Below are 72089 nucleotides of genomic sequence, written 5' to 3'. Positions count from 1 at the left end.
GCTGAATAAAATTACATTGTATATAAATGCTACATTTTTGTAACCTAGTAGTGGGGCATCTTGCTGTTTCCATAGCTTAGCTATTGTGAATAGTGCTGCAATAAACATGGGCGTGTAGGTGACTTTGTGGTAACCTGACTCACATACCTTTGGGTATATCCCTAGGAGTGGGATTGCTGGATCATATGGCAGATCTACTTTTATTTTTTTGAGGAGCCTCCATACTGTTTTCCACAGAGATTGTACTAATTTACATTGCCACCAGCAGTGCATGAGGGCTCCTTTTCCCCCACATCCTTGCCAGTGTTTGTTGTTTGTGTTCTTGAGGTAGCAATTCTAATAGGAATGAGGTGGAATTTAAAACATGGTTTTGATTTGCATTTGTTTTATGCCCAGGGACGGTGAGCATTTTTTCATGTGTTTTTTGGCCATTTGGACTTCTTCCTTTGAAAAAGCTCTGTTCAGTTCACTTGCCCATTTTTTTCATTGGGTCATTAATTTTGGGGGAGTTTAGTTGTTTAAGCTCCCTGCGTATTCTGATTATTAATCCCTTGTCTGGTGTACAGCTAGCAAAGATTTTCTCCCATTCTGTGGGTGGCCTCTTCAATTTAGAGACATTTCTTTTGTTGTTCAGAAGCTTTTAATTTCTTTTTTTCTTTATGGTTGTGCTGGGTGGAGGTACACTGTGGCATTTACAAAGGTTTTTACAATGTATCAAATGTATCATACTTGAATTCACCCCTTCCCCGATTCCTGGAATAGTTTCAACAGGTGTCATTTTTGCATTTATATACATACATATAATGTACACATTATTTGTACTGTATTCATCCTCTTATCCCCTTTCCCTGCCACCTCCCCCTTCCCACTGGTGCCAATAAATTTCAATAAATCATTTCATATTAATTAAATGCAATGTGAAATAGAAATCAATGTAACTAGTTGGAAGCATTTGGAAGGAATAAGTGCTGATCAGACTTCAAAAATCTGAACAGAACAGGAGGATGGCATTTATAATTATGGCACATGGAGAAGAGTACACCTTGAGTTACTTCAATCACAAAAATAAAAGCAAATAAAAATCTGTCATAAAGTAGAATTGTTTGAACAAGTTAGTCTAACTAGTGTGACAGGTGGCAGTGGTCTTGTCAAGGTCTTTACCTTTAAGGAGACAAACGGAGAGGCAGTGAACAGAAGCTTCAGATAAAGTGGGACAAATGACATAAAATCAGTAGCTTTAGGGACTGGGTTATAGCCAGCCTCTCCCCATGGTAGCCTCCATCATGATTTGAAGATCAATCTTCACAAAAAGATCACAAATGTTCTTCCTCACCTTGAATACAAGTGCCATGTTTATCCATGGCCTAGAAAGAACACAGCCACTTTTTTTTCAGTTACAAATTCACCACTAGGTTGCAGTCTTAGCTCAACTGCTTCTTTTAGAACATCTATTCATAAGCAGTCTACAATTTTAATGGTTAAACAAATCTTCTCCCTTAAGATAAAAACATATAGGCCATGGCAGACACATTGCTTTCAGGGACATGGGTACTCAAAGCTTGCCCTGGAAGCAACCAGCAGGCTGCCCATTATACAGCATGTGATCGCATGCTGAAAAGAATCTTTCCTGGGGTATTTTAAGCTTCTAATTTCAGTACAGGCTCAACAATTAGGTAATAAGTATGTAATTACCACTCCTTGTTTCCATCAGATTCCCCCCACACACACATGGGATCCATCTTGCTGTGCTAATTCCTTCAAGAAGTCTATCTCTCTATAATCACTGTAGGCACTTTCACTAATAGTTCCTCATGTGATCTTAATGTAATATTCATTTTTTTAATCCTCAAAAGGATTTTAAAAGAACTTGACACTTTAATTTTAAGAAAACCCAGACATAAATGAAAAAGGAAGTGAAACAAAATAATCTTACAGTGGATTTGAATACTTTTTGTTTATAAGTGCCCCAAAACATAGTGTTTCTCTTGCATAACTGATTCATATACTTTGTGAATCTTTTTGGAGGAGGGACATGGTTACCAAATTTTTCTTAGAGTTTTAGTTTGGAGTATATTTTAGATAATTACCAATAATTAATAAACTATCCAATTATAATTTCAATATCAGTCTTATACAAAATCACACCAACTCCCCCCAATCTTAAAACATAAAGCTAATTGTAGCAGTCACATAAACAGACAACATTCCTTACCAACCTGATACCCGCCAGATTTCACAGTCAGTGTAGATATGAAATGTTTCACTTAAACTACCCAACAAGAAAATATGCCATAAGGTATTTTCTTTCAGCTACAGGCAATCTCTGCTTTTGTAAAAGTTCAGGTCTTTAAAATGAGTGTGCAAACAAACTGTGCAAAGGGATTTTGTAGTAGCATCAACTCCATGTTGAAAAAGTTTGCTAGCCCTAGAAGATGCAGGCTTGTCAAAACTTAATCACTCACCACAATGTCAGGGAACACAGAATGGACACAAATATTGCCTGCAAGGAAGGAAGCATCTGGTCTGTTAATATATAGTTCAAGACGTCCATCTGGACTAACAAGAAACCGAGGTATAGAAACCTTGGTAAAAGATTAACTCAAAATGGATCAAGGATCTTAATATCAGATCCCAAACTCTTAAGTTGATACAAGAAAGAGTAGGAAATACTCTGGAGTTAGTAGGTATAGGTAAGAACTTTCTCAATGAAACCCCAGCAGCACAGCAACTAAGAGATAGCATAGATAAATGGGACCTCATAAAACTAAAAAGCTTCTGTTCATCAAAAGAAATGGTCTCTAAACTGAAGAGAACACTCACAGAGTGGGAGAAAATATTTGCCAATTATACATCAGACAAAGGACTGATAACCAGAATATACAGGGAACTTAAAAAACTAAATTCTCCCAAAACTAATGAACCAATAAAGAAATGGGCATGTGAACTAAACAGAACTTTCTCAAAAGAAGAAATTCAAATGGCCAGAAAACACATGAAAAAATGCTCACCATCTCTAGCAATAAAGGAAATGCAAATTAAAACCACACTAAGATTCCACCTCACCCCTGTTAGAATAGCCATCATCAGCAACACCACCAACAACAGATGTTGGCGAGGATGCGGGGAAAAAGGAACCCTCTTACACTGTTGGTGGGAATGTAGACTAGTACAACCACTCTGGAAAAAAATTTGGAGGCTACTTAAAAAGCTAGACATCGATCTACCATTTGATCCAGCAATACCACTCTTGGGGATATACCCAAAAGACTGTTACTCCAGAGGCACCTGCACATCCATGTTTATTGCGGCACTATTCACAATAGCCAAGTTATGGAAACAGCCAAGATGCCCCACCACTGACGAATGGATTAAGAAAATGTGGTATCTATACACAATGGAATTTTATGCAGCCATGAAGAAGAACAAAATGTTATCATTCGCTGGTAAATGGATGGAATTGGAGAACATCATTCTGAGTGAGGTTAGCCTGGCCCAAAAGACCAAAAATCGTATGTTCTCCCTCATATGTGGACATTAGATCAAGGGCAAACACAACAAGGGGATTGGACTATGAGCACATGATAATAGCGAGAGCACACAAGGGAGGGGTGAGGATAGGTAAGACACTTAAAAAACTAGCTAGCATTTGTTGCCCTTAACGCAGAGAAACTAAAGCAGACACCTTAAAGCAACTGAGGCCAATAGGAAAAGGGGACCAGGAACTAGAGAAAAGGTTAGATCAAAAAGAATTAACCTAGAAGGTAACACCCACGCACAGGAAATCAATGTGAGTCAATGCCCTGTATAGCTATCCTTATCTCAACCAGCAAAACCCCTTGTTCCTTCCTATTATTGCTTATACTCTCTCTACAACAAAATTAGAGATAAGGGCAAAATAGTTTCTGCTGGGTATTGAGGGGGGTAGCGGGAGGGGGCAGAGTGGGTGGTAAGGGAGGGGGTGGGGGCAGGGGGGAGAAATGAACCAAGCCTTGTATGCACATATGAATAATAAAAGAAAAATGAAAAAAAAAAAAAAAGAAACCTTGGTAAGTCTAAATATCATCAACAGGAGACAGGCAGTCCTCAAGATGCCTATGACTTTCTATTAAAAAATAATTTGTTGGAGGTGTGGCTCAAGTGACAGAGTGCCTGCTTTGCAAGGGTGAAGCCCTGAGTTCAAACTCCAGAGCCACCCAAACCAACAAAACAAAAAAAACTTCTTGATTTTTATTTGCATCCTTTTGTTCCCACTTCCTTAAAACTCCCTGTTGAAAATCCCTCACTAGCTCCAAAAAATTTGGACAACAGTCCTCCAACTTCTCAATCCCCTGGCTTTTCGAATAAAGTCATTTTCCTCACCTTGTCTTTCAACTTAATTAGCCTGTTGTGCAGCAAGCACACTGATTTCAGTCCAGTAACAATCTTAATGATCTGTGGGAAAATACAATTATTCCATGACAAACTGTAACAGATACCTAAAAGTTGCTTTTGCTGAAAAAGCACTGACTCATTACTTGGGCCCATAAATTAACTGAAAGCAGAATAAAAGCTAGATATCCCAACCTCTATTTTGTAACTGTGTCCTTTGCTCTGAACCATTTCCCCCTGCAGTCCCTGGAAGGCATCCTGGAATCCAGGAAGGACCACTTGCCAAGGAGTGATGATTCTTACAGAAACAAGGCCCCTCCTGACCAATCCTGAGACAATAAATTGCCAGACTCCCTCCACCACTTCTGACCACCAGAACACACCTATGACTGGAACAGCTTAAGAATTATGCACACCTCTCCTCTTGCCCCATTCCTCCTCCTATTTAAACCTAAAGCAAATGTCTATGTAGGGGAAATAGGCTGACAGGTTACCCTTCCTCTTCCCGTAGTGTGTTGGTGATGTGCAATAATTTTTTTTAATTTTATTTTATTCATATGTGCATACAATGTTTGGGTCATTTCTCCCCCCTTCCCCCGCCCCCTTCCTTACCCATCCCCACCCCCTCTCTCTCCCTCCTACCCCCTCGCTATCAGGCAGGAACTATTTTGCCCTTATCTCTGATTTTTGTTGAAGAGTGAGTATAAGCAATAACAGGAAAGACCAAGGGTTTTTGCTAGTTGAGATAAGGATAGCTATACAGGTAGTTGACTCACATTAATTTCCTGTGCATGTGTGTTACCTTCTAAGTTAATTCTTTTTGATCTCACCTTTTCTCTAGTTCCTGGTCCCCTTCTCCTATTAGCCTTAGTCACTTTAAAGTATCTGCATTAGTTTCTCTGCGTTGAGGGCAACAAATGCTATCTAGTTTTTTGGGTGTCTTACCTATCCTTATACCTCCCTTGTCTGCTCTCGCTTTATCATGTGATAAAAGTCCAATCCCCTTGCTGTGTTTGCCCTTGATCTAATAAAACTACATTTTTCTTTAAAAGAAAATAGACAGTCCATTAAAAGAGCTCTAGAAAGAAGCAGATCCTGGGATAAGCAATAGAGATGGTAAGAAGACACCTCAATTTACAGATGAGTGGGGAGTGTTTTCTCCTCTGGTCCTGAGATTATTTGGGCCATAGAGGGTAGAAGGAAAATCTTGTCCCTTCTTAGAACAAAGTGGCCAAGTGAAGTGCCCCACCCTAGAGGCTAGCAGGCCGTGAAGCAATATCACCAGCGGATGATCTGCTGGAGAGCCAGGGTTCTTGAAAAAGACTGTGTGATCCCCACAGAAGGATCTAATGAGGCCACTACCAGCAGACATGTTAGCAATGGAGGTCTGATGAGAAAGGAGCCTATGTGACAGTTCTTAGGACAATTTCAGAAAAAAAAAAACTGAAAAAATAGCATAGAGGTTACACAGATTAGGGGCTACAGGCAATTTTAACAATGGCATTACAAATAAATGCTATATCCGTAGCATGGTGGACCCTTTGTAGGTCATTTACACATGCTAGGTTGCCTAGTTACCACAGATTCCTTTACCCCCTAGTTTGTTGGCCTGTAATTCTAACTCTTGATTGTCCAATTTTCCTGTGTCTTACAGTACAACTACCTTTTCCCTTGGCCCTATAATAAAATATATAAAACCAATGAGATTTGAAAGACAGGAAATATAATTTAATAGTTAAGTAAAGTACATTATAAAACACATTTAATTAATACAGATTCTCTCTTCATTTTCTCCACAAAATTGTAAACTAACACCTATGAAGTAATCAGAAAAAAAAAAAGAAAACACAAATCTCACATAAGAATTTCGACAGTAATAACAAGGTTTTTTTGTCATTTTCTAGTAAGAATTTGAGAAAATGAGGCAAATTTCAGTGAGAGCCCCAGTCAACTTATTAGTCCTTTTTTACTTTTCTTTGAAAGTTAGAATTCTGTGTTTAAACATTTTTAGGAGAACATATGTTCCTCTCCTATATCTTGAAAAGATGGCCTCACAAAATTTGTTAGAGATCCTAAGGGAAGCTGGGTATGGTAGTGCATGGCTGTAATGTAGCATTTGGGAGACTGAGGCAAGAGAATTGTGGAATTGAGGCCAGTTTGGACTACATAAGCAAGACTCTGTCTCAATCCCTGATCCCCTAGAAAAGAATCCTAGGGAGTTCCAAAACAACAAACTGCAACCACAGAACCTTTACCGGCAGCTCCGTCACTTGCTCTCTAATCTTTCTAACTTCTTAATTTCCCACTCTCTTTCCATTCCCAATAGAGCATTCTTACACGCTGTTCTCTTTCAAATCCCAATGGATGACTCTTACACACGAATCAAAATTAAGATCTTATTTGAGATTCTCACTCATTCACGGCTCCAGAATCCAGTCATTTCAGCCACTTCAGCATTCCTTCAATGGGTATTCATATTTTACTATTTAGGCACCAAGAATATTATTATTTTAATATTGCTGGAATAATATCAGATGATAATATATTACTATAATGTATTGAAATAATATAAAACATTATTCAAGAATATTCTTCGTCCAGTATTTCTAGCCAAATCACAGAGTATAACTTGTGATCTTCCCAAACATTTTTAAGAGAAAAATGTTAACAATAAGGAACTTAACATTCTTCATGAAACTGTAAGTGATTACATTAATTATATTTCTTTGAGTTGTTCTCTGGATCAGTTCTTCTTAAGTCTTTACATGGAGCAGAAAACATGCCACCAGGAAAGTTAAGTCTCAAGTGTGATTGATTTCAGCAAAGAGCGCTGGCTTTGTTAACTTGGGCAGAAACTTGTTAACTCAGTTTCTTCATCCATAAAATAAAAGCATTGGAGTCCGATCTTTAATAAAATTTTACAATTTTGGTAAACTAGGCATAAATATTTCTGATACCATAAAATTCTATCCTTTGATCTGTTCTGTTACATCACCTTATGTTGTCTCATTGAGATTCTTTGCACAGAATAAATGCTACTGGATGACCATGTTTCCAAAACTGTGTCCTGGCATTGGTTTCTTGAATCACCCACACCTGACTTCGTATGACTCCACTCTTTCAGCAGTGCACTTCTGGAACAAGCAGTACTCAGGCTGCTGAAGGATGAGGCTGGACATCATCCTGAAATCAAATAGACACATCTAAATAGCCTACTTCTACTGGCAAATCAGCCTGCTTGCATATTTTTAAAACTAAGATAAAAATCCATTTCACTTTCTTCTCCAATTTGAAGTAGTAAAACATAATACATGTGGATAAATAAAACAAAAATAAAAAGTGGAATAACAACTTTAATGAAAACTTCTTTTAAATAATTGCCTACTTTGTGCCAGATGTCCAGCAGGTACTTTGAATATTTTTTCTGTTCATTACCTTAACAAATCAGTGAAGTAAGTATTACTCTTTCCATTTTACAAATGAAAATAAAGTCTTAGATAAATTTGGTGACTTGTCTAAGGTCATGCACCTAGTAAACACCAAAATGAATTACAAACCTGTTCAGTCCGAATGCTGTTTTTACTACATCTTCTTGCCTCTCTCATTTTTCATACAGAGCAATCAGCATTTAATACTAAAACTCAGAAACATAATGGCATAGACAGTTGAGTGGAAGAGCATTATTCCATATAAATATGGCCTTTCTCTTCAGTACACCTCGACGTAACACACACAGTTGCCAAAGATTACTTGGCAGTCTCTAATTTCAACTCTTCTCTCTCCAGCTTATGTTTCTTGCTGGCAGAATAGCAGGACCTAGGAATAGAATCTCCTCAGTTGGGTGAATTTAAGCTGTTCCTCAGTGATGGTCACCATTTAATTTACTACAACAAAAAACACATTTCTTGAGTTGCTAGATAATTGCTTACTCTATATCCTAAGGTAAAAATATGACATAATGAATGATTAGTTTTTTTTTAAAAAAGATTTTTGAGACAGAGACAAAGAAGATAGTCACCTAAAAGTATTGACTCTGTTGAATTTTCTGGATATTTACGACAATATTGCTGTAAGATACCTCAGTGGGGCTGTGACTAGGATTCACACAGCCAAGAACTGATCTCAGTCAAAGAAATAAAGGCCCATGGCTGCCAACTCAGAATCATCTAGGACTCTAGCTAATACTGAAAAGGAGACAGGCTAGGAAGTTTTAAAACTATCAAAGGTCAAGAGCTAGCAACACTTAAGAACAGGAAAGTCAGCAGGGGTAGGATAGGGTAAACAGAGTGGACAATGGGAATTAGGACTAGGATGAGTTTTTTTACAAACAGATAGAAATGTAGGAAAGAGATTTTTCTAAGGGAAGATTTTCTTAGGTTGGAACTAATCTTGGAATTGATACTCAGTAAAACTGAGTATATTTTATAAGGCTGATAACATTTTTGGAAAGTATAAATTGTAAACATCCAATGGCAAAATTTTCAAACATCCTTGGTTCTTGATGCCATTTTCTTTTTTTAGACAGAGTATTACTATGTAGCCAAGCCTGGCCTTGAATTTGTGGTCCTCCTGCCTCAGCCTCCTGAGTGCTAGGATTTATAGCATGTACTGCATATCCAGCTCTTAACGCTATCTTGATTCCTTAGAGCAGATGTCATAAAGGCACATAAGACCAATTAGTTGTAGTCATAAAAATATAGTTAAATACTATTATGGTGAGTCAATAATTTCCATTGTTATTACATCTCACATACCTCATAGATAAGAAACGCAATGTACATTTGCCTCCTTTGTCATATTTTTAAAAGTAGGCACTAATTTTGTCACACAGCATGATTATCTGCTACGTGTTGGGGGATTAGAGATGAATAAGAGAACTTTGCCCACAAGGAATTCTCTTGAGTAGGACAAACAGGTTTATAACCATAACTTCCCAGTGCAGAGTGATCAGTGCTAACCATAACTCCCCAGTGCAGAGTGATCAGTGCTAGGGCTGAGCCATGTTTGAGGTCTGCCAGGATTTTAGAGACAGGAACAACATGGCAACATTACCAAGAAGCCCTAAAGGCCTGACTGAAATTGGAAACAATGAATTTACAGTAGTGTCAACATTTTTTGCTGCTAGCAAAAAAGAAACCATAAAATACATCAGTGCTAGTAAAGAAGCAAAAAATCGAGTGGATTATTCAGATCTGGAGATTTGAAGGTTGTAGGGCAAGGAAACATAAAGATAGTGAGATTTAGAATACTTTTCAAGAAAGAGCTCAGTCTGAACTAGCTAGGTAAGAAATAAAGCTAAATGAGGTCTGGAAAGGGTTTGTAGATAAAAGAAAAGAAGGGTTCCCTTAGGAAAAGAAGAGTAGGAAGATGAAGGAGAAGAAGCAAGGTATGAATGTCTAGGCAGAGGAAAAGCTTTGGGAAAGGGTAGAACATTTTTTAATTTCTAAATTTTCTAATAGATTTTTTGGTCATACTGGGGTTTGAACTCAGCTTGCTAGGCAGGCACTCTATCACTTGAGCCACTATACTAGCTCAGATTTTTTTCAAATACTTATGCTTCCCCCCATTGTTCTCATTTCCCTTATGATTTATATCCCCCCCCTTTTTAATCTCTTTTTAACATTTTATTTTGTCAAGATCTTTTTCACTTTCAAGCTTCAGGTCCAATTTCTTTCATCTGCTGACTCATACACAGTCGTTTGTATGAGAAACAGTTATTTCAATGTTGACTATCATCTACTCCTGAGAAGAGAGGTCTGTGAAGGAAAGCAGTTCACAGGATACTTTTCTGGAGTCTCAAGTAAAAAAAACTGAATCCCTTCTCAGGCTGATTTCTCAATTTCCATTCTCTCCACACAGGTAATGATTTAAGACTTCCTATCAGTGCGTGGCACTGACCTAGGGTTTTCATTTCTTGCAGGTGATATTTTCTCACTCATAATCTTGCTTTTTACCTGAGATAGCGGTCAGAATTCCTAGTCTCCATTTCCAAGTCTGCATAAGCCTTCATGACTCCCAGATATATCTAAACAGCTCAGTTCAATCTTTCCTCCGAGGGTCTGAAATCCTGGACTCTCTTTCCAGGAAGTTATGGTTTTCAGGTCTGTATCTGGTTGTAACAATTCTATGAGCTGTTTGGTTTAGAGGTCATTCTCTAGTTCTGATAACTTGAGGGACTCTTCATTTCAAACTCAGTTATGTACTTAAAAAAGTTTTTGTCAGATGTTGTTCAGTGTTTAGAATGAAAGAGTAAAGGATTCTTTCCTATAAATTCATGCTATAACATGGTAAATCTGAGAAACTACTTAAAATCCATAGTCATTAGAAAGCATTTATAGAATACCTACAATTTCTAAACATTTAAAGGACTGAAGAAGATCAAAAGAGAGGCATAAGATAAGATTGAAGAGTGAGACAGAGTTGTGCAGTTAAGTATCTACATTTTTCTTGAGAGAAAATGGGTAGCTATTGAAAGACTTTTAAGATAGTTTGTAAAAGGGAGAGTACATTGGATTGAATATAGGGTAAATGTGGGGAGAATTGTGCAGGAGTCCTGGGATTTATGTTGGTGACTTAAACCAAAGTAATGCCCGTAGGAATAGGCAAAAGTGAGTGAGCTTAAAAGAGAGTCAGGTAATTAATTTAATAAAATTTGCTTAGGTATTGAATTGGGGAAGGAATAGAGATGAGTCAAACTTTACACTCAGGAGCTTGGCTTGCACATCTGAGTGGTCGTAAAGACCATTTAACAAGTAAACAGGATGAGAATATCCCAAGTTCAGGTTGGGGCATGTTGCGTTTAAGACAGCAGTGCTACATCCAAATGGAGATATCAAGAAACCAGTAAGCGATATGAGTTGGGGGCTCAGAGCTGGAAACAAAAAGAAAATTGAATTTTTAAGTGATTAGATTTCCTAAGAGTGAGGGTAGAGGAACAAGAGAAGAGACCTTTGCCTCATCCTGAGAAGGTCCATCCTTTAATGGTTAGGGAGAGATAAACAGGAGCCAAGAAAAGAAAGTGGAACAACAGCTGCGGGAAGGTTACATCAAGGATGGACTTTTTCCCCTTAAGAAAGGATATACTTGGGAATATCTGTTTGCTGATGGGAAGTACACCAAACAGAAAGACTGAGGTTACTGTAAAGAGGAAGGATAACTGAGTATAAAGTTTCTGAGAAGTGGGGATTAAGGAAAGAGGTAAAATGACTGACCCTAGAGGGGAAGAGGGATGAGGGGGACACACTGTAACAAGAGGGAAGGAGATAGGCATGTGTGCAGATGCAGATACGTTTTTTTTAAAGTTAATTTTTAAAGGTTGCAGTACCTCTCTGATAGTTGTTTTCGCTGAAAAGTAGATGAGTTCATCTGGTCCATGTCATAGGGTAGGTAGAAGGTCAGAGGCTTGAGGAGATAGGAGGATTTGAAGTTTAATAGACTAGAAAGACACCTTGGGTTTTCCAGGCAGTGTTGGCAGCTCAGAAGTCCAGCCATATGATTTTTCTCAACTTGTGGGCTTTGCCAGACAGGTTATACTAAAGTACAATGAGACAAGGTAAATTATAATATTGACAGGAAAGTGAGTAAAACGATAGATTATGGAACATACATTGGATAAGAGAGAAAACTAAATGTAGGATGGAGGTAATAAGAGGAAGATAACTGCCAATGGACCAGGTATTGCAAATGAAGTAGTCATGGGCCCAAGTGAGGATGCCAAAACGATCAATGCATAAACCAACAACATGAGCTGGTTAGAAATTCCACAGCTGTAGAACAAGTCATGTTAGCTCACAATCTTTTGTCCAGAAATAGTCCTATGGCCCCCTTTATGTGCAATAAGGCTGAGAAATTTGAAGACACACACTGATATTCAGTAAGCAATAAATGTCTCTCAGAGGCTGTCAGGAATGAAGGAAGAGGTGACTAAAAGCAAAGCCTGACGACATCCAGAATTGTGGAGGAAGGGATAACTAAAGGAAATGCTTCGGGCTTTAGCAAAGGGGACTATCTGCTGTAAGTTGCTGTAGGTGACAGAGATGAGGTGAACAACAGATGGACAGGGAGTGTCGAGAGCTGGCATTTGGCCTGGGTGAAGAAGCAAGTGCCCAGGCAAACACATTTGAGAGCAATAGAGAAATCTATCCACTTGGGGCAACAGGCATCCTAGCGATTCCACCAGACCTCATTGGAACCAGAAGTATTGCCCCATAAGGCCATATGGGGAGATAAGAATGACCATAGAGCTGGTTCTCAAAAACACAAAATGTTGTTGGGGGTTTGGAGGGTAGGAAAATATTTCTCAATGTTAATTGATTTTGTCCTGGGATTTCTTCCTCCTCTTTTGTGCTTGTCTCTATTCTTATGGCAGTCTGTACTCACTGCCTTAGGGTAAGGATTGTGGCAAGTTGAAAGCAGAAGGCCTTGAACACAACTCCTAACAGCTAGTCTACAAAAAGCCTTGGCCGTGACAACAATGGGAAAATGTAGGCAAAACAATGACCTCCCAGAGATGCCCATGTCCTAAGCTCTAACCTGTGAATGCAGTAGGTTACGTAACAAAAAGGAACTAGGACTGCCGATGGTGTAAACAGGAATAAAGGAGAAATGAGATTGCAGATGGAACTAAAGTGCCTCATCAGTTAATATTAAGAATAAGATTATCCTGGGTTATCTGTGTAGCCCAAATTAATTATAAGAGTTCTTTGAATGTGGAAGAATTGGTATTAGAGTCATGCAGCATGAAAAGATTTGACTGGCAATTGCTGGCTTTGGAGATGAAGGGGACCTATGAATCAAGAAACTTGGGCAACCTTTAGGAGCTGAAAACACTCCTTGTCTAGAGCCTCCAGAGGGAACAGAGCCCTTCCAATGTCTTGATTTTAGCCTAGCAAGACTCATTTCGGAGTCTGAATGCTACAGCTGTATGGTGAATTTAAGCTGTTTTAGGACATTAAGGTTGCAGTAATATAGCAGCAACAGGAAACTAATACAAAAGGCAAAGGAAGAGTTTTGAGAATTGGACATTTGAGAAAGGAACGACTGTGGTTTGAATGTTTACATCCCTTCCATAGTTCACACTGAAACAATTTCTCTTACAAGGGCATTAAGAGATAGGGCCTTGGAGTGGTAATGAAGCCATGAGGGGTGCCTGGATGGGATTTGTGCTTTTATAAAAGAGCTCGAGGGAGTGAGTTTTGCTCTTGTTTGCCTCTGCCATGTGACTATTGCCCTCACCAGACACAGAATCTGCTGGTGCTTTGATCATGGTCTTCCCAGCATCCAGAACTAGGGGAAAATAAATTTCTGTTGCTTGTAAATTGCTCAATTTGTGGTATTTTCGTATAAAGCACATATGGACTAAAGAATTACCTGGGAAGAGGAAATGGAAACAGTATCAGAACAAAAGCAATGTAATTTGGATATTAGTTAACAGCAGAGAGAAAAGTCCAGGACTCTGCTCTATAGGTCAACATACAGGCAGGCAACAAACCTCTGACAGTGTTACATGATCTATGCTTTGTATCTACAAAAACTGTAGGGAGACAGCAAGCCCTCTAAAAAGAATGGCTGTGGGCTGTTAGTCAGAAAGCACCTGAACTAGCTTCATGAGGTGTTCCCTTTATTTTGGGCAACAGTACTTTGTCTTTCCTATACAACCTTCTTTTTGTTCAGTGTGGTCATTTTGTAACGTGCCAACCTGACTCACCTGAGCTAAATTTCTTGGGTTTTCTTTTCCTGCACATTTCTGGTTAGGGTGGGCCACAGAAAGATATTTGTAGGAGATAAGCAGGGCAGAAGAGAAGCCATTTTGTATCTCAACCATGTTGAGTATGTCATCACTTACCTACTGGCTCTCCTCGTTAGTAGAAAGCAGAGGACAGACACTATTGGAACTGCTTTTCTTTCACTATATATTCCTTTATCTTTTTTGACTCCTGAGCCAGGAGTTCCAAAAAGAAAGGCCAGACTTCTATAGGCAACCCACACCACCAAGATCAAAGACAACAAGAACTGATGTGGATTTCGGTGTGTCTCGTGGACTGCATCTCAGACTGTGGGGTTCCAGCTTGTTCTTGCTTGCCCCGGTTCCCTTCACAAGTGCCTGCCTGTGGACTTTGAACTCCAAGAGCGTATATGAAGCCAGCAGCCTTACAGTGACTGCTTAACCAGTTCCCCCAATTACGTACATTTAAATCCCTGTCATAAATCCCATATACATAGTATATACATAAAAATAATATGATAATATATATTATTGTATTGTGTACAGTAAGACATGAGGTAATGTATATATAACTAAGCTTCTCTGATAAAATCTTTTTTATTAATTAATATAGCTTAATTGTACAAATGGGTTTCACTGTGGTGTTTCACCATGCATATATTGTACTTTGATGGGATTAACACACTCAATTGCTCTCTTTTCCCCTCCCCCCTTTCCTCCTACTTTTCAACAGCTTTCAGTGGGTTTCCCTATGCCATCTTCATACATAGACACGATGTATTTTGATATTGTTCATCCTCATCATTCTCCCTCCTTCTCTCCCCTCCCCTAGTCCTTCACAAACAGTTGCACAATTATAACCATGCTATATATACACATACATGTGTATAAAATACTGTATGTCTGGATTCCACACACAAGAGAAACCATGTGACCTTTGTTAAACTTGCTTCCCTTAACATGATGCATGATGATCTCCAGTTCCATTAATTTTTCTGCAAATGATATAATTTCATTCTTCTTTGTGTCTGAATAGTGTGTGTGTGTGATGTTATTTTAATCCATTCATCAGTTGAAGGGCATCTGGGCTGTTTCCATAACTTGACTATTGTGAATAGTATAGCAACAAACTCAGATGTGTAAGTGGCTCTATTGTATCCTGGTTCACATCCTTTCGGGGATGTGCCCAAGAGTGGTATTGCTGGATTGTATGATAGCTATTCTGGCTGTGTTCAGATGAAATCACAATGCCATTTTGATTTGCATTTCCTTTATGGTCAGGGATGTTGACTATTCCTTCATGTGGTTATTGGCCATTTGTATTTCTTTTTTTGAGAATTGTCTGTTCAATTCATCTGCCCATTTATTAATTGGATTGTTGGTTCTTTTGGAGTTTAGTTTTTTGAGCTCCCTGTGTATCCTGGATATTACTCCACTGTCAGAAGAATAGCTGGCAAAGATTTTCTCCCATTCTATAAGGCTGCGTCTTCACTCTAATGATTGTTTCCTTTGCTGTGCAGCCTTTTAGTTTGACGCAATCCCATATGCTAATCCTTGCTTTTATTTTCTAAGCAATTGGGATACTTTTCAAGAAGCTGTTACCTATCCCTAGATCTTCCTGTGTTCCCTTGTAGTAGTTTCAAAGTTTCATGTCTTGCATTAAGGTGTTTGATCCACTTTGAATTGATTTTAATAAGGTTAAGAGATAGGGATCTATTTTCAGTCTTCTACATGTGGATATCCAATTTTCCCAAAACCATTTGTAAGGCAAGAGAAAAAATATTAAAGGGATTCAAATAGGGAAGGAAGAAGTCAAATTATCCCTATTTTCAGATGATATGACCTTATACCTAAACAACCCTAAAAACTCCACCAAAAAACTCTTAAGCTGTCATATAAACAAGGTCAGTAAAGTAGCAGCACATGTAGTCCATATATAAAAAACAATAGATTTTCTATACATCAACAATGAGCAGGCAGAGAAAGAAACCAAGAAAGCAATCCCATGTACAATAGCATCAAAAAATTAAATACCTAAGAATAAATTTAAGAAGTTGAAAGACATTTACAACAAAATCTACAAAATCTTGAATAAACTATAAAACCTTGAGTAAATCAAAGACACTACAAGATGGAAAGCCTTCCCATGTTCATGGATTAGAAAAAACTCACTATTGTGAAAATGGCTATACTACTGAAAGCAATATATTCATGCAATCACCATCAAAATTCCAAGGACATTTTTTGCAGAGATAGAAAAATTAATTATAAAGTTCTTATGGAAGCACAAATGACCTTGGATGGCCAAAGCATTCCTGAGCAAAAAGGGCAAACTATACTACAGAGCTACATTAATGAAAACAGCATGGTACTGGCACAAAAACAGACATGTAGACCAATGGAATAAAATAGAAAACCAGTAAATAAGCCCACACATTTACAGTCAGCTGATTTTTGACAATGGTCCCAATCCATAGGTTGGAGAAAAGACAGCCTCTGATTGAATCTTAATTGATTTTCCATCATATTTGTTTCTGACTGATACTTCATGGGTGGCTTATAAACAACAGAAATTTACTTGTCACAGTTACAGAGAGCGGAAGTAGAGGACATGTCATTGGGGTTGGGTTCTGGTGAGGGTCCTCTTTTGGGTTGCAGCTTGCTTTGTGTTCTCACATGGCAGAAAGAGAAAAGGGAGCTCTCTCGGTTCTCTTGCATAAAAGCACTAATCTCACTAGGAGGTCATCTTCATGGCCTCATCACCTCCCAAAGGTCTCATCTCCAATACCACCTCCCAAAGGTCTCATCTCCAATACCACCACACTGAGAATCAGGATTTCAACATGGATTTCGGGGTAGGGACATAAATATTCATCCACTTCATTAATATTACCAAAATTGTTTTCAGTTTCTGGGGCCTGTAGCACCTATATTTAATACCTCTCATTAATTATTGTCTTGGTCATTTACTCTTTCAATTTATTTCTCATTTTCATTGAATACTGTTTTTCTTTAACCAGCAGAATGACTCATGTTCAGATACAGTAATCACTTGCTTCCTGCTTAAAGCTATCTATAAAATGCCTTTCCTCAGCTCTTCCCTGACATCCTCCTCAAAGCCTTGAAAGGATCATTCAAAATACACAACTGAGATATAACGCTATAATAAGGGCCCAGGAATCCATGCATAAATTATGAATGGTGACAGAAGCAAGGCAATGTTTATTTATTCAGCTCAATAGACTTTGCTGGCCGGGAAGCATCGTGTAATAAATTCCTTGCTTGCTAAAAAAACCTGGTTCAAAACAAAAAAGGAAGTAATGTTGCATGTGTAGACAGAACTATAAGAACAAATACTTGTAAATTTAGACCTCTTTAAACAAAACTCAAGCTGGATAGAAACAATGAAGAATTTGGTAGCCAGCCGGGCCTGGGTTTAAATCAAGGTCCTGGTATTTTATGGCCCTATGACTTTAAGCCAATGATTTAATTTTTCTGAAGCTCAGTTTCTTATCTACAAAATAGCAGTAATAGTACCAGCCAAACAAGACTGCTAAAAAGATTATGAGTAATACATAAAACTTCTGGAACACAAAAGGCACAAGGGAACTGCTCAAATAGCACCTTTTACTTTCATTAATACCTTTTAAAACATTTTTAAACCCTAAAATGATGTCCTGGAAAATCCGTGCAGATGAATATACATCCATGTTCACTAAATTTTCTTCTGGAGTTTGTTTTAGTCAAACTAAAACAATGTAGGAGCTCACCTTTCTAGTAACTGGGAAGAAGATGGAAGCCCTTAGCAGGAGTGTGGGGACCCTTCAGAAAACAGCAAGGTCCTGGACCTCAGTCAGAAAACTGCTGCTTCAGGAGCTGCACCAAGCCCTTGATCACAAGCCAGGGAAAGGCAAGTAGGCAGGTGGGAGGTGATGGGTGAGTGGATTGCTTTCTTCTCCAATTGTCTTTAATCAATTCTTGTACTGGTCTATAGGTTCCCACAATAATGCTGCCAAGCCTGGAAGTTTCCAGAGGGAGAATATGACAGCTGTATTTAGAATCTGTTAATAACATTTCAACAGGTACACAGGACCAAATTTGACCTTAACATTACAGAACTTTTACCCCCAAAAGACTGAATGAAAATGAAGAGATCACATACAAATGATCCAAAATGAAGTAAAATTTAAGGATGAAGGAGGGACAATATGAAAGCAAAACATTATTATGTTAGAGACAATAGTTTAAAATTTTACCAGGGTACAAATCTTTATATCAGTAACATTGTAAAAAACTCTATTTCCCACTCCTGATGTACAGTGTTCAAGAATGTTTATTTTCTGATTCTTGTCACATGTACTAGGTTAGCTTACTGCAAACAAGCATCTATTGCTCTGATCCTCATATCTGTATTCTTGCATGCTTTCTGCTTATGGCCTGAAGTTTCTTCAGATGTGTAGACCAGAAACATTCTATCTTTAAAAACACAGATATCAGGGCTGGGATGTAGCTCGGTGGTACAGCACTTGCCTAGCATGCGTGAGGCCCTGGGTTCGATCCCAGCACCAAAAAAGAAAAGACAAAAAAAAAAAAAAGAAAAAAAAAAAAAAACACAGATATCAAATTCAAAAAATAGAAAAGTTACAAAATATTTTTTGTGCTTCTCTTTCCTTCTGCTTCTAGTAATAGGCTTCTTTTCACAGACATTAGAATTAAATAATAGAACTCTGATTTTAATAGCTTGTCTTCTTTTTTAATCAGCTACAAAACTATTTGACAAGCAGATGACATTGTTCACAGGTCAGATGGATGAAGGTGTTCATCAGTGATTCAGCTCAACCCAGGCATCTACTCTTGGTTGGAAGGACGTGGGGGAGTAGGTGCTTTTGAATATTTGTTAGACTTCTAAGTCAGAAAGAAAGATAATTTGGGAAAGTGACTTGGATTCTTAAATGTATGTATTTAAAATGTGTGTGTTGTTAGAAATATATTCACAAAAAGATTTAACAGCAGTGATATGTTTTGAAGTTATTGTAACAAAAAATTGAAAGAATCTTAATGCCCTAGAATAGAATATTGATTAAATAAACTGTCAAATATTAATATGGCATAATCTTGCAAGTCATTAATGATGCATATAAAAATATTCAATGGCTGAGGAAGATATTTTAGGTAGTGTTAGTTTATTTACTGAGTGGATAACCCAAAATGTTATTAGTAATTATTCCTGAATGAGGGTATTATGAGTTACTTTTAGTTTTGTGTTTGTGTCTTCTATCTTTTGTGAATTTGCTGTGATAAATCTACATTACTTTGTAGTCATAATCTTTCAAGTATTAAAACTTATTTTAGAAACCCTGATTTTAAGCATATTTCTATTTTGTTTGTTTATAATTAGAATTATGAAATTTCATAGTTGGAAGAAATCACAGGAATGTTCTATTAAAACTCTAGATCCAAAGTTTGGCCTCTAGAAATTTAAGAAATATAAACTAATCAATTAGGCTTTTGTAATAACTAATGTAAATTATGGGTTCTTTAGTTCTTAAAATGGTTCTACTTGGGCCACCAGTGATTTTTTATAAATGGATAAATCCTACTGGCTTGCTAAAAATAATCTTTTGCTTTTAGAAATAGAGGAAACTACTCGGTAAGGGAGGGGAGGGGAGAGGAGAACTAATTCACTCAAAACATATTTCAATACAAATTGAATAGATTCCTTTGAATTGTTATCAAAACATCATATTAGAATTCCTGTAAGGTAACAGATTTTCTGAAATGAACTCATATATAAGATGTCAACCTGGAAATTCTGGTAAGTTTTTTCACTCTTTTAAAAATAAAATATTTTTGGTGGTAATGAGGTTTTAGATTCAGGGCCTTGACTGAGCTCGCTCTAAAGCTTGAGTCATGCCTCCTGCCCTTTTTGCTTAATTATTTTTTAAACAGAGTTTTGTGATTTTTGTTTAGGCTGCCCTTGGACCACGATCCTCTGCCTATGCTTCCCACATAACTGGGATTATATATGTGGCTTATTCTTTGAGATAGGGTCTTATTATTTTTCTTTTCGCTTGTGTTGGCATCAAACTGCCATCTCCCTATTTCCATCTCCCAAGTAGCTAGGATGAGCTACTTGGTATGAGCCACTGAGCCCAACCATTAAAAATAAACTTAAAATGAGTTTCTGTTTTTTTCCTTGAAGGTAGACATGTATCACAGACAAGTTATCTGATACACATATCAATACAAGATTTCTTTTTAAAGGCAGTATGTTGTTGAACTTTCATAGACATTTTCTGTATGTGGAAATATTAAGCCATGTGGATTGGTAAATAGTGAAATTCAGTTCTCAGGTTGTGTGGTGGTTCTTCTATTAAGGTACATTTAAAATATCATAGAGTTTTTATAAGTGTTACACATTAAGTACAAAATTATTCAATTATACATTTTTTGTACTTCCTACTCTGTACCAGGTATTGTGCTAGATGCTAGGGATACATCTGCAGTAAGCCACAGTCTTGTCTTTCAGGAGCCCAGAGAATACAGTGGATATGAAAAAATAAGCCAGCAATCATAAAGTTCCAAGTAAGAGAAATCCTCGTGATTAGGCAGTAGGTTGTATACTGGTGCAATCTATTTGTAGGACCTATTCAGCTCACACACCTTTATCCTGGAATTCCCTTCTCTAGTCTTTGTGTAATAGAGTTATATACCTTTAACCACAGATGACTGGATAAAGGGTACACACCTGGTCCAGGCTAGCACTCAGAGAAATTTGATTATAGGTATGGCAGTTTGGTTATTAGCTATGGTAAGTGTGAACTCAGGGCTGAGGTGGTTGTTTGAGTCTCTGTATATAAGCACAGAAAAGAAAGTTGCTCTTCTGCAGAAGTCTGGAGAGGACTGGGGATCCAACCACTTGGGATGAATCTGCTGGCAAGTTGGTACTGGCCATTGACCCCCACTGGAGGCATCACAGCTGCCTCTCCTGACAGCAAGCAATCAAAGAGAGCAAGGCAGAAGCTGCAATGTCTTTTATGATTAGTCTCCAAAGTCACCTACCATCACTTACACTCTATTTGTCACCAGGCTATCCCTAATTCATTGTAAGGAGACTACAGATGGCTTTCTTTGAATGTTTTCCTCATTTAAAAAAAAACAATTTGAAAGAAATCCAAATATTTGCCTAGACTAGAACTTAAGTTCTGATAGTACTAGAAATGGTGTTAACAGAACCTAATGCTGCCACACTGAGAGGGGCAATATCAGTCTGTCCCAAAGACAGAGACATGTGTGGGAGAAAAGGGAGAATGAGATTAAATTTGCTCACCATAGACTATTAACTATTACTCTGAGGTGCGTAGTGCCAAGAAGATTGCCACATATGTCAGGCCAAAGGACCAGAAACTACTTTTCATGGTATATAAATAAGTTACTTTTCTTTGGTTGCTAGCATAGATTTTGAATAGTATATGAAGTTTGGAAAGAAGATTGGGGCAGACTTCAGATTGAGCCCCTTTGGAGTACTCTTAAATTGAACTATACTTTTAAAGATCCTAAGACATAGGAGTTAAGACTTAGTCTTAAAACTTAGGACTCTAGGGAGTCCTATGGCTGCCTGGAAGCATCATCAACTTTGTTGGTTGCCTAACTTTTAGTGTGATAGACACAGTGGTCTCTTAACTCTCTATATCATATGTATAGACACTATATTTTTAGGGCAAAAAGATAAAACTGAAATTACAATGGCACTGAAATCCTTATCATCCTCTTGAATATATAAACTAATCCATTTCTGGAGTCATATACATGGTTAAATTAACTATAGGGAGTATAAATAATTAACATAGTTACAGAATTATGTAACTCTTGAAGCTAGCATGGAATTATTTTCTTAGTTGCCAATGATATGAATACGTTTTAAGGTATTCATAGAAAAAAAGAAGAAAACCCTTTAGGATAGAATTGAATTTTACCTTTTTTTAAAGAAAATGTACTGTCTTATATTTAAAGAAATATACCCATCACAGTTCTCAGAGTTAAAAAATTGAACAACGCTAATTAAATAAAATAAATTCTCCCAAAGTACCCCAGAGTCAATGACGGTACATGATCTCTAATGGCAGGCTGAAAAAAAAGTAACAAATAAATAAAACAATCAAAAACAGCAACAACAAAACAGTTGAAGTAAGTTTTCCAAGTATCTTGAAGAATAATGTGAGTATGGAGGGAGTCTTTGTAGTTTTAAACAAGTTGAGATAAAGGAAGGGCAGATATGGTATGTAAATAGTCAATTTTAAGGTACTTAGACAATCAGACTTATGGAATGATGTGACTACAATGACCCCTACTGGAGCCTATCTGATTTTTCAGCTCGAGAACTTAAACCAGTGCTGTATAAGAATAACTAAAGTTTTCTAAGAAACATTGAATTTGAAAGTTGGGAGAAGGCTTAGAGAACAGTTAGTATTATCTTGTTATGTTGTAATGGGTAAAATAGTCCTTTGGTCTGGAGAGATTAAGTGATTTACTTTAGATCATACAGCTAGAATATACTAGACTTTAAAAAAAAACCCATTTGTTCAATTCTTAGGCCTGTTTATACAAGTGGAGTTTTCTGTTACAACCAAAGTATCTATAACACACAAAATGAGGAAGCCAAGCAAAATCTTAGGAGTTTACACTGATTTTAAAACATTTGCTTTATTTGATTAACTAGACTTAATTTTGTTGAACAGAGAATTCTTTAATTGATATTAACAGAACATTTAAATTATTTTTGGTCAGGTGATACAAGGCTGTGATTCCAGCACTTGGGAGGTGGAGACAGGAGAATCTTGAGTTTAAGGCCAGCTTAGGTTACACAGCGAGAGGCTATGTCACACACACACACACACACACACACACACACACACAACTGTTTGAATGTCAGTTGTTCTGCCACTAGGTTATCTATGTTCTTCACTTCTGCCGTTTTAATATTGGTGAAAAGTTTCCTTGGATATGCTTTTATTTCCTTTATCTACCTCTAAACCCTATGGTAATATACTAAGAAAAAGGACAGAAAGGAAATAACAGATCGGTAGTGGTTTATGCTGAAGTTTTCTGGAAAGCCTGACTGATTTTTGTCCTCTCCCCAGTGCTCAGAAATCACCCATTCCTGAGTGCTCTTTGCTTTTTCATCTTCTTCCATCAATCAACATTGATCGAGTTCTTCAAACATATTATGACCATGGCTTTGTGCATTCATTTTCCTGTCACTGTACTAGACAGCAGAATCCTGCTCTCTCTGCTTATATTCTTAAGTAGTTAAGTTTCACAGAGCCACTTACTCCTTCCAGATGGCAGTTCTGTCTTTAAAACAGGTATGATGGTATCAGCCATGTTTACTTCTGGTGTTCAGTGAGGATCTCTATAATTTTTTCCTCTCCAACTATTCAACTGGGTAGCTAGGTTTTTGTTTTGTTTTGCTTGCTTCTGGAATATTTTGCATGGGGAATACTTAAATTATCTAAGGTTTAAAAACTTCTTATCTTTCAGAGGAAAGATCATGCTAGATATCTTGGAGAAGGAAGGGAGAGGAGGGCTTTAAGTTAAGAGATCAAGATAGAAATTTGTCCCATTCGGACTAGAAAGTTTATGAGATCTGTCAGTTTTATGATTAATGGGAATACTGTCAAGCCTACTCTGAGGCTGTCCCTGAAGAAGGTGGCAGTACCTCAGGGTGTAGGATTTCTTGATGTATGTGTCAAAACCTGATTGTCCACTTTGCCTGGCAGAGAGAAAGAGAGTCAGAAGTAGAGATGTACATTGATTCAAGGGCAAATAGCCATTTGGCAAAAGAGGGAGAAATCTGAAAAACAGTATTGAAAAACTTATTAAAGGGAAGTGTGAGAATGAGTTTTAGGACCAGGTCTCTAGGAGAAGTGAGAGTGAGATGTTTGTGTTCCAATTGAACATTACTGACAGGCATCCACTATAAAAGAGGCTTTCAGTAATAAACAATAATGACCCATCCTGTGGATGCTAGTGAGCTGTCTTCCTTAGACACTCTAGTGCTTCTATAATGGGCTTATGAGCATAGTGGCCCTGGGGACAGAATGTTGATTATGTGTGGCTTGAGAACATATGGTTGCCTTACCAATGCTGGTCTTGCTACTAACTCTGGTGAATATTCATCTTCATCAACATCAGAACCAACACTGAGCTCCTAAAATGGCACCATTCCCAAAATCTGCCAGATACATGGTGGCAAATGGATTGCACTGGACCTCTGTCATCATAGAGGAAAAATAACCCAGATATGGATTTATCTTTTCCCATAATGTTTCTTCTAGCACCACTACCTATGGACTTATGGATGGCATTGATAACTGACTTGGAATCTCATAAAGTATTGCTTCTGACTAAGGAACGTCATTAAAAATCAGAATTGAAGAAGTTATTGTATTACAATAGGAAGATACAATGATACAGTGGTGGAAGATTTATTGACAAAGTGTTACTGTTGTCACCTATGGGACTGCAGAACTGTCCCACAATTATAGTATATTCTGAGTCAGCAACTAATATATAATGCTATTTCTTCCATAGCCAAGATAGTTAAAACCAAGAACCAAAATGTAGAAGTTGTGGTGGCTTTAGAGGTTAAGTAGCTGGTACAGTGAGAGAAATATCATGGTGGAAATTATAAGTATGTGGGCTGTGAGGATGTTCTGATAGCCCTGGAAAGTGAATGGAAGGAAAATGACAAACTCAGAGAATATTAGAACGTTTCTATTGTATGGAAGTTGAGGCAAACACATCAGTCACTTTGGGCTCTTCATGTTTTTGAACCAAGAAAAGAAAGAGATCCCTATGTAGAGCAGTCAATCCTGATTTATAAAGTAGAAAAGGGATGGTAGAGAGGGGGTGGGACTATGTCTGGAAACCAAGGGATTCTCTAGGCAACTCTTAGCACTCTCATATCCACTGTAAAAATTACTGAAAGATTAGAGGAAGACAAGTAAGAATCACTAATGGATAAGATATTTCAAGAATGAAGCCAGGCGCAGTGGCTCAAATCTGTAATCCTAGCTATTCTGGAGGCTGATATCTGGAAGATTGCAGGCCAACCCAAGCAAAAAGAGTTCACCAGACCCCATCTCAACAGAAAAAACTGTGAGTAGTGACTTGCACCTGTTATCCTAGTGACAGTGGAAGAGTAAAATAGGATTGCTGTCTAAGCCTGCTTGGACAAAAAGTGAGACACTGGTAGAGTACCTGCCTAGCAAGTGCAAAGTGGTGAGTTCAAAACCCCAGTACTGAAAAAAAAATGTATTTCAGGAATGAAGGTTTAGGTCATCCTGACTGATAAATCATCATAACTAGCTGAAGTGTTAGCTGAGGGCAAAGGGAACACAAGAAGGGGAGTAGAAGAGTGAGTTGTGGATACAGATTATGACTTTATAAACTGTAAAAATTAGGACTGCAGTTATCATGCATGTTTTCCACTTTTTCTCCTTTCCTTTTTCTGGCTTTAGGTCTTCTAGAATTTGAATCTAGTCATGGAAGGTCTGGATCTAGAAGAAATGAAACGGAGTGGGAATTAACCTTGAGGGGATTAATTTCCCTCCTACAACTCAACTGCCACAGGTGAAATTATGACAGGTTATCACTCAAAGAAAGAATAAGATCAGGAGGGTTGCTCATCCTAACAACTAAGACTATGCAGAATTTGGAAATTCAAGCTAAATGGATTCATTAGAATCTACCCAAATATTCCCATTGTAAGGATCCAATTCTCCTCCTCAATTACTAGGAAAGCTGCACCGCAATGCAAAAAACTTCAGAAGCAAATTTAGGTTTGTTTTTATGGATATGTCAGCTCCACTGGCACCAGAAACAAAGACATTTTGGGGGTGGTCAATGAAGCGTTCTGATAGTGCCTTGAGCTAAAAATGTAAATCTCCATTTGTCATTTTCTCTCTGTTAGTTTTCCAAGACAATCAGAACACCCTCGCAGCCCTCATTCTCACACTGTCCACCATGACATTCCACTGCAGCAGCCACCTAACCTCTAAAGCCTTGCCCTTGAAGGGCATATGAATACAGGCAAATTTGGAGATAATTTAAGGAATGGCTTGTCACTATATCGTATGGATTACCAGTGTCCTGTTCTCCACTAAAATGAGGTCATTTTTTCCATTCTAAGCTATGTACATGTTAATGCCCATGGTGTGCTTAAATGATATGATTGGTTGCTTTGGAGGAAGGAGAACACAAATGAAAAAAAGATATGGTCCTTGACCTTACCTATGTCATGGTCTTATCATTATTAGCTGAAAGAGTTTCACTAAACTCCAGAGTTAACAGGCTTCTTTGAGCTGTCTCATTCCTTCTTTACTAGATGACCGTGGGCACTATATTTGTTAAGCTGTTAGACATGAGAAACTATTTATTGGAGTCTCAAGTACTGATCTCATATTTCTCATAGAAACAATATTGTAAATCTTAACTTCCACATCACTTCCTCAAAACCTGTTTAACTCAAAAGGACTGCACTGACATATACTATTATATTTGAAATATAATATTATTTACTATTTATATACTGTTTGTATTTGAAATACAGTAAATCTCTGGCAAAATTATAGGTTTTCATTGAATAACCAGGAAACCCAATTATCACTCAGTTGTTTATATGTTAAAATATATTTAAAGTAGAATGTAAGACATTGAAAATATCCTTCTCCTTTTCCTCCTGCCCAGGGATACATGTCCTACCCTAGCATCCAAGACTAAAAGGGAATGTTCCTCTCCCGTTCATGGCCCAATAAGGCCAGGTGATGGGATAAAGGACTCTCCTGGGAGAAACTGTCATGAGAAGGGCCCTGGTAGCTTGGAGAACATTGATGGTGAAAGTGGGAGACAGAGGATGGGGTTTTCAATCATGCTAACTAAGAAAACAAAAATTTTTTCTGCAGACTTTTCAAAGCATTATTTGTATACTGACCCCCATCCTCACCCCAGCCCCAGTAGAGGCCATCAGAAGTAGCATTCACTCCATTTGTTCAAAGGTAGACCTTCTTTCCAACAACACCTTTATTTCTTTCATAACCAATACATCATAAATGCTAAGTAACTTGTTAAGGGCCACTCAGCAAGAAAGTATCAAAACCAAGTTCAATGTTAGGTGTAACTTACTTTCAGCTTCCTTCTCTATGTTCTTCAGTACTTTCTAGGAAAATATAATCACTTTAAAAATAGTCCAAAGTGGAATTTTCCACCTATTTATCATGATAAATGAAGCTATACTTCCTACCCATTTTAACATTTGAGAGCATTGCTCTCAAACCAAAAGCACACTAAAGTCACCTGGAAGCTTTAAAGTCACCTAGGCTCTCCTCCAGAACAATGACCTTAGACTCTTTGAGAGGAGAGCTTCTCAAAAAAGCTCCCCACTTTGTTCTAATGCACATGTAAGACTGAGAGCCACTCATGCAGTGTGATATAAAGAAAACAGGCTTCAGAGATTCAGACCTAGGTTGAAATTGCTGGCCGTGTTCCTTTCTGCAAGGTGCTTACTTGCTTTACGAGAATAGATTGTAAATGTTTCCACTACACAAAAATAAGTATGTGAGGTATTGTTTGTGTTAAATAGACTGATTTGGATATTATGCAATGTAGATATATATCAAAACATGTGTTGTACATCATAAATACATATAATTTTCATTTGTCAATTAAAAATAAATTTGAAAAATATATTACTGAAACTTTATGAGAGCTGGTGACAGTGTATTTGAGCACTTACACTGTGTGCGACATATGGTAGAAACACAATGAATGATTGCATTAATGCTGGAGATTGTTACAGTGGGAAGAAAGTGGGCCTGGAGCCAGATAGATCTGGTTTCAAATTTTAGTTCTACTATTTTCAGTCTTTGATAAATTAAGTATTCTGTGCCTTAGTTTTCTAATTTATAAAATGGTTAGAATAATTCCTAACTTAGTAAATTGTGAAAATTTAAATAACATTTGCAAAACAGCCAGTGTATTCCTCCTATTGATTGTAACCCAGCTGTGCTAATAAAACTACCATTGAAAATAGTCATAGAATATCTCTAAATTTATAAATACTCTATGTTAGATATAGAATGTGTAGGCTTTGTGTGTAGTACAATGAATTTATATAATAGTATAAATTCTACTTATTTTATACTATTCCCCACTATCCCACAGATTAAAGAATCATGACTTGGTGATCAGGTATGATGGAAGGGGCTTATTGAAGGAAGGGCAAGTGGAAACTTTGGATTCAGTGAGCTGAAAAGAAATGCAGCATCAGAACTCTATTCATGTTGTGAGGAATAGGTATTGCCTGGACCTGACCCCAAGTTCAGGCCAAAATGGCCCAGAACACAGGGGTGAGAGGGCAGGCTGGACTGCCACCACTGCTTTTATGAAACTAAGTCTGAAACAGTTGTTGGCTGCCTACATCTTGGTGCTGTCAGTGCTGTGGTAGTAAGGGTTTGCAATCAAGATGGAATGTGTCAGCAGTGTTAAACAAACATTCCTGCTCCATCCTGAGATCAAACTCTATAAATAGTAGATCTGGACATAGCTCACATCCTAGCTTATACCTTGTATAATCATCTATCTTCACAGGATGTGCTTGGCACAGATGGCTGAGGAACCTGGAACAGTGCCTGACATACACAAGGTACTCAATAAATGTTCCTTGAATTGAACCGATTGGTGTCCTCTGCTGGAACACTTCCTCTTCTGGAACTAGATGTTAACATTTATTGGGTCTCACCAAGTGGCTGGCCCTGTACTAGGCACTGTATATAGAGATCACCTCATTCACTTGGCAAACTCCTGTCCATCCTTCAAGATCTAGCTCAAATGTCACTTGTTCTGTTAAACCTTCTTGACTCCCTCCGGCACAGTCCTCTGTGCTTTTGCACTGACAGTTCTTTGCTCAACCTTCAGAAGAGCACTTACCACGTTCTACTTTAACATATCAGTTTACATGTCTGTCTCCCCCATCGGAATGTGAGGTCATTAGGGGCACCGAGTCTTAATTAATTTTTTGTCAGTGATACTTATTATGGAACTTGGTGAAGTTAATTTTTGAAAGCACTTGTAATTTTGCTAACAAAATAATGTCACATTAAATACATTTATTCAAAAAACTAGTTCTTCTAGACACAAAGACAGTTAATATTGTATACAACTGAGGAAGAATGAATTCTGTATATGCACACACATCAATTGCACATACCAATGCCTCACAGGAAGAACCTAACATGCATCCACTAGCACCTACTCAGAAACCAAACTGATGTCCTCAGGATACCTATTTTACCAGGCAATGGTTTGATGACAGGCCCAACAGACTGCAACAAAAAGAAGCATGAGAACATTCACACACACACACACACACACACACACACACACACACACACACTCACACACACACAGATTGTTTTTTACTAAAGCATGATCATTCAAAATGTTAAACTCAAATACAGATTCCTTAATTTATAATGGGGTTACATCCTAATAAACCCACCATGGTACATAACATCATTAAGCCAAAATTGCATTTAATACATGTTGCCTACTGAACATCATGGCTTAGCAACACAATACACTTACTACAGAGCGCTGGCTGTTCCTGCTGGGAGGTGTCACTGACCCACACCTGTGGCTGTGTTTCACTGATGCTATTGCTGCCCAGAACTGCTAGGCTCTCATGCCTCATGCTGCTACCCTGTGCTGTGGCTGCAGTCCTTAACGTCCCACAGAGGCGCACATGTTAAGGCTTGGGTGTTAGTCTGTGGTGCTATAAGCAGGTATAGCGCCCACTTTAGGAGGTGGGGCCTAGTAGAGGAAGTTTGGTCATTGGAAGAGTGTCCCTGAAAGGGATATTTAGACCCCAGCCCCTTCCTCCTCTTTTTCTTTGTTTCTTTGCCACCACGAGGTGAGCATCTTTGTTCTCAAGTGCTTCCCACCATGAGGTTTGGCCTTGCCACAGGCCCAAAAGCAATGGAGCCAGGCAACCACAAGCTGAAGCTTTTCAAACCATGAGGCTGATTGTGTAAAATGAAGAGAACTGTCCTACGGAATTTTGTGGGGATAAAAAGGGATGATGTACATAAAGTGCCTGCCACAGTGACTAATTCAATGCTAGCTAAACACTAGCATTATTGGTGGTAGTGTGTGTCCAGAAATTCACATAAAACCACACCTTATTAACCTTCCTGAATGGTATGGAGTATGGAATTTGGTAGGAAAAATTTTTGGACTTTCAGGTATTTGACATGAGTGACTGGTTCAATGGTGATGCAATTTACTGAGATGGAGGTTACATGGGATGAGGGGGTGGCAAATCAAGAGTTCTGCCTTGGACAAGGACTGGAAATTCCTATAACTATCCAAAGGTGATGTAGACTGTTGAATATGAGTCTGGAGAAAATATTTACTACTAAAGGAAATATTCATATAATGAAGGTAACTTTTTTATAGTTATAAAATTGATTCTATTCTACTTTGCATATTCATCTTTCTATATTATTATATACAGATTTCCCTAGAGACATTATAGTTTATTTAATTAATTTCTAATTGTGGGAGATGTAGATTATTTACAACTTTCAATATTATCAGATATCTTTGAGTAAAAATTGAAGTGTTTGGCTAAAGGGCATGGAATTTGAAAGACAGGGCTAAATTGCCAAGTAAAATAGATTAAAAAGTAAAATTTACACTCTGCTTTTGTTAGTCAGCTTTCCATAACTATGATGAAATATGTAAGGTAATTAACATAAAAAGAAAAAGTTTATTTAGCACACAATTCCAGAGGTTCAATCTAGGATCAGACAGTTCATTGCTTTGGGCCTCTGACAAGGCAGCACATGATAGTGGGAACACATGGTGAACAAAACCACTCTCTTCATAAGCCAGGAAGCAAAAGGAAAGAGGAAAAGATCAGGGGTCCCACAGTTCCCTTTGAGGTCACGCCCCAGTGAACTAAGAACCTCCCTTAAGGCCCCACCTCCCATAGGACCACAGCACCTCCTGATAGTCACTCTGGAAAAGGAGCCTTCACCACATGAACCTTTGGAGACATTCAATATCCAAAGTACAGCATCAACCAACAAGGAAAGAGGGACTATTTTCCTATGTCTATCCTAACACTTAAATGACAAATTGCATTTTGCCAATAATTTTATTTTATTCCTATTTACTTATTAGTCTGAACATCTTTTCACAGGTTTACTGGAAATATGTATTTTAAAAAATTCATTTTTATTTGGTTGCTAGCCTTCTTATTCTAAGGGCTCTGGATTAAAATAAGAAGAAAGTTAGTCTTTTTTTCTTGTCTTAAGTGTTTCTCTACCCCCAAACGCTTTATGTTTGTATTCTCAAGGAACTTTTAATTTAATTTTATTCTGTTGGTATTTTCTATTTCAGGCCACACTTAATTATCTGGTACTATACTTGCTATCTTCCTACTATAAACAATTAGAACACAGAATAAAATACATAAAACAGCTGTTTTTAGAAATTGGATACTATAGCATAAGACTGTGATCTCTAAGAGAAAGGAAACAAAAAAGTGAAGTGATGGACAAAATTGTCCTAAAGGCATGTCTTGGATCACTGTGCAGAGAGAACACCAGCAATCTTACTGAGTCAAGGAAATAGAGATCAATAATTGCAGAAGCGAAGGACTCTGGATATTGTGAAACACAGAGCCCCAGAAGAGAAGCTGTGTAAAGACTCTAGATGTCTGCACAGGAGCCACCTTTGGATCCTTAGTAGGCTGTAAATGAATAGAATGAACCTTCATGAGCTGGCTAAAGAACTCTTGAGGTACTGTAAGCTGAACTCCTCTTTGAGTTCACGGTGGTCTCTAAGTTCTGAAAAACCAGAGTAGAAATTTTGTTGGATACCTAACACATAAAAATACCCTAAAATATCATGCATTAGTAATTGAATTAAACTAGTCTTGGAGTAAAGGCTACTATTAACCTATCCCAGCAAACTTAAAAGTCAGTGTCAAGAACACTGAACTGAAAATTCAGATACTCTATAACACATTTTCAATTCCCTGCATCCAATAAAAATTTCTAGACATATTAATGAGTAAGAAAATGTGATTCATAGAAAAATAGTCAATAGAAATGCACAAACTGGGTGTGGTGGTGCATACCTGTAATTCTAGCACTCTGGAGGCTGAGGTAGGAAGATCATGAGTTCAGGTCATCTTGGGCTACATAGTAAGACACTTTTTAAAAAAGAAAAGAAAAGAAAGGCAAAGAAAAGAATGCCAATCATGGTGGCTCACTCCTGTAATCCAAGCTACTGAGGAGGTAGAGATCAGGAAGATCATGGTTCAAGGCCAGCCTAGGCAAAAAACTTGTGAGACCACCTTTCAATCAATAACCTGTGTGTGGTGACATGGGCCTGTGATCCCAGTGAGGGGGAAGGCCATAGGCAGGAGGATTGCAGTCTGATATCAGTCCCAGGCAAAAATGAGAAGCCTTACCTGAAAAATAACTAAAGGAAAAAAAAGGGGTGGGGTGTGGCTCAAGTGGTAGAATGCATATGCAAGACCCTTGGTTAAACTCCAGTGCCATCACCAAAAAAAAAAGAAAAAAACAAACAAACAGATAAAATAAATAAAAAAGACATAGACTACGGAGTGTGCAGTCAAGAGTGTTGAAATAGCCGTTATAAATATGCTTAAGATTTTAAAGGAAAATATGACCATAACAAGGAAAAATGGAAAACAAAATAAATGGATTTTAGAGTAATAAAATACAATATCTGAAGTGAAAACTCACTCAATGAGATTAATAGACGATTATACATAGCAGAAAAATTCAGTGAACCAAAATAAATGAAATAAAAACTGACAGAATTGAAAAAAAGTCAAATCCGTTATTATAGTTGAAGACTTCAACATGCCTCTCTTACTAACTAGCAGACTAAAGTGGATAGAAAGTAAGCAAGGAGATACAGAGTTTAAACAGAGCTAGTTGACTTAATTGATATCTACACAATCATACATGCAGAACAATACAAGGCAAATTCTTTTAAAGTGTTCTTGGAACATTCATCAAGATATCCCATATGGCAGTTCTATTTTTAGTTGTTGAGGAGCCTCCATACTGTTTTCCATAGTGGTTGTACTAATTTATACTCCAACCAGCAGTGTATGAGGGTTTCTTTTTCCCCACATCCTCACCAACATTTGTTGTTGGTGTTATTTTTGATGATGGCTAGTCTAACAGGAGTGAGGTGGAATCTTAGTGTGGTTCTGATTGCATTTCCTTTATGGCATGGGATGGTGAGCATTTCTTCATGTGTTTTTTGGCCATTTGGACTTCTTCCTTTGAAAAGGCTCTGTTCAGCTGTTTAACTTATAGTCTGTTTTAGTTCATTTTCAAACTTTGGCTAAATAATGTTATTTTCATACTTTCTTGTTTAGAAATTCGTGATTAAATCTATGAATATCTGTTAACAATGGTAGTTGGGTTCTATAGGGCTTGGTTTGTCACATTTTAATTATTATTTTGAACAACTTTTTTTGGCCCTACCACTTGAGCTACATCCCAGCTCTTTAGTTTTTATTTTTGAGAAAGAATCTCACTTACTTTGCCTTGAACTTACAATCTTTCTGCCTTTGCCTTCCTAGTAGCTGGGATTATAGTTATACACCACTATATCTGGCTTATATATAATACTTTAATTTTTATTTTGTACACATTCTGTAGTATCACTTTTGTTTCTCCTTTGTAAAAAGGGTGTTTGAAATAATTTTTATATCTCCAAGTAGTAGAAAACAAGTCCATCTGTATTTTGGTCATGTATTTTTCATTTGTTTACACTGTGATTGAAGAAGGTGGTCTGGATTACTTCCAATTTATGGAATTTACTAAGGAATTTTTTTACAGGCCAATGTACAGTCAAATTTGGTAAATGTTTCATGGATTTTTAACAAAAGATCAAAATTAAACAAAAAATATTCAGTTATGAGAATAATTGAACTTTTTCATCAACCTCAAGTATTTTATATCCTTACTAACTTCCAGGAAATAAAGTCTGCTATTACTATTTTGTTTCTTATAATTTTACTTTGTAGTTCTGCAGTTTCTCTTTATTTTTAGTATGACACTATTCAGTGCTTTAAGACTTATGAGAGAGCTATCTTCCCTGTAGATTATTTTCTTTTATATAATAAAAATTCCTCCTTGGTCTTGTTTTACACTTTTTGCCTTCTATTCAATCTTGTCGGTGACTATTATCATAACCTCAATTTTTTTATTAGCATTTGCCTGGCATATCTTTCTGCACTTCTTTCTAGTTTTCTAGTCATTTTGTTTTATATTTCTCTCTTTTGTACATCATGTACACCATCTCTCACTTAAAAAGTTCAATTTATAAATTTTCAGTGCTTTAAGATTTGTAAAACAAGTTAATGGTATAAATGTTGTGAAGGACTACTGGTGTTATTGTTAGATACTAATGTTTGTTTTAATATTTACAAAGAACTTATTTGGTACCAGGAATTGTTTTGGGCACTTTACATTATTATCTTATTTGGTTCTCACAACTTCACTGATACTTCCATTTCACAGATGAGAAAACAAAAGTTAACTAATTCTTCCAAAGTCACAGAGCTCATAAGAGACTTCCTGGACCAAAGTCTTCATTTATTCATGCATTTTGAGTGGGGGAGGCTTTTTAATCTGTTTCCAGTCTCTCATCTACCCTCCACTCCCTACTTCTGAGTTTCCCATGTATATAAATCACGTCAACCACAACCAAGAAACTGTTGTCTTGCCCTTCAATCCAATTTCCATACCATAATTTTGCATTTGCTAATGTGATATTCTATAACTTTGACACAGCTCCTTCTGGGGGTAGGGCAATGTTTTATATAAATATATTCAGCACTTATCCACAATCAAATAGCTAATAAGTATTTGATGAAATGAAACTTTAAGTAAGAAGTCTTTACCACACCATAATATCACCTGTTTCTCTCACCAGAATTCTCTGCTGAGTTTGAGCAGAGATTGAAAAAAATATTAGGTTCCTATATATTTGAAAAAATGCAGAAGTTTATGGTGTCACATTCCTGGGGATTCAAATTCACTGTATCATGTTAAAATGTCCAATATTTAATGCAGGTTTTGAGTCTTAATAATCATAAACTCTTTACTTACATATTTTATTCAATAAAATTCTGCATGTGACACAAAAAAAGAGAGAAGAAATATAAAAATGAATTCAAGGTTTAAACTGAAGTTCTTACAACCCTAGAAAAATTGAAGGCATAAGTGATGTAGTTCTTATAGTTCCCAGCAGGGGCCAGAATGTTCATGTTAGATCTAATTAAATAGAAAAAAAAAATGCTATAATCCAAGGTTGCAACTTTTTAAAACAAATTAGAAATCCAAAGAGAGGACACTTTATAGTTAAAATAACGGGAAAGTACGGACTCATTAATTTTAAATTCAAGAATGTAATATGTATAACTTAACATATTGAATAATGAGCTAACAGTAATGTTCTGTAACAGAGGTTGACCCCCAGTATCTGAGCAAATGAGGAGCCAGAGGACATTTAGTCAGTAGACACTAACCCCTACACTGATCTCCAAAAGCGTGCCACTGGGTCTTTGAGTTGTCAAGGAGAACCATGAACAGGACCCAGGAACAAAGGCTGCCACTATGACATTAACCCAGGAAACAGAGCTCTCGCCTTGTAAAGTTTAAAACATCCAAAAACTTCTTAACTCAAAGGAGTACTTGGTCTTCCCTAAGTATTTCAGTGCAAATTGCCTTTATAAATGAGACAAACTGTTGTTAATTTAATTCCGATCTAAGTCATGTCACTTCTTTCTGGGCCTGTCTGCTCATGAGTGGATTAGATATAGTCATTTTAAAACACTTATGCCCTAGAGCTAATTTTTTTTTCTTTAGGTGAAATGTAGCACTTTTTTTCTGTCTCAAATAGCTGGCATAGTACCTATCAAAAACCAGCTGCTTAGTAAGTGTTTTAGTGAACAAGTATATGAAGAAATGAAAAATGAATATATTTTAAAATAGAATTTACAAAAGAACCTGGAAATAAAATGACTCTGAAAGCCAGTCCCCTGTGAATTATGAAAACAATGCTTTAGGAAATTCCAAGGAAACAAGAAAACATTTTCTTTCTCAGAAAGAACTGAATTCCTTACTTCTAAGTCACTGAGTAAAGAAAGTCATAAAAAATTTTTAGTGGTTTTAAGGCTTTAAAAATATGAATCTAAGATAATTAAAAATGTTTTATTTGCAGAAATGTATTCTGATTGAAGTTCCCCCAAAACAAACCTTGAAAATTGCAAACTTAACTCTTTTTTTTGTTTTTGTTCTTGATAGTACTGGAGTTTGAACTCAGGACTTGTGTTTGCTAGGCAGATGCTCTGCCATTTGAGCCAAGCCCCAGCTTAACTCTTAACAATAGTAAGGGGCTAGATATTAAAGATATGTCTTTGTCAGATCAACCTATATAGTTATTTGCCCTGGAAACCATGTGCTTGTTTTAAAGTAAATTAAAACATCATGAAGGAAATTGGTACAATTTCCTTTGTACCAATGAAATACAATGAAAGTAAATTTATTATACACTCACTTTCTCATTTGGAGACTTTTGAACATTACATTTGGGAAAATTCATGGCTTCAGACAGAAGTTTATGTTTTCTTCCAGGGAAGTGAGTAAACTGCATGGCAGTTTCTAAAATAGCAGTGAAGACATGAAAGTAGCAGGTTTGAGAATCCAAATAAAGACTGGTATAATTTATGTGAGGCAATCTGAAATATTGTTACATGCCAATACACTGTACATACAGTCAACATAAACAGAAATTAATTTTAAGTCCATTGAAAAGAGATAAATTAGTGAGTCATAGATTTTTGCCATATACAAACCATAGCCTTAGAGCAAAGGACTTAAATGGCTATAACTTATTTGATATTTATAGAATAAGAACATTATTTCAGTGAGTTATTCAAGCTTGAATAATGCAAAGATTCCTTTTAAGGGAGAAAAAAAATTGACAATTCTAATGGATACCATCTAAAAGTCAACCTCCAGGCATCAGGTAGCACTTAATGCCAACTTGGTTTCAAGCAAAACTTAACTGAAGCACTGAGGCTGTAGACACTGGAAACGAAAGACACCCAAGCAATGCTCAGGTATTAGGTGATTATCTAGATGAATGGGAATCTGCATAAAGGTCCAAGTTTTATGAAATTACTTATGGAAACCACAGGCCCACTAGGGGGAGGGAGAGAGAAGAGACAGAGGGGAGAGAGAGAGAGAGAGAGAGAGAGAGATTGGAAAGAAACAAAGACTAACATATATAATCAGTTTACAGTTACTACCACTGGGTCAAGGAAAAGCATGTTGTAATTTCTTGGCCTTGTTTAAACACACACACACACACACACACACACACACAAAGCACACACACACACCCCTGCTCTTTTGAGATGTATATTCTCCTCCAGAGTTACATTTGATGCACATTAAACTTAGTTTGACCTAAATATGAACCTTGTTGGGTAAGGGGTCTGATCATCTTAAATAGCAATGGCACAGCCAGCGTGGCAACCCCCATAATTGTTCCCATTAAAAGCCACACAAGGGCTTGGGGGCATTTAGAGTGCCTACCTAGCAAGCATGGGCTGCTGAGTTCAAACCTTAGTACCACAAATAAATAAATAAATAGCTCTGTGGCTTGGTAGCAATAGATGTAGTAGCCACAAATTTTTAAATACTCCAAGTGCTGAGTGCTCTACCAGAGAACAACAGGATATGGTAAGAACACAGGAACCTCTAATACCAACTTTGAGTGTGAGTAAGAGGGAACACAATTAAAAAGTCAGCACAAACTGAAAACAACCAAAACTACTTACAAAGTCTACAGATATACCAATTACACTTACTGAAAAGTCAGAAAGCTGATGTGTCTGATATTTAAGGAAACATTTATTCATTCATTGGCTTGATTATGCAATGACCATTACTGCCCCCTCTGATTACATGCCAAGTATGCAACTACAGGACCGAAAAGGAACAAATTAATTCCTTGCCCTCAACAAGCTTGCATTCTATATGGGGGAAATAGAGAGGTATAATGGGAGGACAAGCAAGGAAACAAAATACAAACACGTAAGAATATAGTAATTGAGGTGGTTTTATTTTCTATATTTCACACCTATAAGTAAAGTGGGGCTTGGCTTCCCATTTTAAGAAGAAGGGAGGGTATTGAATGGACTGTGACAACTTTGCTACCTGAGACACTGCTATGAAACATTGTCACAATATGAATTTTTATGCAGCGTACATTAAGTGTGTGAAGTAATGGGTTTCTTGTGACTTTTTCATGCATACACATAGCATCCTTTGATCATATTCACTTCCTCTGTTACATTCTTATCCTCCATCCCCCTCTCTCTTATCCCTTCCACATCCCTAACAGTCCCCCTTTCGCAGTGTTTTCACCTCAAGATTGACCTGAAGGCTATCCACAAGAAACCCCTCAAGATGACATACAGGTCTCGGTCTACACCCTAGAACTGACAAGCATCCCGAAAATGTCCTTTAGATTGCCTACGAGTTTGTAGTTGGTAATTATAGCACAATAATATTTAAATTTATGCTCTTGGCAGCACCTAACTATGTACTATTAAATGTTTAAATGTATTAAATGTATAGTAATGTTTAAAATTTACCCTATTTGAGATCTCATTAAAAGTAGTCATAGATATTTGGAGGAATGGACTTTAAGTTATGGGGGGAAATAATTGTACTGGTGTAAAAATGAATTATGGTTCTCCAAGTGTAGCCTAGAGATCCCTGGGGTGGTTCCCAAGACCTTTCCAGAGAGTCTGTGAAGCAAAAACTATTTTTATAATAATTCTAAGATTATTTTTTACTTTCTTTCTTATGTGTACAATGAAAATTCCCAGAAGATCTGTGATGTATGTGGACTTCATCACTCTGTCAGAAAATAGAATGTATGTTTGTATATGCCTGTTTGCTAAAATTTTGCAGTTTTAATTTATATTATGTTAAATATTGGTAGATATGGCTCATACAAATAAAAGGTTTTGGGGATCCTAAATAATTTTTAAGAGCATAAAGTCATCCTGAGAACAAAATTTTTACAAATTACTGCTTTAGGGGATAAACCTCAATTGAAAGGGCACAAACACCTAATCAAATTTCCTCATATTTTATATGAAGAAACTGCACCATAGGTTTTACGAAGACAGTAATTGTGTCTGGTTGGGTCATTGTTTTATCTTTAGAACCTAGGCATTCAAATATTTCATAAAACAGTAAATGAATTCATGCATGCATACATACATATATATTCATAAATGAAGGCCTTGCTAATTGACTTATTCAAGGTTACACAAAATAACAGCAACAAAGCCAGAACTATGTTTCTATCTCCTGTCTTCTAGCTTATACTCTTGCTTCCTAGCTCAACAATACTTGGGTTTTTGTTAATTTTTGTATTATAACCCATTGAAAATATGGATGATCAGTTATTCTCAGTGTGGGTTGGCTGCTTTCTCATGTTACATGATCTGAGCACTCTGTAGCTCTTCTCTGGCTGTAGGAGTAATCATCCTGGAGTGATACTAAAGGATTATGACAAGGAAATGGCAAGAGTGGTCAGAAAAAATGTAGCTTTCTGAGTGTTCCTCTCTCCAAATTTTCATGAACAATTCTTATTCTAATTCCTAATCCCTTCCTCTTTTTTATAGGGGGGTATCATTAAACTTCTTGCAAGTCTGTACATCAGTGCACTCAGTATTTTCAGGAATCTGGAAAGTGTAAAATCATAAGTGTTTTGGTAAATAGGTTTCATACCCTCAAAGGTGTTTTGGTACAATCTGTGAGTGTTTGTAACAGAGATGAGAATTTGTCACCTTAGTGATGATTAAAGAAAATATAGGACCTAAAATAGCCATCAGGGCAAAGAATGACAGCACAAGTCCTTTAAGGTGCTGCCTCGGCCACCTAAATTAACTCCTGTGGCAAACTGCATTTAAAGATGGTGAACATAAGACAAAGCCATCAAACTAACAGACCAAATTCTCCTAATCAAGAGAAGAAATGCTTCTCTCTTCACTCATCCTAATTGTACTATCCTGTCCTTCTTATAAAAGAGAGCAGCTCTTAGTAGTCAGACCATAGCAAATGTTCCTATAGTTGGGGAGCCCTTCTGCCTTGGGGCCTTGGGAGGCTGTCATCAGAAGAAAGGAAAAAAAGTACTTGAAGTTGATTGAGTGCTCCCCAACCCATCTGATACTGTCTTCTAGACAAATTTATTAGATGCTATCAATTATCATTCATGGCAGTTATGTTCTACACAGTATTCCCCAACACTGTTCCTAGAGAAAATGCAGGATTAGGTGGGCCTCCTGTCATAACTTTCTCATCAACCTATTAATGTATTGCTTTGTTTTATGTGTGCTTCTTTGTAAAGACACCTATTTAATATAAAGAATTCATTATGAATATTGAACTCACAGCCAGAACACCAAACTCATGCCTGAACAAAGCTTATCTAAAACATGTATTTTTTCGTAAGGAAAGTTTTTTCCTAAGACATACCACAGTCTTCTAAAAATTGTGATAATATGTGTGTGTGTGTGTGTGTGTGTGTGTGTGTGTGTACCATAAAATGTGCCATTTACTATTTTAACCACTTGTAAGCATACAGTTAAGTGGCATTAAGTATTTTCACATCATTGTGCACAGTCCCCACCATCCATCTCCAGATCTTTTTCATCTTTCCAAGCTGCTACTCTGTATCTATTGAAGAGTAACTACCACACCCCAGCCCCTGGCAGCCAACATTCTACTTTCCACCAGTCTTCTTTTTATCTTTTTTTTTTTTTTTGCTGCAGTACTGGGGTTTGAACTCAGGGCCTCACGATTGCTAGGCAGGCGCTCTACCACCTGAGCCACTTCACCAGCCCTCCACCACAGACTTCTTGTGTTTAAGAACATTGCACAGCACTTCAACACTCTAGGGACTGTCATTAAGCAGCAAACTCAGCCACAACATGAAAAGCACAACAATGTAAAAAACATGGCACTAAATAGGCTGAAAGTGGGCACTTTTTCATAGTATGGGAGAAGAGTACTGCCTTTTCCAGTCTCAGCTGGGAACCTGTGTGTCAGCAGCCTCAATTTGTTTATTTCAATTTAACTTAATTTTGATGCTCAATGAGTATCAATGAATGCCTATAGCAACACCAGTATTGGTTTTTTAAATACAGCTTAGCAAGTAGGAAAATTGCAAATATGTAATCCATGAATAATGCAAACTTACTATATGTGCAAATGACAATCTTTGTTTACTTCATTCCAAGTAATAAGAATAAAGAGGTGAAGCATGTCTTGTAACAGGTGGCCTTAGAAAATTTACTTTCTTTAGAGGCCCAGAGAGATGGACTCTGTGCATGGGTAATTGACAGCTACAACCTGAAGCAGTTTAGTTCATGTGGATAATTTTACATATAACACCAAACCCCTCTGCACAAAACAAAGAGCAAGCCCTCATGTACCACTTACCAATTACCATACGACAGGTGCTATATTTAGCAACTTACATGCATTATTAAATTATATCCTTTAGGTCCCTATGAGATTCTAAATACAAAAGAAGTTAAGTTCTATCTCATCCATTGTCATGTAGTTAAAAGTGACTAAGTTGAGATTTGAACTCAGGTCTATCTGAATTCACAACCTGAGCTCTCAACTGCTATGTAAAGCATTAAAAAAAAAACAGGGTTGACACATACAAAAAAGGGTTGAATTATTCAGAAGGATTCAAAGATTGTAACATTCCAAAGAGTTATACATTGAAAAATGAATTTTCCAAACAAGTAAAACTTTGTAAGCCTGATCTAATATTGTCCCCAAACAAAGAGGATCTGAAAACCTCAGGGCATCTGGTTTGTGTCTGGTCTTCCTTAATCTTTAATGATGGGCAAATCCAATGCATTATGTAAGGCCATTTTTTCTCAAGAGATGTAGATGCCTCTTAAGAATTTGATGAAAATGCATTAACTTTTCAGGCTACTGAGTTGCATCTTAGTGCACTGAGGCAGTAAATTGGCGTACAGTGTGCAAAAACAGTAGTGACCTAAAAAATAAATATTTGATAGGGGTCACAACATTCTCTTGGAAAATAATAATGGATTAAATCTCTTAGGAGTCCTCAACTTCCCAAAAAGGAGTAGTAAGAGGAAATCTTCTGTGGCCTGGAAACATCTTCTGTTTCTCACTGGCTATATTTGCCCAGCTCTTTAATAGTTCATTTGATTAGATCTTGTGGCTCCCAGAGCAAAGGATGAGCGTTTGATCCCTATAGAGGCCACTTAAAATCAGAGAACAAAAAGCTCTATTCTCTGCTGCCTGATCTTGCCCCAAATCCCTGCCAGGTGTCTGCCCTCTGGTCAAAATGAGAAACTGGCAAAGGGATGCTAACCTATCACCATAGGAGAAACAACAAAAGGGCGCCCCTCTACTCTGGTGCTCTTTCTCTTTATGTGCTCTCAGTATTTTGATATAAATCATAGAGAATCTATACTACACTTTTTACTTTTACTACTGGAGACCCGAGGCTAACTGTATTAAATGCTGCCATGTCAGTTAATATCTTACTCCAACTTCACAGATTTTTCTACTAGCTAACATTACCCTCATGGTAATAAATAATGAAGAAGCACTTTGGAATAATAATAATCTGCATCTTTAGAACAGGAAATAGCATAAGAGCAATCAGTCAAAATTGAGCATAATTTTCATATTAATAAAAGACATTTAAATGATTTTAAGCTAATTTCATGCACAATACAAAATAGCAAGAATAATTTTCAATTTGTGCTAAGAATCTAATAAGGAAAACAAATTTCTCAAATTATAGATGAAAATCTTTTACTAGTATCACAATCCTAACTTTTCTTTTAAGTCAGGCCTTCCTAATTTTTATTTCCCTAATTATGTAGCACTAAAAGTAACTTCATAGAACAAACAAAAATCCATTTACTTCAAATATTTGCTTAAACAACAAAAACAAAAATCATTCTAACTCTTGAGGAAGTAACATTTCACATTTTATGTACTAAGTGTAAATTAAAGCTTATTAATTTAAATTATAACTTAAGAGTTTTATAGAGATTAATAAGATTTAAGTGTTTCTTATATTATACATAGACTTTGATTTTGCAAGTGTCACATATATCTTTCATTATTTGTGGATTTATTTCTTTTATGAAGTAGTCGAATGAATCAGCTCACTCTCGACTGTAACAAAATACTGCTTGGTGACTTGTGACAGACAGGGTTTTAACCTCTGACAGTGAGATTCATTGTGGAGCAAGAGCCAATCATAGATCCTGACAACACTTGTCTCGTCTCAGCTGGAATATAAAAAGCCACTTGGAATACAGTATAAAGATTCACTGGTGTGGCAAGTTGTCTCTCAGACTGTACTGCATTAAAATTCTGCTTGGCATTGCTCAAAATCAAAAGAAAAGCAAAAAGAAGAAATAAGAACCAGGAAAAAGGATTGTACTGATTTAAAAATCATGCAAAAACTGCAAATCTATGTTTATATTTACCTGTTTATGCTGATTGTTGCTGGTCCAGTGGATCTCAATGAGAACAGTGAGCAAAAAGAAAGTGTGGACAAAGAGGGGCTATGTAATGCATGTACTTGGAGACAGAACACAAAATATTCAAGAATAGAAGCCATCAAAATTCAGATCCTCAGTAAACTTCGCCTGGAAACAGCTCCTAACATCAGCAAAGATGCTATAAGACAACTGTTACCCAAAGCTCCTCCACTACGGGAACTGATTGATCAGTACGATGTCCAGAGGGATGACAGCAGTGATGGTTCTTTGGAAGACGATGATTATCACGCTACAACAGAAACAATCATTACTATGCCTACAGAGTGTAAGTAGTTCTGTTAGTGCACACCAACAGTTCTGCTGACTGTTGTTCTAGTGTTTATGAGAAACAGATCTATTTCAGGCTCTTTTAATAAGCTGTTGGCTTGTTTGTAAATAGGAGAGAAAAGAGTTCTCAAGCTTTTATGAGAAATACATTGAGACTGAAATCTGCTGCTTTACTTGGTTCCTTATAGAGCTGAAAAGCTAAAAATTAAAATGATTTCACAGCATTAATATTTAGTTTAATATGGAAAACATAGCATGCTTATATTTGTACTGCCTAATGCTAACTACCAAGGCGAGGACTGGGAGGTACTATAAGCAATGTTAAAAACTTTGGCTGCCTAAAATATATAGTTATGGAAAGGTTTTCACTAATAATGAAGGAAGAAATTTGCTAGATGTTTCAGCTTGTGTGAGTACTGCTGCACAGCTAGAGTGTTTTTTGTTTTTTAAAACTATCATAGTATTTTTGTTCTTCACAAATTATTTAACTGTGAAAGCTATTACACTGAAGAGCAAAAAGAAAAGTTAAATATTTAATATATTAAAGCAACAATGAGGTAGACATAGCATAAGGGTAATCGTGAACAAAATATCTGAAAATGCCTGTGAAATGAACATTTTAATCAGGTAGATTATGACTCATGAAGTCCTACTTGTACCTTGCTCATGGTTCTCTTGTTGAGAGAAGCCTGTCTGCATATTTATAAGCAGGCACACTGCTTAATAACCTTCTAAAATACTTTATTCTTCATATGAGGGAGGACTACTACCTGTTGTAACAACATTGCTTCTGAATGATAATATATTTCATACAATTCCTTTTTCAGTCAGCTCAAACAGAATACATTCTCCAGGAAAGAAAGAGAGGCACCTTGACAGAGCAAGCATGACAAGAAAGATTTTTGCCATGTGTCTGTGATCTTGCTTGAATACAGTGTTTTATACACTTTAAACCAGACTTGAAACTGTTTCAAATTATCGTTTGCCTTATTAAGTAATTAGGTTACCATTCATAAATAATTTTCATGTAAGACTTCACTATCACATAGTCCTGGAGTAGATTTATCTTATTTATATTCTGGAGAAGAAAAAAAAAGAAGGAACAAATTATTGGTGTTTGTGCTTACAATGACAGGGTGGCCTTAAAGAGAATACTTTCTAACTTTTGAGATAACTTGAATATAGCATCTAAGTTTTTGTTGCTAAATACCTGCTAAGTTTTGTTCCTTTGAAAGGCTATTCCAGAGGCAAAACATAACAGATGAACTAAATTTTCTGCTAATTCCTGAGGTTCAGTAAGTTGCTCAGTGTGCCTTGTCCCCAGGTAATTCAGGCCTGGGGGAAGGGTTCCTTCTTCCAGACTGATTGGTACAGCTGCTCAGTAAGTGTAACTACTCAGATTCCCAAAGAATTCTAAGTGGATGTTCTTCTGCACTGTCTCTTGTTCTCTCTAATCATCATCATTTTCAAATTTCATTCACTGTTCATCCCTTCATAAAATTTTCCTTGGTATACAGTTCTCTAGAAGGGGAGTAGATTTCTCATAAACAGCTGAAAACATATATATCTAAAAAAATTCTATCTAAAAGATTGTAAAATGCTAGAGTAATTATTTTGACATTTTTCTACATCATATTTCATTTAAAAATTCTACATATGCATACCCAATGGAAAAAGGCTCAACTATTAATATGGAAGGACTTTGTTCATGTTATAATGAGAAAAGTTTCAATAACTCTTTTCTTATTCATTTGTAGCTGATTTTCTAATGCAAGTGGAAGGAAAACCCAAATGTTGCTTCTTTAAATTTAGCTCTAAAATACAATACAATAAAGTAGTAAAGGCCCAACTGTGGATATATCTGAGACCCGTGAAGACTCCTACAACAGTGTTTGTGCAAATCCTGAGACTCATCAAACCCATGAAAGACGGTACAAGGTATACTGGAATCCGATCTCTGAAACTTGACATGAACCCAGGCACTGGTATTTGGCAGAGCATTGATGTGAAGACAGTGTTGCAAAATTGGCTCAAACAACCTGAATCCAACTTAGGCATTGAAATCAAAGCTGTAGATGAGAATGGTCATGATCTTGCTGTAACCTTCCCAGGACCAGGAGAAGATGGGCTGGTAAGTGATAACTGAAAATAACATCCTAACAACCTTGTTATGTTTTTATTCATAATATGAATGAATAACAGTGGAAAACAAACACCAATTTCTTGTGCTCATAAACAGGATAAAAGTATCTAACCCCAATGACAGCCCTGTACCCAATAAAAGTAGGTGTCCAATTTCAAATCCTATGAAGCACTCCCTTGATATTCTTACTTTGCATGAAGATTAAAAAAACAATTACAGCATGATTCTTAATTTCATAAGGAGTTCTTCTGAACTGGGAATGAAATATGAAGTGCTTTTCATTGATTTGATACATGAATATATGAATAAAATTATGAACTGTATATAGTAGAATCTAGTAATGCACAACAAATCAAAACATTTTCCCCAATGTGTTGAAAAATTTTAATTATAATTAAAGTACCATGGTTTAGTTACAGAAATTAACTAAGTACATGTGTATGTATAGGCTTATGTTTTATTAAAATATTACTTTAAGGTCCCCCCTGATAAATATGTTCACTACTCAAAGTATATGAATGCACTGATGTATATATATTTTTTATATATACCAACATATATAATATATATATTGATTACTTGGTGGAATACACCTAATAAAGTTTTGATTTCCAGGCTTGTTAACCTTTGCCACCTAGCTAAGCACCCTTGTGTAAGAGTTTATTTAGTGAATACCAATTAATTTAACATCAGGCCAAGAATATAACAGTACTTCATAGACTCTAAAAATTAATTTAAAAAAACACATTTTAAAAGAAAAAAACCCCCACATTTTAAAACCTAGTATAGCTGGGCACCAGTGGCTCACACCTGTAATCCTAGCTACTCAGGAGGCAGAGATCAGGAGGATCGCAATTCAAAGCCAGTCCAAGCAAATAGTTCACGAGACCCTGTCTTGAAAAACCCATCAAAAAAAGGGCTGGTGGAGTGGCTCAAGGTGTAGGCCCTGAATTCAAACTGCAGTACCACCAAAAAAAAAAAAAGCCTAATATAAACCTAGACTTACCTTCTTTTTATTCTTGTTATCAAAAGCTCATTTAAAAACAATAAACATAAGATATTTTTTAATCTTTAAATGGTCTTGGTCATAAAGATACATAATTAGCAAATAAGACCTGCTATAAGTGAAAACATTATTTAAAAGACTATACAGTTTTCTATATGATTGCTACTTTAAATATTGACTTCCTAAATGATATCCTTTTTGAGAATCTTAAGTAACAACCAAGTCTATTTTTATTTTGATATAAGATTAAAAACTACTATTAACTGTTTTAAGAAAGTATTCTTTTATAGGTAGTATTTTAATTATCAAAAAGACAGGTTTCAATTATTAAACAGATGGTTAAGATAATATATTCTTCAGACTTTTCCCTTTAAAAAGAAACAAAATCTCAAATGCTAGCAAATTATTTTGAATATCTAAACAGAAATACTTTTCAAGGAAAGAACAAAGGCAATATGATTATCTGTTCTTATGAATCTGTCCTTCCCTCTTTTAGGGATTTCCTTTTCAACCCAATATACATACAGGTATCTTGATCATGCTGCCTTCTTTTTCCCACTACAATATTTATGGTGCTCAGAGGTTTATTTTGCTCTGCTTTTCATACATATAAGTTTCCCTGAGTAAAGACCTAGGGAGGATGAGTGCACCTATCCCTCCACAAGTGATTAGACATATTTAACCAATGTATACAATAAACAATGATGAGGAGAGGAAGCTCATCTCCTCCCTTCTTTCACTGTTTTCCCTTCCTCCCCAGGTACTCTTTTCTCTTTCTCCCTCCCTCCACTTTCTCCCATTCATAGTTGCAAGGCAACTATGCCTGTTATGTGGCAGGCAGTCTGATTCTCAAACTGGGGAAAACAAAATTAAAAAGACATAGAAGCCAAGTGTAGTGGCTTACGCCTGCAACCTCAGCTACTTAGGAGGAAGATCATGGTTCAAGGCCAACCTGAACAGAATGTTAGCAAGATCCCACCTCAACCAATGAGCTGGGTGTAGTAGTGCATACCTGTGATCCCAGCTATGTAGGAGGCAGGTAGGAGGAGCACGGTTCTAGTCTGGCCCCAGGCAAAAATGTGAGACTCTATCTGAAAAATAGCTAAAGCAAAAAAAAGAAAAAAAAAGTGGTAGAGCAAGTGCTTAGCAAACATGAGGCCCTGAGTTCAAAATCCTGTACCATCCCGCAAAATAAACAAATAAATAAAAGATAGAAAGAAAAATTGACCTTAGGAAAATTTATATTGCTGCCCTATTCCTTTGGGACATAAGAGGGAAAACCAAGCCTAATGTGAATTTAAATTCCTTAATACTGTTCTTCTTAAAAATAAAGGTGGTATAAAAATGGTTTATTTTTTCTAATAATGACTTCTTAAGGTAGGAAAGTATTTTGGGTTCTCTTAATATTACTAATTGTTCTTTTCATACAGAATCCCTTTTTAGAGGTCAAAGTAACAGACACACCAAAAAGATCCAGAAGAGATTTTGGTCTTGACTGTGATGAGCACTCAACAGAATCCCGATGCTGTCGTTACCCTCTAACAGTGGATTTTGAAGCTTTTGGATGGGATTGGATTATTGCACCCAAAAGATATAAGGCTAATTACTGCTCTGGAGAGTGTGAATTTGTATTTTTACAAAAATATCCTCATACTCATCTTGTACACCAAGCAAACCCCAGAGGTTCAGCAGGTCCTTGCTGTACTCCCACAAAAATGTCTCCCATTAATATGCTATATTTTAATGGCAAGGAACAAATAATATATGGGAAAATTCCAGCCATGGTGGTAGACCGCTGTGGGTGCTCATGAGATATATACCAGTTCATAACTTCCTAAAATATGGAAGTGTCTTCCCCTGAACAATTTTGAAACTGTGAAATTATGTACCACAGGCTATAAGCCTTGAGGATGCTATAGTTACTTAAGCACAAGTTACAGTATATGAACTCAAAGAGAGAATATATGCAATGGTTGGCATTTAACCATCAAAATAAATTATACAACAGAAAGTTTTACTATTTCCAGAGGTCTTGAACTAGGAGGAGATCAAATTACATATTTATGTTCATATATATCACAACTACAACATAAGCGAGGAAACAAAAGCAATTCTCCTTATGTTCTGGTGAATTAAGATTTCTGCTTTGAAGTCTATTTCTTTACAGCTTCACTTAATATGTACAGAAAATCTACATATAGTATTGGTAAAATGCAGGATGGTTGTTTACCAACATTCGAAACATCCTTAAACACTTGAATTTATATTGTGTGATAGCATACTTGGTAAAATAAAATTCCACAAATGTAGGGATGGTACACCATGTGCAAGTTTCCATTTTTGTTACGATTGGACAATATAGTAACAATCCATGCCAATGGTGCTAATACGATAAGTCGAATGGCTGATGTTATCAGGTTTATCAAATGAAACACATTCAGCAAAATAGTAAGTTTCTTCCTTCTTCAGGTGCATTATCATACACCTCCAAATGGGGAGTGGATTTTCTTTAATGAAAGAAGAAGTCGCTTTCCTAGAGATCAGCTTTCTATTCTCTAGCATACTGGGAGAAACTGCATTATCTTACAAGGCAGCCAAATAGTGTTCATTTTTTTCAAAATTTCAAAATTACAGCCTGCCTTTCAACATTGCAGTTTTGTGGTAAAATAATGAAAATGACTGATTCTCTCAATATTGTATGAAAGACTTTGAACAATTACATTTATATAATATGTATACAATATCGTTTTGTAAATAAATGTCTCCTTTTTTATTTACTTTGGTATATTTTTACACTAAAGATATTTCAAATTAATATTAAGGCACAAAGACATGTCATGTATCACAGAAAAGCAACTGCTTATATTTCAGGGCAAATTAGCATATTAAATAGTGGTCTTAAAACTCCAGATGTGAATGGTTAGATGGTTATATTACAATCATTTTATATTTTTTTACATTATTAACATTCACTTATAGATTCATGGTGGCTGTATAATGTGAATGTCAAATTTCAATGGTTTACTGTCATTGTATTCAAATCTCAACGTTCCATTATTTTAATAGTTATAAATATTATTAAGCATACCAAAATGATTAACTCCATCATCTGAAATGAAGAGTAATAAACATGAAATCTCTACAAGAACTCTTACTTTTATTTTATAATTTGATAATGAATATATTTCTGCATTTATTTACTTTTATTTTGCAAATGGGGTTTTGTTCATCAAATTCATTGTACTTTTAACTAAGTGAAGTTATTTCTTACATCTAACATGTAGAAACTATATAAATTACATTAAAGTGTTTTCACATCTTTGGAAAGACAAACAGTTTTATGTTATAATGATTAGTTGTGGGCTTTTGATTTTTACTTTATTATAAAAATCTAATGGATTAGCATGAAAGTTTAGTTTAGGAAATTTAGGTCTGCTGCTCTACTCCTCATGAGTGAAATTCCTGCTGGGTTGGTCCTGGTCAAGTCGCTTTATACATACAAAAGCAAGGACTAGCTATGTCTGTTTCATTTCTCTTTATCTTGACCTGAAAAACTATTTATATGTTTTCATTGGTTCAATTTCCAAATTCACTGCACTTGGCAAGGGTATACAGTCCTAGAGTTACAAGGTCTACTGAAGCCACAGGCACACAGAGAAGCTACGTCTTTTTCTAGCAGTTAATGTTACTGGCATATTTATCTGAACACTGGGGGCACTGATTTTCAAATTGAAAAGCAAAACAATTTCAAAGGACCTGGAAATCCTTATGTGCAAAGTATATACATAAATATTTTTGAAGCAATCCCTCCTCTCTACCTCTATCAGTTTAGGAGCTTGACCATAAGGCAGTGACTAAATTTAATGAGGGAGGTGATCCAAATTCTATCACATTATAATTTTAAACAAATAATTCATAATTAATATAACTGCAATCTTAAGCATTTATATTTGTATATTACACATAAGAAACAGAAATTTAAATTCAACTGTTATACTTGTTTTATGCATTATAATAGTACTTATTAAAATTCTAACATGATAAAAATCCATTTAAAATATCAAATGATCACTTTAAAAACTAAAGTGCATGAATACTACCAATTTTATAACTAAGAAATTAACCGTAAGCAATGATATGCAAGTTTTGGCTTGCTTGGCATGTGACATATAGTGATGCAATTTCATTTGCATGGTCTTCCAATTCCAGTATACACATTGCAAAACAGATCAATGTAAACTGCATCTATTTTGGTCATCCCTGAGTAGGAAGTCAACAATGCAAAATGGTACTAATTTAATTCATTCATTTCTAGATGGTCTTTTACAAAAGGAAGTCATTGGAAAATGAGTACATTTATATTAGATAGCATGGATTATAGCTAAATTATGTTGCAATTTATAACACTAGTTAGAGGGAATATAGGATGCTCTAGAATGTAAAATTTTACATATGAGGTTATTCAATTTATCTGACAGGCATAAAATGTATGTATAACAATGATAGACAACTACCTATTAGTATAACTCATAAAGGTTTAATAGCGCGCATTAGGTTTAACATTACACTAAATATTCCTGATACAGAAATATATAGCATAGCAATGAAGCAGACACATATGCCTAATTTTCATTGATTCCAGTTTTAGAGTACTGTAAGAAAGTTTTTCACAAGGTGTTTCATAAAAAGGTGGTGTTTGTATTACACATACATGCATATACTTACTTTCTTTAGTAACAGGCCTCAATAACATTTTCTTTTATCTGTTCAATATATGTACTATAAGCAAAACACTACTCATTAGAAATAACTTACGGAAATCTGAAACATGCTCTAGAATAGGTTCATAAAAAGATGTGTTGGAAATTCTCCTGAGAAAGGCCATTGTATGGGCCAATTAATTTTTTTTTCATTTTTCTTTTATTATTCATATGTGCATACAAGGCTTGGTTCATTTCTCCCCCCTGCCCCCACCCCCTCCCTTACCACCCACTCCACCCCCTCCCGCTCCCCTCTCCTCAATACCCAGCAGAAACTATTTTGCCCTTATCTCTAATTTTGTTATAGAGAGAGGATAAGCAATAATAGGAAGGAACAAGGGGTTTTGCTGGTTGAGATAAGGATAGCTATACAGGGCATTGACTTACATTGATTTCCTGTGCGTGGGTGTTACCTTCTAGGTTAATTCTTTTTGATCTAACCTTTTCTCTAGTTCCTGGTCCCCTTTTCCTATTGGCCTCAGCTGCTTTAAGGTATCTGCTTTAGTTTCTCTGCATTAAGGGCAACAAATGCTAGCTAGTTTTTTAGGTGTCTTACCTATCCTCACCCCTCCCTTGTGTGCTCTCGCTTTTATCATGTGCTCATAGTCCAATCCCCTTGTTGTGTTTTGGGCCAATTAATTTTAAAGGTAATTCTAAACCAAAAATGTTCTTTAAAAAAAGTTAACCTACTAATTCACCCCTTTAGTTTGTTAATTTTTAATTTTCCTAACCATTCAAGATTATTCTGCTAAAACTTTTCCTTCCAAGTACCGTGTTGTTTTTCTCCTAATATGCTATAAAGGGCCTTATTCAGAACAAAATTTGATTATGCGGTTTTGGCACATAGGTCTTCCACAAGAGTTTCCCAGATCTGCTCGCACAGACACCAACTCTGACTAAGTAGCTAAATGTCTCTTGGCTCTGTTCCTAGGGAACTCAGAATTTGGGCATTACCTCCAACCGACCCAAACCAAAACATATCAACACAAGAAAGCTTGCCTACATCATGTTATCAGATCCTGATATGGCTGGGATAGAATTCTGAAAGTGAAAATCAAGCAGAAACCAACAGTTTATTGAGCACAATTTAGTGGCTGTGGGAGAAAATCCAAAGTATTAAATGGAAATAATTAGGAGGTCACTGAGGTAACCACTTGGCTTCAAGCTCTAAGAATATCTTCCTGAAAAGCTGCATATTTCTTAGGCAACTCAAGTAATGGAGTGAATTGGTAGTTGCCTGTACCCTAGGAAAAGAGGAACCCCAGGTCATCTGGGCTCTGAACCAGGCCAGGTTCTATAGAATATAAATTATAACAAAGAAGAGCAGACAAGGGTACTTGTAGGTGTGCCTTGGAAGTCAGTAAAAACATCCCAAAGTCTAAAATTATCCCAGGACCTGTGTCTTACATTAAGTAGATTTCCTTAGGCTACAGAGTCAGATAGAATTCCTAAGAAGCTACATAAGAAACCTAGCTACATTTCCATCTACTCATAAACTAAGGTGCATTCCTATGATTGAAGCAATATGTACCATGTAGGCCTCTCCTGGGAGGAACAGCTCTGCAACCCTGAAGGGCCAGCAGAGCTCCTTCCTATGCACAGAGTTGTATAGAATATGAATAGTCAGCCTTATTCAGTCTGACCAGATGTTTGATTAAAGATTCTTGCCTGGAAACAAAAACAAAACCATGCTACTTCAGTGAAGAATTTGTAACAGGGGTTGGAATTTGACAATCTATCTATCATCTATCTATCTATCTATCATCTATCTATCTATCTATCTATCTATCTATCTATAGATCTATTTACCAAATAAGGCAGTGTCATACGCACGCACACACACACACACACACACACACACACAGCCTTATCTGATATATGACCTGATTAGGGTACTTGTCCCTCATATATCGTGTTCAGTTTGACAAGGAATAAACCACTCACTCATAGGATCTTGGACAAGACACATGAGTATGCACTTATAGGAGAAAAGTACATTATACAGATATTATCTCCATTTTTAAGATGAGGAAGACTTATGACTGAAAAGAAAAGTGACTAAGTCTGGTGCACATTTGATGCAATAAATTTAAAGGCAAATGTACTGGTACAATTTTTCACAGTCATTAACTCAGATGTGAGTACGTATAACTTTTTAATTGTTGCAAAACTGACTTCACTCTTTTTCCTCAAGTCTTTTTGTGCTATATCACCATTTCTGCTTTATGCATCATTAGAGTAGTTTCCCATCATCATTGGAAACAACTCTAATGATGCTATCTTCTCCTGAAACCTCACTCAGAAAATTATGTGCAATATCCCCTACTCTCAAACACCTGAATTTAAGAGAGTTACAATGTGTTTCTACTTCCTTACATCCAGCTAAGCCCATGAGGTAGAGCGTCTCAAAAGACTAACATCTGAAGCTTCTCTTCTCAACAAATTCTCACCCATCATCAGTTCATGAGATCTTTATGTGAAAACATATAGGAATAGGTTCTTGACGACTCAATTTATTTAATGACTCTTTTTATTTGAGTCTAGATTTTTTTATCTGAGTGTAGACTTTTGTACTTAAAAGCTAAATACTTTTTTTTCTGACTCTAATCTGACAAGTACTCCCTATCTTAAGAATCCACATTGTTAATTTTCACTAAGAATTGTAAGTTAAGATTACATATCATCCTTTCAGCTAAAAATGCACTAAAATTTTATGGTAATATCTAGTGTCATTTGTAAGGGCGAACACCATATATTGCTGTAGAAAGGCACTAACTGGTCTATTCCCATTTGTCCTGTTAAATTAAACTGAATTAGGCCTGGGCTGACTCTGTACTTGGTCCTTGTGTAATTGAACTGCAACTTAACCTAGAATGTTAACAAACTAAACTTAATTTAGGAATATATTTTGTAACAAATAGTTAGGTGACGGTCTATCACATTGTCAAATGATCAGAATATGCCCAAATAATCAAAAAGTGTAGCTATAACAAATCAAGCTATTTCTGTATCTCATTTTCATTTTCTTTCTACAAATGCTGCCTGCCTACTCGTGGAGCCCTCTGAACCTTTTCTGGTTCTGAGGGTTGCCTGACTGATAAACTGTTCTTTGCTCAAGTAAACTCACTTAATTTGTTGAAAGTTTTTCTTTTTTAACAGTAATAAGATACCTGGAGGTGCTATACATTGATCCTACTTCTAATATTTCATTTAAAAATGCAGACACTTAAATCTATGAAAAGCCACAGTTACAAATTATTTTTAAGATTTAAAATAACATTCTAAATACAGGAAAATGGTTATAATAGATTTACTAATAGCATATTCAAATTTAAAATATATACACAGCATGGGTATATAATATATACATAATATATAAACATATGTGCTAGACATGTATTTCTTTATTTAGGATACTTTCAGCTGTAAGTCACAGAAGTCCCAATTCAAATACCATTTAAAGAACAGAGAAAAATATTATCTCACATATGTTCAGATGTAAGATAGCTCTAGTACAATATGACCTCAATAACATCGGAGATGATCAAGATCCTTTCTACCTCTTACCTCTGCCATCCCCAGTGTATTTACTTCATCCTTAAGTTGTCTCTCTGGTTATAATATGGCTGCTATAGTTTACATGCATTGTCCAAGAGTACTGAAGAAAAGGAGTCATATTGTGTGTCTACATGCACACGTGTGTGAGAGAAAATGTTTTTTTTGCAGAGTCAAAGGAGATGATTATCTTTAATTTTAATAGACATTACAATTTGTACTCTAAAGATTGTACCAATTTATACTTCCATTAGTGAGATATGAGATTATTTGTTTTCCCACACTTTGATTATTAGTGTTTCTGGTCTGGCAGGTGAAAAAATTGCATCTGGTCATGATTTTCACTGTATTTTTCTATTTCGCATGAGGTGACTAATCTTTTCATGTCTAAGTATCATGACAATTAATAGAAAAGGAAAAATCTATTAACTTTTTATACTTTGCCCATTTTTTCTACTGGGCTGTTGGTATTTTTTAATATGTGTATTTAAGAAGTTAGCCTTTCAGAGGTGATGAATCCTGCAGCTATTTGTTCCTAGATTTCCATTTGTCTTTTTTGAATCTGTGTCTTTTTGTTTTGTTTTATTGTAATGCTAGGGAGCAAACCAAGGATACTGTGCAAGCTAGGCAAGCACTTTACCACTAAGCTATATCCCAGCCCACTTTTTTTTAATGAAGAAAATTGTTTTCATTGTATGATTGTTAGACTTTATTTTTACATCTTCTAATTTTTTTTTGTCGTTCTTAGAAGACTTTTCCACTATGTTTATATTATAAAATGCATCTTGGATTTTCTTTTCATACTTACATGGTTTGTTATGGTTTGTTATTTATTTTAAAATCTTTAACTCATTTCAACTCTATTTTGTCATAAGCATGAGGTAGGAATCCAGTTTATTTTAATCAGATGGCCATCATAGCTGTCATCATTTATAGCACTATCTTTTCTCTGCTGAATGTGAAATGGTATTCAACAGACACTTACCCTAACATAGATCCTAAAAGTCATTTTTATAGAATGTAGTGATAACACAGGAGGCCTGGGGCAAAATAAGAAATCCTCTTGAAATGTAATCACAATCAGTACAGAAGATTGCGAAAACAGTAGGATATTTGATGACAGTGGGATTTCCTGTTAGGTTGGAAATAACCAGGTACAGCCCTAGCTTTATTCATTCATTCATTCTCTCAAAATCTTTAGAGTCTCCTATTATTGTATTTTAAATCCTCCATCACTATAGGTGTGAGACATTTATCCCATACAACAACATCTTTTCAGGAAAGTGTCCCTCACCTTTATCAAAGCTTTTCTCCCATGACTCAAGAGGAAAATAAAATAACTATACATCTCTTCTCCTCCAAAGTCACAGAGCTTCCCAGTCACTCTCTTAGTTGATTATGAAACCGGAGTTTTGGACCCAAGGTCCAAACTCCTGAGATTCCACATGCCAGGTCTGGCCACCCGCCCCTAAATGCCAAATAAAGAGGCATGGTGAAGGCAGAGAAAGGAGATTTATTACATGGCTCAGGACATGCTGTGGGAAGAGGCAGAGTAAGCATTCAGCTCATCTTCATCCATCTTCCGGGTACAGACGTGAGCTATAGGTTGAAGTAGACAAAAGAACTGAGGGCAGGGGACAAAATGTATACATAGTTAAACAGTTCAGTCACAGGTGTGGTCTGGTTGGTCTCATGACTGGTGGGGCCAGCAATTTTGGTCAGTCAGGTGGTCTGGTCCAGTTCTGGGAAGTTATCACCTAGAGGAAATAATCTGGTTCCTGTTTGAGAGGATTCTTGGGATAACTGTCTTCATTGGGAGGGTGGCAGCTCCAGGTGGCTCCAGTTCATTGTCATAAAGATACTATCAGATTTGTCCTTTTTGGAATCCAAGGTGATTGTAAAGTGACTGTAAAGAGAATGGCTTAAAGCAAAGACAGATCCAAAATGGAGACAGAGATGCCAAGCTTTTTCTGTTTTTAGTTAATTTGTGGGCTCAAGTAAGGAGCAGCACTTTTTAGCAAAAGCAACTTGAGTGCCTCTTACAATTAATCCCATCCAACATATCATTCATCCTCTCAAGGGAGTAAGGCTTTCCTCCACTTTTTTTTTCATTTCTTTTTTAAAATTATTGTGCTGGGTGTAGGGGCACATTGTGGCATTTACAAAAGTTCTTACAATGTATCAAATATATCATACTTGAATTTACCCCCTCCACAACTCTCCTATCCAGAGAGGTGGGCACAAAAATAATTCAGAATGTCTCTGATATTTTCCCCTGAAATAATATATGAACTCTCTTCATATTTGTATGCTATTATATTTTATGTTTCACTGAGCCCTAGACACTAATGAAGAAGTGTAGAGAAAGGAGCAGAGTAAGAAATCACAGTCTTAGACCCTCAAGGAACTCACAATCTAGAGAGAGCAGAAACACAAACCTAATAAAATGGGACACTTACCTTGATGACCACATGGATCCTTACCCAGACAAGGGAGGGTGCTATAGGAGAAAGGAGGAAAGTCACTTCAGCCAAATGGCCATTCAGGGCAACTTAAAAGAAGGAGGTGATGCTAAGAATGTTAACATTAAGTGAAAGTTTGGCAGTGAGTAAGGAGAAAGAATAGATGGGGGAGCAGAAGGAAGAAGGACGTTCCCTTCTTCACATATGAATGAAGGCAAGACACAACAGGGTGTGTCCAAATGCTGTGAGCAGCTTGAGTGGCTGGAGGGATAGAGCTTTGGGCAGTGAGTGATTAGCAATGGGAATACAGGAACAGAATGACACCAGGACAAGCCTTGTATGCTTCCCTGAGGAAGACGTCTGTAAGTGCTGCTGTCAGTGATGAGAGCCAGTGAAGCATTTTAAGGAGAGAACAATGTGATTAAATATAACTTTTTAAAAACCCACTTTAAATAAGGTATTATAACCTTTGTCGTGTCAAGGTCCCTTTTGAAATCTGGTGAAGCCTACAAATCACTTCTCAGAGGTTTTAAACGAGTTGGTTTACAAAAGAAACAAATAATGAACTACAGTTTATCAAATTTTTTAATATGGGATGTCGTAAATTCTAGCAAAAAGTATTAATAAGAAATAACACTTAGCAGTATGCTGAATAATTCCATGATTTTAAAATAGTGAGAGCATAAATGAGATATCTGAAATAAATGAAATTTGCTATTAAATATTTGTCATTTCTGTTTGTGACATGACCATAGATATTTTGAATACTTCTGTGATTTCTTTTTCTTTTTTTTTAAATTAAATATGAGTTAAAATAAAGATGTGATTTTTTTCTCACTCAACCCCATATCCTCTGAATTCTATATATCAGTACAAATAAAAGAAACTACAGAAGGAATGGAAACAATGAATTCAATTAGAAATTACTAATCAAGAGAAGTGAGAGAGTCTGAAGAATAATAGGCAACTTAATTACTTATTATATTCTAAGCACTTCCCACCGTTCTTTATATGGTAGGACTTATATTATCAGTATCTTATAAGTAAATAAACTGAAGAACAGAGAGCTGAGAATCTTCACTCAGTTCACACATCTGGTGAGTAGCAGATTTGAATTTTTGAATTTGAAATTTTGGATGCATGTAGTTTGACTATGGGAACTCACTCCCACCCACTACTGGGCAGTAGCAACAGTGGTACGAGTATGATTTGGAAGCATGTAGGATATATAATTAATGGGACACAAGCAATTTGGAAGAAGGAAGACTACAAAGGTGTTCAGGTGAAGTGGAGGATACTTTAAAAACATTTGCCCCCCCAACTTTTCCTTCTTGGTAATTTTTCTTACTCTTCTCCCACTGGATTTTTGGTCACTAGGATAAACCTAATGGTCAATAAAAATCTTATGCTGTTGGAAAGGGAGAGTAAACACCATCTAGGATATTGGATGTGATATGATATGATTTTATTTCTGGATTTGAGAAGGTGAGAGAATGAAAGATCACATTCAAATTTCTTTGCTCCCTTTTTGAGGTCAAATTTGGCTTGACAGAGGTAGATAGAACAGAAAAAAAAAAAAAAAACAGGGAGAACAAAAGAATACTAGGATTCATTCCCTGGTTGCTGTGTAGCCTGGAGAGTCAGAAATCCTGAAGAGAATTCCTCTTCTTGACATGGTCCTGTATCTACTATGATGACAGAGTGATTGAGTAGCAATGAAGGAGCAGATGCCTAGACCAAGGGTGCCACACAGAATCCTGAACTCTCCAGAAGGTTCCACAGAAAGCACGTGAGAACCACCGGGTCCACAAAGGGAGTATAGCTTATTGAATGGCTACTGGCTTGGCGGCTAGGTGTAGTCATCAATGACAGAGTACAAGAATGTCATAAAAGTAGGCCTAAAACAGCTATCAATAGTAGGGGCCAGCACAGTGGTTCCAAAAATGAGGGAAACTAGCAATTTAAAAGTCACTGTCAGTGTAGAACAGTAAATCATCAAAAGGAGAGGATAAACTGATGATTCCAAGCAAAGCAAATCATCTCAACACAAATGTGAGTGCCAGATAACGTTTGCAAGGACACAAAGGTGATGAGTTTCTCTGCTCTAGAGTCATCTAGAAAAACAGAATGAGGGTAGAAAGAACCTTTTTGAAGTGAGAAATGCTGTCTAAAAGCAATAGAGAAAAACAGCAACAAAAAACACCTAAATCCTAAAACCTTAAATTTAATTGTGGTTAAAAAAAAAAGAATACCATAAAATACACCATCTTAGCCATTTTAAATGTACATTTCAACAGTGCTGACTGTCTCTTCACATTGTGGCACAACAAATCTCAAGAACTTTTCCACCTGTATTTTTAAGTTTTAAGCAGGTAAGTTTGTTCAGCAAGCCCATTAAAAAAGAGTAATTTTTAAAACAAGATGAGATTCATGGAAAGAAAATAGAGAAGGTACATATCCTCAGTGTTAGTTTGGGACTATTACAATTTGACCCCAGTATATGTGGGACCATACCATGATGTTACGAAAGAGAGAATCATTAATCTCTGGAGCTTGACTCTGGCTCAAGGGCAATGTAGATACCAGCCGAGCTTTGTCTGTTGCAAAGCCAACCCACTAGGACTTCTGTGGTCCATTTGAAATGTTCCTTTCTCATTACTAGCTACAGATAAGCTTTCTATGATGGCAACATGTCTGTTTTCTAACTACATCCCAGACCACTGTATTTAGAACCTGTCTTTGCCTTCCTCTCTGAAAGTTTCAATACTTAGAAAATTCAGGGTCCAGGTAAAGCGATATTCTCTTTCAAACTCTGCATAGCATTTCTTTCTTTTTTCTTTTTCTTTTTCTTTTTCCTGTGAGTTTCCTGAACTGAAGGATTCACTCATGCTAGGCAAGTGAGTGAATCCACTCTACAGCATTGGCTCCCCCCAGCCATTTTGTTTTTATTTTGTTTTTGAAACAGAGTATCGCTACCTTTGCCCTCCATCTTCAGAGTAGCTGGGATTGAAGCCATGAACTACCACACTTGGCTTCTGTATAGGATTTCCTTCACAAGTCCCTGACCCTGGCTTGGGATCTCTTAAGACTTTTTTATTTTGTGGTATTAGGGTTTGAATTCAGGGTCTCACTCTTGCCACACCGTTTTTGCTTTTAGTTATTTCTTTAGATAGAGTCTCTCATTTTTTTGCCTGAACCAGCTTTGGACTCAGATTCTCCTATCTATGCCTCCCATGTAGCTGGAATTATAGGCATGCACCACCACTCCAAGACTTAGATCTCTGGGATTTATAATAACCCTATTATAAATATATATAAGTGTATATGTAGGCTGTATTTAAATTCTGGGGCCTCCTAGGCAGGTTCTGAATGACTATGGCACTTAGTACAAATGCATATTACTGCAGGATTGTGCTTATTTTCCAGTCTGGGTAGCTATGGAAAAGAATCAGACTTAGTTTTTGAAAACCAAAAGAAACCAAGTCTGATTACTCAGGGGATAAACTCTAAGGACGTCTCTATGTGTAGACTAAACTATTTCATTTTTCACTGAAATTTTCCTCCAGTTCAAGGAATCATCAACAGCATCACTACTAAGAGGTTATTTGGTTATCTTGAAATAAAATGAGGTCTCAGAATTTCTTGGTTTATGGTTTATAAATTGTTTTTGCTATAAATTTCTTCTTTTATAAATTGCTAAAATTTGCTTACTAGCAAGTTCAGTAGTTCCTGTGTATTTACACCACAGATTAGATAATGCTTGCACCTTGCTTAAAGCAGGCTGTGTACTTGGTTTTCTAGAAGCTACGTTCCAGCAGTTTTGATTCAATCTATTACACTGAAGGGCTAAATTTTATATGTCTAGCAAAGGGCCTCACTGTGGCACTCAATAAATGGTAGGTGAAAATGAAATGCTGATAATGATATATATGAATCTATTTTATCTCATAGAAGAACCAAACAAAATACTTTTCATTTTCTGGCATAATTGAAAATATGTTAATGACTTAAATCAATAACTTAAAAAAAACTCTGATGATTAAAAAATTACTGTCAAAAATCTGGAACTCTTGACTTAATCAAATTATTTCACCAAGGTAAAGGATAATGTACTAAGAAATCATTGCTTACACTTTCTTTCCAAAGTATTTAATGTCAAGGGTAGTTTTTCAGATTTAAAAAGAAAATATTTTGACTAACATGTAAAGCTTACTTTTTTAGCGGCAGCTTCATTTAACTAGGAAAATGAATATTCTGGGCTCTGCAACCTTGTAATGGACAGTCTGGTTTAAGCCCTGACTCTCCTGAATCCAAATATGTTGCAAAGATTGAGTCAGCCGTACTATGCCATGGCCCAAAGCCACACTGTGATTTGGGGAGCACACAGTTGGCAAGATGGCACAGTAGCCTGTCCAAAAGAGCTCTAGCCAGGATCTTGCCAGCAGTAAGAAGCAAGATGTCTTGATAGTTTCCTCAGTGAGTCTTACTGCTTTGCATAATAAAAATAACCAAGCACTTTAGATAAAAGATTTATTAGTAACAAAATTTTTAAATTAAAACATTCAGATAAAATTTTCTTAGTATAAAAATTTACATTCAAATGCTTTACATTTTTCACTGAAATAGTATTACTACTTTGGAAAACAGTTTGGTCATTTCTTGCAAAAATAAACATACTTATCAAGCAATTTCATGCTTAGATGTTCACCCAAGAGAAATAAATACAATATCTACAATATAATCTGTTTGTGAATGTTTTGAGTTGTTTCCCTAACAATAACCCCAAACAGGAGACAGCCGAAATGCTGTCTGAATGATTAGCATCTGTTGAATGGATAAACAACATCATGCAATCCACAAAATGGACACAACTGGACAACAAAAACAAAGGAATTGTTGATGCATGCAACACTATGAACAATTCTCAAAAGTTTTTGTTAAGTGAAAGAAGTCATACAAAAAAGGCTACATGCTGTTTGAATACACTATTCAACATTCTAGAAAACGTAAAACCCTAGGAGCAGAAACAAATCAGTGGCTGCCAGGACGTGGTGAAGGTAGAGAGATTACAAAGTGGTATCTGGAAATTTTTTGCTGTGATTGAAATATTCTATTGAGTTATTTGTCCAGACTGTTCTATCTTTACATTAAAAGGGGTACGTCATATTTTATATAAATAAGGCTTCACTAAATCTGACTTTTAAAATAATCCATGATGAAGACAACAGATTGGAGAATGAATGAAGCAAGACTGGCCATGGGTGATAATGATTAAATCTGGGTGATGAACCAATGGGGAGTCACTAGCCCATTCTCCATACTTTCAATAATTAAGTCAACATTTTTTTGCACTACAGACTGCTAGGCTTGAGTTGGTTTTAGCCCTTCAGTCATCTTGCCCTGCCCCAATTTTCCCTGGAATGAAGTATAGAATTTGTGGAACCTCCACACAATTGATCAAAGAATTTTTTAAAGTCCATTATTATTTTTTCAACATATACACACAAACTAACAGTAATTTAAACTACCTTAAAATCCACAATTGACAAAACTATGTTCACAATTTTAAAACTTAAATTCATTAGAAACAAAAATATTTAAGTATGTCTCTGGAGATATTTTCTGGGTTTTTTAGAGCTCATTTAAGTGGACCACAAGATATTTAAACACAACAAAAATGAAAAGAATGAAGCCATAATTCAGTCATTCACTCAATAACCATCTCTAAGTGTCTACTACATGTTAAACCCACCATGATTCTTCATTTGAGTAGCTCACAAGTACAGATACAATAAACTGCAAGAGTACTGCTAAGTGTGTGGAAAAAATCAACACTGTCTAGAGTGGAAAGTGGATGTGGGTAGGGAGAGATGACAAGAGGAGAACTGGAAAAGAATTTACAGAAAGTCTAAACCTAGAATGATGCATTAGAAATTTACCTGGCCAGAAGAAATGTGTGGAACGAAGATAAGGGAGAACTGAGAAATAAAAAGAGAAGATTTCAGGGAGGTAAGTGAGCATGACAAAAGATATAAAGGCAGAGTACAAAGTGTGTTTGGGAAGTGTCTAGAATAATTGTACAGAATGAATAATTTATAATCAGCCTTATCTGTTGTTATAAAGTATTTGAATTGCTCACTTTATAAATGCATATTCTTAATGAACTCATGAACATAATCCACAAATGGATAAGTTAGTCTTATCCCATGGTCATAAGTTGTGTCCATAACTCTCCTCTATACAGCAAAGGCATGTTAACCATGAGGCAAAACTGTTCATATACAATTATATTTGTTACTTCTACTGGAAAACAAATTTAAACTTTATTATTATTTTGCCTGCAGACAGATATGTTTAAGATTCTTTTCAGCCTTTCTTTAGCATTCCAGAAGGATTTGTAGAAAGAGAGAATAATTTTTTTTTTTTGGCAGTACTGGGGTTTGAATTCAGACCCTCATGCATGTTAGAGAGGCGCTCTACCACTTGAGCTACTCTGCCAGCCCGAGAGAATAATAATTGCTAGCTTAAAAAGACTGTAACTACAATCAAAGAACATCACTAAGTCATTTTTGAGCAGCATGATCACATTCTCACTAAAGAGTAGAAGTAGGCATATTTGCAATTCAAAAAGTATTAGATTAAGAGCCCACTTTATCCTTGCCTGGTTAAAATCTCATCGCTGGCATGGATGGAGATGGATTCATGTACATATATCTGTACATGATACTTCAGTGAGAAAAAATGGAGTTGTTTTCTTCCCAATATGATGCCAGCGAGATCAATTCTTTTCTTTCTCTTCTCCTTTACCCACACCAACAGGGAGGGCTGTTTGAACTTCTTTTATTTCTGACTCTCTAGTATATAAAGCAACAGTTTTTAAATAAGAGGTATTAGTAACACTGAAAAACAATTCTTTAAGTAGTTTTTAATTATACATTTAAGAATATATTGGTATGTCTCAATTAAACTCTAAGGTTTGAACAGTTTAGCAGAATGGGCCTACTTAGGTGAAGAGCATAAGTACAGGTGACTTAATACTTTATATTATTTGAAGCTTCAAAAGTCAGACAAAATATTACCAGGTGAAAAAAATCTCAAATTTTTTAAGGAGAGAATCTACTGTGAAAAAAGCGTATATGGCCAATTTTAGGAATAATCTTGTCAAAGGAACAGGCCCAAACACACTTTTTGGCTACACAGCACATTTGAACCTATTTTAAAAGGCACATTTAGTAGGGGTGAAAAGAGTTCAGTCCAGTTAGTCCTTGGCACCTCAATCAAGATTGCCAGCATAGTTATCAATTAATGCTGCAGCGGTTTCAGTAATGCATACACGTGTCAAAAAGTAACGATACTGAGTTCACCACTTCAGTTTACACACGATCCTGAACACCTGTCAGGTCATGATGATTTTCAGTCACTACTGAACCAGGATAAATTTTAACAGGTGACAGGCTTTGGATCAAATTACCACTTCCCTCAGGCATCTAGTTCTCCCAATCCTAAGTATTTTTGGCATGATTTATATGGCTTTCGCTTCCTTTATAATATAATTTAGAATTATGTGAGCTCTAGTACAATTCCTGAAATTCCTGTAATTTACAATTCTTATAAGTGAGAAAATACCTACTGTTCCATTTTTAAGATTTCCTTAACAGAAAATTATAAACAATCAAACATAAAGGAAAAGTAAGTTAATATTGCAAAAGAGTAAGAGAATATTCAGATCATTGTATTTAATCATATGCAATTGTCCCTGAAGGTGGAATTGATGGATAGTTTAAAACATGCATAAATAAATATTTAAAAACTTCTCTACAATGCACACTGAAGATAAATCTTTTGAAATGGGCAATTAAGTGATAAATTGTATAATTCTAAAACTATATGTGAATTTTAGTGCTTTCCTAGTACATCTTCAGAAAACAAATTTTTAAAAAGCAGATCCAGCATTTGTCCTATTTACTAAACATAAATCATTATTCTCTCTGGGACAGGGAAGGGCCAGTCACCTGCCAAGCCCTTGTAAGCGTGTTATGGAACGGTAGGGCTCAGCAGGGCTGTTACTACTATTCTTCATTGCTCAAGCCCTCCACTTGACTGGTGATTTGTGGCTGTTTGTCTAAGGTGTTGAAGTAAAGTAACTAGCTTCTGAGTTCCTCTTTTCAAATAGAAGTTTACTGTTTATTAATTTCCAGCAGCTCTTCGTTAATGAAAAATAAAGTCCTATGATAGTTATAATAATTTATGTATTGAATCTAGGATTTATTTTGCAGCATAATCAAATGAAAAATAAAATACTAAGAGATTTCAGAGATTTTAAGCAAAATAGTGGAATTTATTATTCCTTGACTACTTAACAACTAGCTTGCAATTCTATCTTGGTCCATCAAGTGGATATAAAATTTCAGCAGTTTTGTGAATCTAAATGTCTAAGAACAGCTGAGTTATGAATTAAGTAAGCTAAATTAGCACAGTGTGGAAGACCCTCACCATTCATTTCAGTATGCGCACACAGGCTCACTCTCTATGTTGCCCTTCGCTATTCTAAATTCCATGCTATTGTGCTCTAGTTCCGCTGGACTATTTGAAACTTCCAGAAAACTGATTATTTCCACTTCAAGCCTTTGCCAATGTTGTTCCTTTTGTCTGAAAAATGTATCTTTCCCTCTGACTGCAAAGTCCTCAACTTCTGACCCCTCACTTCTGTTTCTCTGCAGATAATGACAGCCTTCCACTTCAAGGTGAAAAGAAGTAGCCATTTCCCACTACATGCACAAGCCAGAAAACTGAGTTATCATTGAAGGGCCCTCTCCTTCACCTCTCCTAACTCAGCCCACCACTAAATATTGTTAAATCTGTCTTCTTAAAATCCCAGGGTGTATCTACTTCATTTCCACCACTTTCTTGCTAATCAGGGACCACTACCGTATCTTGCTATATAATGACAGGTAAGACATTGCTCTGCTTTCACTTTTCTCCATCTCCAAATACATATCCCGAAGGCACCAAAGTGCTTCTTCCCAGGCTGAAATTGGAAAGTTAGGTTCACAAAGTTACATACTGTGGTAAACAAGCGTATAAGGCCAAGCTAATAAATCCACATTTGGTCCATCTATAGGAGAAGTTAGAAAGGTAAAACCTACACAAGGAGTTGAAATAGCTAAGGGTAACTGATTATTGTAAGGGGGTGTGAGATTAAACAAATTCCCAAGAAAGAATTGGTCTCTTGCCATCTACTTCCATGAATATCCTGAGGAGTCCTCAAATGAGGTGGTATACAAGCCTGTGAGCATGCCAAAGAAGACAATGTAGTAAAAAGAGGAGAGGCAGGACAAAACCCTGGTGGACACATGTAGTAAGGAGATAGAAGAAAACCCAGAAAGCTGGCAGTAAAAGAAATAGGAGAGCCAAGAAAGACGTGTTTAGGTATGTAGGTATAATTATTTTTACTGTAAGTTTACATTACTTCTGATAGATTTGGATGACCAGGATAATAGAAATTGAAATTTAAAATATATATAACTTAGAAAATTTGCCAATTGTTTATTTAACAGGATGGAGAAGAGCTATAAAAACCAGCTGCAAAGAGATTATCAAGAAACAAGTTTGTACATTATTCAGACATGAAGGGATTGTGCAGCAGATACAATGATAAACTTTTAAAAATACCACTTTATCTGATGTATACATATCAGATATGTATACATATCTGACCTTTGAACTCTCAGGCATGCTATGCTATGAACCTCTCTTCCTAAATAGTAAACAGACTCTTTTTTACAAAATAGTAATTTGTATGATTTTTCCTAGTGTCTATAAAAACAAGCAATACAGGAAAACATAAAGTAGAAAGTAAAAGTCAACTAGAATTCCCATGCAGAGCTCTTGACTATTTACATATGAGTGATCATTCTTCTGAAAATATATATTCATTTTCTCTCTCCATGCTCATATATATAACACAAACACATAACTTTTACATACATAATAAAAGTCAGCAAACTTAGAAACTGCCTGTTTCTTTGACTAAAGTTTCATCAAAACATAGCCATGCTTGCTTGACTATACTGCTTTGCACTACAACAGGAGAACTGAGCAGTAAGACCAAAACTGAGTGATCTAAAAAACATAAAATATTTATTACCTGATCTCTTACAGAAAAAGCATGATCTCTGATATATAAAATTGTTTATACATGCTGTATTAATGCCTATTTTTACTCAACAATATATCATTAATATTTTTAAGATAAATAAATATAGATCTAGATTATTTTAATGACTTCATGGGATGTCATTATATAAAGGGATGATAGCTTATTTAATCAATATTTATACATGGGATATGTATGAATATTTAGAGTGTGAATTCATCTGCAGTATAATCAAAGCAGTCACAAACATCATACATATACATATTATCATACTCAACTATTTCCTTAGGAAAAATTTTAGATACAAGCTGAGTGTGGTGGCTCATGGTGTTACTTGAGAGGCAGAGATTGGAGGATTGTAGCTTGAGGCAAAAAATACATGGGACCCCATCTCAACCAATAATAAAAAATTCTGGGCAAGAAGTGTAAACAGGATGTGGCCCGGCTGGCCTAGGCATCAACATAAGACCCTACCTCAAAATTAACCAAAGAAAAAGGGCTGGAGACAGGCTCAAGTGATAGATCTCATGCTTAGCAAGTGTGAGGCCCTGAGTTTGACCTCCAATACTGCACACACACACACCCCAAAAAAGGAAAAGAAAACCTTTAGATTAAAAAATTTCAGGTCAAACTATCCCTATCTTTTACATTTAATACATATTTCCAAACTGCTTTCCAAAATGAATGGAAATAATTTAAACTTTCATCAATAGAGAATGGAAGTGCTCCTTTTCCTATATTCCCTAGCCAATCCTGAGATCCTGAGGATAAGCAAGTTTTCAAATCTTTGGGGAAAAAAAGAGAAACATATACTAGTTGTTTCCATGTATATCACATCTCTCCATATATTCTTTTGTGACACACACACACATATATATATGTATTTCTTTGTGATAAAAATAATAATTTCTTCATTTTCCTAATGTTTATAACCCTCAAACAATACAGAAAAATATAAAGGGGAAAGCATGTAAAGTCTTCCACACAACCATCCTTTTATGTTTATTTTCAATTCTTCCCACTAATTTTTGTACATATTACATATCTAAAGCATGTGGTGTGGAACAAGGACGATGAAAACAAAGCAAAGAATGCAAAAATAAGAGAAGCTAGGGAACACATGCAGACAGCAACAGCAGAACATAACAGAACAACTACCGTTTCCTCTGGAGGTTTCTTCTGGGATTATAAAAAATGGGCAGTTGCCAGATATTGGGGTACACGCCTAGAGTCCCAACACCCAGGAGGTTAAGACAAGAGGGTCATGAGTTTGAGGCCAGCCTGGGTTATGAAGTGAGAACATGACTCAAACAAACAATAACAAAGAAGAATGCACAAGGGACAGTTAAGTACTGAATTTTATAAATGAAATTATACTTTTGTAATTACACTTTGAAATTACATTTCAAAATTACATTTTGAAATTCTACATGCCTGGCCTGACTTTATAAAATAAGATGAATAAAAAAAGCACCTTCACATTTAAATTTATGGATTCTGAATATTATACATGAAAGAATTTAAAGACTTCTAAATACTTTTCCACTACCTGTTATATTACCCAAGAATAGTAGGCTACCCTAAACTTCTAATTGTTGCAAAATGTACAAGGGAAATTGATAATCAGACACCACTGGTGACAGATATTTATATCAAATTCACATAACTGTTCCTAATTATAAATATACATTCCAGGATTATCCAGAAGTATGTACTCCTATTAATACTTATTGCAATTACATATGCACATTGAAAGAAGATATGCCCTTTCACCTTTTATGTACTAGTCAGAAATATTAGAGTATCACCAGCTGCCATAAAGGTCACACTGAATTTTGGGTGCTAATTGTGGCAGACTTACATACATCACTTAATTTAAAAATAAGGATGTTATTTTTAAATCATTATAATAATTCCTCCTGCTTAAAAACTAAATGTCTATTAAGAAACCATCCATGCAACATGTGATTGGTCTACACAGCATGTAGAACTTGATAGAGAAATTCATTTTGGCCCCTCTAGCTGAGTTTGGTCACAAAGACATAGCCACCACAGGATTGCCACTGACTCCATTAAGCACCGAGCCATGTGCACGCATGGCCTAAGCTTCAATTTGGAACATAATGTAGCATGTGGGGTGAGGGCAAGGGTTATGGGGCAAGAAATATTACTCTTAACAAATGGTATTAGGTAGAATGTTAACGTTAAGGTACATATGCTTTCTGAGAGTCAATTTTAGTACATGAAAAAGCTACTCGTAAATTCTAATCATGGAATTTGGGACCTGGGTTAGATTGAAGTATATAACTTAGCATATATGAAGAAAGGATTTATTAGCTAAATTAATGTGCTTATGGAATACTGAAGTTTACCTTATGGCGGGGAGAAATGGGGTTTGGACTCAGAACTCTGAGCTTACTAGGCAAGTGCTCTACCACTTGAGCTAGGCCCCCAGCCTTTTTTGCTTTTTAGTTTATTTTTCAAGTAGGGTTCCAAGGCTGTGCCTACTACCACCTTCCCTGACATTCTCCCACCTTCTGACATTTTTCAACCATTCCCCTATGTGAAAACCTCCTACGCTGAACTACCTACTTTAGGATCTGTTTTCCTGACTGAATGCTAACTGATACAGTTGAATACTGGGATACAAAGACATCATAGTCAACTAAGTAGGAGAGCTCAAACCTCCTTATAAAGAGCACTTGGTAAATATGCTAGGTTTTCTAGACCACATTGCCTCTGTTACATAAATCCAGAAGCAGGAGAAGGAGCAGACTTGGCCTCTGTGGATGGAGCCCACAGGACATAGCTTGCCGATCCCTGAAGTAGAGGAAATTGACATGTACACAAATCACTGCAATACACTGTAGTAAGTAGTACAGAAAAGTAATGTTTAAGTTTCCTAGAGAGTCATGTTGTATGACAAAGGAGCTGAAGATGAGTTGAATTTTTTAAAAAGAGTAAATGGGCCAGGTGTAGTGACTCAAGCTTATAATCCTAGATACTCAGGAAGTGGAGATTGGGAGAATTGTGGATCAAGGCTAGCCCATGCAAAAAATTTGCAATAACCCATCTCAACCAATAAGAGCTGGGTGCAGTGGTATGCACTTGTCATTCCAGCTATGCAGGAGGTGTAATAGGAGGATCGTAGTCCAGGCTAGCCCAAGCATAATGCAAATACCTATTCAAAAAATACCTTAAAAGCAAAACAGGCTTCAGGTACAGCTTAAGTGGTAGAGCCCTGCCTAGCAAGCACCAAGGCCCTGAGTTCAAACACCAGTACTGAAAAAAAGAAGACAAAAGCAAAAGGGCTGGGGGCATGGCTCACATGGTAGAGTGCCTGCTTAACAAGTGTAAGGCCCTGAGTTCAAACACCAGTACTGGTCAGGTTATTAAGGTATTCAGAAACAAAGAAGACTCAAAGTCATGAAGACATGAGAAGTTAGTGAGGGTGAATCTCCTGGTGTAAATATAAATGGTTTAGACACAGTGATATACAAAATAAAATCAAAAGAGACTCAAAAACTATATAGTATACCATTCCAGTTACATGACATTCTGTTAAAGGCAAAATTTATAGGCCTACAACCAGATCAGAATTCACCAGGAGCTAGGGATAGGAAAGGGTTGACTACAAGGACAGAATGAATAACTTTTGAGGGTGGATGAAAGTTTTCTGCATTTTGATGACTGCTTTCCTTAAGGAACTATTACACATTTTTAAAAATTTATAGAAATTGACACCAAAAGAGTGAACATTAACTTCTTATATGCAAGTGTTCTTAAATATATAAAAATAATCCATTATTGTAGAAACATGCTGTAGAGGGAGGAGATATGAAAGAGGAGATGAGGAGCCAAAGGTAACTAGA

General features: G+C 36.3%; 1 protein-coding gene across 1 annotated transcript; it reads left to right on the top strand.

The window, feature by feature from the left end:
- Nucleotides 1–43520: 43520 nt before the first annotated feature.
- On the top strand, nucleotides 43521–50497 carry Mstn (myostatin). The gene is made up of 3 exons (XM_020179885.2): nucleotides 43521–44133; nucleotides 45893–46266; nucleotides 48715–50497. The coding sequence occupies exons 1-3, from the start codon at nucleotides 43761–43763 to the stop codon at nucleotides 49093–49095; spliced, it is 1128 nt and encodes a 375-aa protein (XP_020035474.1). The 5' UTR covers nucleotides 43521–43760; the 3' UTR covers nucleotides 49096–50497.
- Nucleotides 50498–72089: the final 21592 nt, after the last annotated feature.

This window comes from Castor canadensis, chromosome 4 (genome assembly GCF_047511655.1).
Source record: "Castor canadensis chromosome 4, mCasCan1.hap1v2, whole genome shotgun sequence".
NCBI lineage: Eukaryota > Metazoa > Chordata > Mammalia > Rodentia > Castoridae > Castor > Castor canadensis.
This window is presented reverse-complemented; position numbering and strand designations above follow the sequence as displayed.

What these genes read in the sequence shown, in the direction of transcription:
- Mstn (XM_020179885.2), top strand. Translation starts at nt 43,761, where the DNA reads ATGCAAAAACTGCAAATCTATGTTTATATTTACCTGTTTATGCTGATT. An exon ending in CATTACTATGCCTACAGAGT is followed by an intron (nt 44,134 to 45,892) that starts GTAAGTAGTTCT and finishes ATTCATTTGTAG; the next exon opens with CTGATTTTCTAATGCAAGTG. An exon ending in GACCAGGAGAAGATGGGCTG is followed by an intron (nt 46,267 to 48,714) that starts GTAAGTGATAAC and finishes CTTTTCATACAG; the next exon opens with AATCCCTTTTTAGAGGTCAA.